Source organism: Bicyclus anynana, chromosome 10, assembly GCF_947172395.1.
Source record: "Bicyclus anynana chromosome 10, ilBicAnyn1.1, whole genome shotgun sequence".
NCBI lineage: Eukaryota > Metazoa > Arthropoda > Insecta > Lepidoptera > Nymphalidae > Bicyclus > Bicyclus anynana.
The window spans coordinates 4424160-4496248 of record NC_069092.1 but is presented as its reverse complement, the minus strand read 5'-3'; the positions used below and the strand labels follow the sequence as shown (position 1 = coordinate 4496248).

Sequence of the window (72089 nt, the reverse complement as noted above, 5' to 3'; positions counted from 1 at the left end):
TTTTTTTATTGTTATCTCCTAAATAGTGCAAATATTTCGATTTTGTTTTTAATTCATATTACTATGGAAGAGAAAGGGACTATTATAAATTACAAAATATACAATACAATTCTAAAAAAACATACGTACAGCCGAACGTAGAACCTTCTAATTTTTGGCAGTCTGTTAAAAAGTGCTTGTAATCCAAACTTAATAAAAATAAACGAAATTGATTTGATTTGAGGCTAGGATGAATACAGTAATGAATGAACATATAGCTTCTAGTATTGATATTTCAAAATCGTTTCTTTTTTTTATGCAATACAAGTAGATGCCGCGCGGTTTCACCCGCGTAATTCCCGTTCCCGTAGGAAAACAGGGATAAAATATAGCCTTTATCGATAAATGGTCTATCTAACACTGAAAGAATTTTTCAAATCGGACAAGTAGTTCCTGAGATTGACGACCTCCGTGGCGCAGTGGTATGCGCGGTGGATTTACAAAACGGAGGTCCTGGGTTCGATCCCCGGCTGGGCAGATTGAGATTTTCTTAATTTGTCCAGGTCTGGCTGGTGGGAGGCTTCGGCCGTGGCTAGTTACCACCCGACCGGCAAAGACGTACCGCCAAGCGATTTAGCGTTCCGGTACGATGCCGTGTAGAAACCGAAAGGGGTGTGGATTTTCTTCCTCCTCCTAACAAGTTAGCCCGCTTCCATCTTAGACTGCATCATCACTTACCATCAGGTGAGATTGTAGTCAAGGTCTAACTTGTAAAAGAATAAAAAAAAAAAAAAAGATTATCGCGTTCAATAAATCAAACAAACAAACTCTTCGCTTTATAATATTAGTATAGATAGGTTTGCTTGCGCATGACTACAGTTAAGCCTGATGGTAAGCATTAATGCAATCTTAGTTGGAGCGCGCTTACCTTGAATATGCCTATTTAATTGTATATTCTGTCTCTGCAACTTCATTTTAATTTATTATACTATCCAATACCTATATAGCTAAAGGAAAAACAATACTACATACAAATTTTTACTATATTTATAAAAAAACACATTTAACTTCTTCTTGAAAAACAGCGGTATGAAAATCGTGGAAAGCAGTACAAGAATTTAACAAAGTTAAACATTGATGTGGAAGAGAAAAATTGGGATACAAAATTGGTATGTACATGAATGTTAAAAAAATATGGATATTAAGATTCAAGCAAAAAAATCAGGTAACAATAGAGAAATCTAGAAACACCAACATCTGATAACAATAGAAGCTATGGAGCTTTTCTGTTCTCTTGTGAACTCCTTATTTTCAAAAATTACTTTTCCTCTCTCAAAAATTATATTTGACAAGCGGACGTCCGCGACTTCGTCCACGTGGAATTCAGTTTTATACAAATCTCTCGGGAACCAAGAACAGTATTTTTTCCGAGATGAAAAATGTGTTTAGCCTATGTGTTATTCCAGGGTTAGTCTTTGTAAATTTCAGCCAAATCGGTTCAGTGGTTGTGGCGTTAAAGAGTAACAAACATCCATACAAACTTTCGCGTTTATAATATTAGTAGATTTTTTTTTTATTCAATGTCAAGTTATCCCTTGACTACGATCAAAATTAAATTAAGTGATGGTACAGTGCTGAATAAGATGGTAGCAACATTATGTCAGCCATTGACGATCAAGTAATCTTACGTGCCTGCAGCTGCTTGACGCCCGATAAAAGTGATAGTGTGTTGGTCGCGATCGGCATGATGTCAAACACATCGCGACCAACAGACGATCAGTTTTATCGGCTGTCAAGCCATTCGCACTGCAGGCACTTGATCGTCAGTGGCTGCCACTTGTTTAAAGAGGCACGAGTTCATTATCCTACTCATACTCCTGACAATTTCCACGCGGCATCATAGCGGAACGCTAAAGACTTAGCGGTACCTCTTTAGGTTCTTTTCTTAGCGATAAACTGATCCTAGGTTCAGTTTAGGAACCTAGGTATAGTTAGAACTTTTCAGTTGAAAACCACAGTACTACATAACATACTAAACTGACTCGAACCCAGAAACTATTTGCTGAAAACCACATAATTGTTAACTATATAACATAATCGGTAACAAAAAGAGAATCTGTCTATTGTATATAAAGGTTGAATGTTGATAGAAGGAAGTCTGGCCATGACGTGGTTCTAAGTCCATTAGTACAAAATTACTTCCAGGCTAAGCTTAACCGATTGTATGAAAGGTCGGAAGTTAATAGAGATCGAATGAATCAGAGAGATCGCCGTGAAACTAGAGGCACGATGTCGTATTTCAGAAACGGTTGGCGGCGAAAAATGGGCAAACAAGTAAGTACCAATTTTTATAGTAACCTAGCTGACGTCCTGCGGTTCCATCTGGGTTATTCCTGTTCCCGTGAGAATGCGGAAATCAGATATCGCTTAAACCACTCACAATGAACATGGCTTTCGGTTTAGTACATCCAGATATAATCTCCAATGATGCCACAATTTCCTAAATCATTGAATTAGGAAATTGTGGTGTGTAAAAAATAAAGTAGTGTTGGTTGGTGGGTTGCTGGATGCTGGCGGCTCGAGACCGTGGTGTTTAGAAGTCTATATAAGAGGCCTATATGTACTCAGCTTTGGACGTCCATCGGTTGTTAATGATGATCATGATAATTATGATGATGATGATGATGAATAGTTCACGGAACGTGCAGACGTCCACATGATGTTCACACTGATGATGTAGAAAATTCATACTGTACTCTATTGTACATTATATATGCGAAAGTAAGTATGTCAGTTACGTTTTTTCGCTGAACCGATTTAATTGATGTTTTTAATAATTACACAGATAAATAGCATAATACCGCAGATATTAATTTCTAATGCGAAAAGTATAATTGCGATAATAATATAATTGGATAGAATTTGAAAGTTTTGATTGTAATTTTTTAAGTTATGTTTAGGTATTCAAGTTAATTAATGGTAAATAATGTAAAAAATCAAATATTATTAATAAATAACGATTATTTATAAGGAATAAACGTTTTAAATAACAAAGATGAACAAAGATATTGATTATGTTTTTCTATGTTTCCAGCAAAATGAACTTATGTTTGAAGATTTTGGATTTGTAAATATGCAGGCCTGTCAAAAAATGTTACATGGTTCCGGAGCGTCATCTTTGTACAAAATTAGTAAGTGCTGGAAAAGATAATTCTTAAGTTGATGGTTCTCTAGTTCTGAAGATTTTCTACACTATACTGTGCATTGATTTATTTCTAGACAAACGTGAAGAATTCCTGTGTTATAATAGTGAACGGCGTTATATTACTGAGGTAATGAAAATATTTAAATTTAATTTACTACTTATTTTTCTGCGTTGGATGAACCAGTTTATGACTAAGCACCCCAGTTAGAAGAATCGATTTTTCATATATAGCCCCCGGTATAAATAAAATATAGGCAGTAAAATTCGATGAACGAATGACAGCGTTACGTTTTTTGTGCAAAACCTATTCTGCGCACTTTTCAGGCGTCAGTATTAAGACGTACAAGTACAACGTAACGTAACGTAGTGTATGCTACGGGGCAACATACACCAATTTAAGCAGTCGATCTGAAAGAGTAAACTCCATTCGTGCGTCGGACCTGACACAAACTTTGATGATGATGATGATGATGATGATGATGATGATGATGATGATGTCAGGATGATGCAGGAGCTCCAGCACTGCGCAAAGGACGCCTGGTGGCGGTGACAGTGGGTGGAGTAGACTTCGAGGGGGAACACGTCGCCGTCGGCATGAAGATGATCTGCTTCTGCAGCTGGATTGCTGAGAACCTACCGAAGTACCAATTTTTAACTTTTAATATCATCGATCGTAGATCGTTAGATGGGCCCCGAAGCGTCGCGGAATTGTCATTGGTTTCGCAAACATTTACGCATGAAAGATAACACCTTTCTCTTTATTCGTGTTGCGGCTTGTGTTTTTATCCTTCCAAAATGTACACGGAGGCATAATAATTAAGGGACTAATCAAGAAAAAACAGTAAATTTTTGAGTAATGACGTAACATTGTGCGTATTTTAATATGGAGGGGTCTATCTAACGATTTATGTCGATGTTATTAATATAATATTTTGATATAATCTTAAGATATATGCTATATCTTGAGATATGACCAATAATCCTCTTGCTCTCTTAAAACGCTCTGCTAATAGTGTGTACAAAAATTGTCCATCAGCTGAGGATCCCAAGCCGTCGCAAATTTCAGTCCGGCTTCTTAATCGTTATTTAAATGTGATAATCGATATTAACATACGAGTATCTATTATTACCTACTCATAACAAAACTGTAGCATCACTTAAATGTTTACCGTGGATGAAAGGTTTTAAAACTGTTTATTTTTCCTTTTGACATCGAACACGTATTTTTTTTTATGATTGACTAATTAGGTTAGCTGGTTAGGTGTAACAAACTCAATTTACATTTAAAAGTGTAATTTATGCAGCGTATGGAAATCTGTAATTCACAAATTCCCCAAGAACAAATTATAGGTTTTTCCGAAAATGAAAAGCAGTCTATCCTGAGTATTATTCATAGCTGCGGCATGACTGAGTAACAAACGTATACACATATTTACTTTCATTTACATAATACTTGTGTGATTAGTATCAATTTCATATTTAGTTGGATTGTCGTACACCCTCCTCACAAAGTCTTTATGATTAAATAGAGGGAGTATTGGTATTTAAAATTTATGTCTAACATTAAAAGAAAAAAATTGGAAACTTATAAGCAACTCAAACTATATTTAATTTCCAGAAAAAATGGACCAGAACTTCAGTGTTGTAAAAACTGTTGTGACTCCAGTACTGAAGAAACAGAAACAAAGAAATCTAAAAAACATACACGCAAAAAGAAGAAATTGTGATCAAAGTACAATACGATTGTTTTTTTTAATTAATTAATGCGAATTATGACTGATATTTCTCTTTAAATTCAGGAGAAACACTTTATTGCATACAATATACAAAAGAATGAAACATATGAAAAATCGGCATTCAGCATATTACTGCAAGTATTTTCTTACAGGTGCTTTTTACTAAAGAAAAACAATATGCCCAAAGAAATTATACAATGATAACACAAAAACTGTTCCCACAAGCCACCATGGTACTTCATACTTTCATCGACTGACAAACTTTAGGCAATTAAAAAACGTCTATAATCTATTACAGGCTTTTTTCAGCGAGTATTCAAAATATACTAAAAATACTGTTTGACGTAGAGTGTGGGAACTTTTCTATTAATTTCTCTGTTGCCTAAAGTATTAAATGAGGTATTCGATCTGTAAATAACAGTGACATTCAATGACGTCACACCGGTTGGTACGGGTCGGTACATTTAAGAACAAATGTCAATCACGTCATAACCAAAGAGGCTATTAATATACGATACAATTTGATACCGTCTATAAATATTTACCAGTATCAATAAAGATATATAATTCGCGATGTCAAATAAAGCTCAGTAAACCGGAAAATGCGTAAAGAAAAAGGGGAAGGCAATTTCTTGCTTGGTAAAGCTTTTTAATCGAAGTTCTTGAAATCGATTTCCATCATCGTTCATTCTACTACATCTGTCAATAACAGATGCCACTGTTCTGAAACTTATAAAATGTGTACCAAAATTTCGAGAGGGTTGAAAATATAAGCTCATTTATCTTATCTTATTTTAGCTTATTAATATAGGATTGTGCTACATACATTGATGCGAAACACTACCAATAAGGTTTTTTTATTTTTATTCGGTGACAAGTTAGTCTTTGCAATCTCATCTGATGTTAGGTGAAGATTCAATCCAAGATATAAGCTTACTTGGGATAAGTACAGATTTATTCTACCCATACTCGGGCGGGATATCATAAACATGTATTAATTGAAACATCATCATCATTAACAGCCATTGGATGTCCACTGCAGGACATAGGCTTTTTCCACGGACCTCCCAACACCACGTTCTCGAGCCGCCAGTATACAGCGGTTCCCGTTTGATGTCCTCGGTTCACTTAGTGGGGGGTTGGCCAACTCTGCACTTTCCCGTGCGAGGTCACTTTTTCAGCAATCGCCATTCCACAATGTCCATAATTTTCTTTGCGGCTGCTTTTCAAACTATGTGGCGTGCTCATTCCCTGAGCTACGTGAGTGACTTTGATTCTTGTGCGGATCTCTTTATATCTGATTCGATCACGCAGAACTCCAAGCATAGCGCCCTCCATCGCCAATTGAGTGAAATATGCATAGTTAGAAACAAAATCTACCTAATAATCTAAAAGCAATCATCCTGTTTCTACAGTAGGATAAATATTAATTAAATTAAAAATCTATACAATACAACATGTATAAGTTAGTTAATCTAAAATAATTTCAAAGTAAATAAGTCAGAATAAAGGATTTTAGGTGTACCGAGAGGCCCGTCCGGTAAAACCTAATGTTTTTTAATTTTCGCTCTGGAAATTGCCTCAGTTCCCGCATTGAATAAATGAGAACTGCTGTAGCCTGTAGGTACATGCTACTTTTAGCTTTTTAATTTATTTTATTACCGCGAATGAGATCTTGGGAAACTTCGAGACTGTGCGCTCAAGGTTTGATTAAGTGGCGAAAGTTTGAAAGAAAAAAAATTAAAACTCACTCCAGTCTTTAATAAGATTTTGATGTAAATAGAACTTAAGACTTCGAAGTTTTATTTAAGTTTCAATGGATAGTGCGATGAGGAATTAATGTAAGCTTGGCTTATCTCTATCTCTACGCAACTAGATGAAATTCATTGAAATCAACTAGCGCGTACATTTACTACCACAGTTAGCATTTGAAACTTGAAGAATCGGTGGATTTTGATGTGAGTCGGATTATACCAGAAAGAACAGCGTTTCACCCCAAATGTTAATTCTTAACTACGATACAGTAAGTCATAAAGAGCTGGTATGTGCGTCACATTACTTTTGAGTGTTGAAACATACCACAAAGTCGTGCGTTCGAGTTCTCTATGACAATTTAGAAGAATGGCTTTTCTCTACTATTCAAGCAATTCTCATTAGCAGCCTGTAGTTGGGAAAGTCTGTAATATAACATTTGGTTAAAAATTTCTGAATCATTTCAATGTTTTGAAACAAGTGAAGCGAAGTATTTCCATAGTAAAAAAATGTAGCTACAATTTTAATTTATAAAATTGAAACAGGTCTGCTGTTTTCAGAGGAAATAATTGGCACGTTTCGAGCACTCTTCGCACGATTGGTAGTGGCGTAAGAGGCGTCACTGAGTAGCACTCACCGGCAGTTTGAGTGTGGCTGAGTATGGCTGAGTGTGGATGAGGACGAGATTGTTGAGCAATACACAATTCAAGTTTTGGGGTTCCTTAGGCGCTTGTAAACAAAATAGTTATGCATGTTTGTCACAGTCTGAGTGACAGTGGCTTGGAAGGCGTCACTGAGTAGTAGTACTCCCAGGCAGTTTGAGTGTGGCTGAGTATGGCTGAGTGTGGATGAGGACGAGGTTGTAGAACAATACACAAATTAAGTAGTTTTTGGGGTTCCTTGGGCGCTTGTTTACAAAATAGTTGTGTAAGTATCACAGATATAAGAGGTAACTAGATTTATAAAGTGCCAATTCTTTGTATTGAACCCAGCGTACTCAGGGGCGTGGCCTAAATGACTGTTTAATATTTAGTGAAAAATTAAATATGTCACCCTTACTTTAGAGTTGAATATTATTTAATCCTTTTGTCACAGAACAAAACAAGCCTGCTAGTACATGCGCGGACACGCTTGCGTTGTTCCGCACACCCGGGTGTACGCGGGCCACGCCCCCTTGCTACTTCTATTGCTAAAAGCGTTAGCTTTTAGCGTTGTCTGTTCTGTGGTAAGTATAGTACTGTCTTTACGAGTAGATAACTATCTACTAGACAATGCCATACTTACATTAGAAATAAGTAGCTACGATACGTCGCTAATACCACTCACATAGGATCATAGGAGTATGGCTGAGTGTGGATGTTGACGAGATTTTTGAACAATACACAGTTTAAGTGTATTTTGGGTTTAATATTTATATGATTTATAATATAGTTATGCATATTTTATGTCTGTGTTCTTTACAATGGGTATAGTACGGCTGAGTATGGCTATGTATGGATGAGGACAAGATTGTTGAGCAATACACAATTAAAGTTTTGGGGTTCCTTAGGCGCTTGTAAACAAAATAGTTATGCATGTTTGTCACTGTTTGAGTGACAGTGGCTTGGAAGGCGTCACTGAGTAGTACTCCTAGGCAGTATGAGTGTGGCTGAGTATGGTTGAGTGTGGATGAGGACGAGAACGAGAACGAGAGGACGAGAACAATACACAAATTAAGTAGTTTTTGGGGTTCCTTGGGCGCTTGTTTACAAAATAGTTGTGAAAGTATAGTACTGTCTATAGATAAAAGTTGCTTAGAAGTAAGTCGCTACGGTACGTTGTTAAGGACCACTGCCATAAGATCATTGAGTATGGCTGACGACGAGATTGTTGAGCAATATACAATTCGAGTAATACTCTTAGGGTTCTCGCTTGTTTATAAAATAGTTATGCATGTATAGTATATTACGTCTAATTGGTCTTAATTGATGACTCTGAGTAGTAGGTAATCACAAATAGTTTAATGAGATAGACTGAGTGTGGATGAGATTATAATTCAATAATACCACCATGTATTTTTTGTAATTTTTTAAGCATGTATTCTAAAAAATATTATTCTTGTAGGTATGTTATGTGTACTGAATCATAGGCTGTTTGGGTGTGGCTGAGTAAGTCTAAGTGTGGAATAATGTTGAGAAAATTTAGTTCTTTATGTATATTTTTCTACGTTATCGTTGTTCAGCTATGTACACTAAGTAGTATCTCAGACAGTTTCGAGTATGGGTGAGTGCGACTAAGTACTTGGTTGAGTGTAACTGAGGAGACAATTTAGGAATATTTATACAGAATCGTAATTTTTATACAGGATTTATTTACACAAAAATATGTAATTCATGAAAGTAAAAAACCATCATCATTATCAACCCATATTCGTCTCACTGCTGAGCTCGAGTCTCCTCTCAGAATGAGAGGGGTTAGGCTAATAGTCCACCACGCTGGCTCAATGCGGATTGGCAGACTTTACACACGCAGGGAATTAAAAAAATTCTCTAGTATGCAGGTTTCCTCACAATGTTTTCCTTCATGCGAGACACGTGATATTTAATTTCTCAAAATGCTCACAACTGAAAAGTTGGAGGTGCATGCCCCGGACTGGACCCACACCCTCCGTAATCGGAGGCAGAGGTCATATCCACTGGGCTATCACAGCTATGAAGAACCATATGAAGTGAAAAATCTACAAGAACAAGTTATTCGCATATTTTCTTAACGTATTTTAATATCAGCATCTCAACCTCAACATCAGCATCTTAACCTCAATATAAATTATGAATTCTATTTCAATTTACTTAAAGGGTTTTATATAAAGTTCGCGATCATCTCGGTCAATGGCCTCTTTATTACGCCGAACTCAATTACTGAAATGAAAATTTAATTAATCGTCCCGATTAATTACCGTTAGAGCTTGATGAGTTATTTTAGGATTTTGGATAAAATTAAAAGAGAAATTACAAAAATGGCCAGAAAATTATTTACTCTTTAATACATCCGTCGATAAAGATATAGAAATAAATTAGATTTTGAAAAAAACCCAAGTTTAAAATAGCAACAATAAATAGTATAAATAATAGTTATGCCAACCTAAAGGTATGTCAGAATTTATTTTTTCCATCATAGTAGAAAATCACTGATGTATACCGCCAAACGATTTAGCGTTCTGGTACGATGTTGTGCAGAAACTACAAAGGTGTGTGGATTTTCATTCTCCTCCTAACAAGTTAACCCGCTTTCATCTTAGACTGCATCATCACTTACCATCAGGGTGAAATTGTAGTCAAGGGCTAACTTGTAAAGAATACAAAAAAAATATATATTAATTCTAGTAAACCTTCATAGAGAAAAAGAATAATAAAAACTTAATAATTATGCCAGTTGGCATATTTTTGGACTAAAACTATTAACAATTAATTATTTAATTAATATAAAAGGTGACTTTGATTTTCGTCACCTCACACTAACACAAAAATACTCGGCGCCATTATGATGCTTTATTTGTTTGACAGTGTGATACTGTCTGCCTATCTTATGTCTATGGGTATACGAGTCCGTCAGTATTTAACTGACTTGAATACCACTCCATAATTCGTTAAACAACTAAGGTAACAAAAATATTACAACTTTAAATTTAAAGTTCACTTTATAAACCGAAAGGTATTTTGCTTTAAAAAAAATAGGTGACCCGGTTCGCCTCCATCTACGCTAGTGCGGCTTATGGCCGTGTATTTCATTGGAATGATTGATTGCTGCTCTAATGTCTACTGGCTTGTGCTTTCATGGCTAAATAAACGATATGGAGCAGAAGGAAATGATCTTATTCCTGCTGGGAGGGCGACTGAATAAAATTATTTCTAATGATAGCTGCTGCCTTGCTACCTATTCATTATTTATACTCTGTACCTAATACATATATATTTTTTTATTTTTTACAAGTTAGCCAACAACCTCACCTGATGGTAAGTGATGATGCTATCTAAGATAGAAGCGGACTAACTTGTTAGGAGGAGGATGAAAATCCACACCCCTTGCAGTTTCTACACGACATCGTACCGGAACGCTAAATCGCTTGGCGGTACGTTTTTGTCGGTAGAGTGGTAACTAGCCATGGCCGAAGCCTCCCACCAGCCAGACCTGGACCAAATAAGAAAATCTCAATCTGTCCAGCCGGGGATAGAATCCAGGACCTCCGTATTGTAAATCCACCGCGCATACCACTGTGCCACGGAGGCCGTCAAACTTTCTTTGTACACACACACAACAACAAAAACAAAAAGTAAACAATCACTATACACATTATCACTGACAACCCATATTCATCTCACTGTTGAGCACAAGTCTCCTCTAGACGAGACGAAACATGACCACCACGCTGGTTCAAAGTGGATTGGCAGACAACACACACGTATAAAGTTAAGATAATTCTCAGATATGCAGGTTTCCTCACGATGTTTTCCTTCACCGTTTAAGACACTTTTTAAAATGCACATAAACTGAAAAGTTAGAGGTGCACCGAATCGCAATCGAAGGCAGAGGTAATATCTACTGGCCTATCAGGACTCCTATCCATAATAATCAAATATACTTTATTCATACAGGATGAAATTGTGTAAATACCTCAATTTGTATTGACTCTAAATGTATTCATTTAGCCCAAGTCCCAAAGGTGAGATCAATCTGTAATGCGGATTTCGAATATCCCTCGTGAGCAGGGGCGAAGCTTATACGTCTACCAATCTTAATTTAGGTGATCGTTTTCCTGTGCGAGCGTATAAATAAACAATTATAAGTAGCTTATTTCAAATTCTACCAGCTAAAATTGTGTCGTTAATTAACTTCCGGATCGTAAATCGAAAATTGTCTTCAAATGTTTCTTTAATTTTGGCGTAGCATGTAATTTCATCATTATCAACCCATATTTAGCTCACTGCTGAGCTCGAGTCTCCTCTCAGAATGAGAGGGGTTAGGCCAATAATTCACCACGCTGGTCCAATGCGGATTGGCAGACTTGGATCACCATTATCAGTCTATTTTTTAAGGAATAAAGAGCTTAGATCAACTGCACAGCTCCAGGCGGGCTAAGGATGATAATATCCTCTTTGATGAATATAATTTGAGATGATGTTAATGATTTGGACCGTCGGCTTTTCGTGCTATCCGAGATACGGGGGTGTAACAAAACAAAACTGGGCTGACAAGTTTTACTGAAACCTTAAAAACCTCAATATTTTACAGCACGACCCATATGTCGAACCCACCTTGTAATCCTAATCTACAATTATAAAATTAATCACGAGGCATTTTATTTATTTATTTTAGCCTGGTTATTTATTTATTTTTTTATTACTATTATTATTTTTATTTTTAAACCCATCCCATTTCCAGACAAGTGCCCCTCCAAACTCTTCCACAGTTTTCGATTTTTCTTTTGATGCCATGTAGGGCCCTTAGGCTCTACTAGGTCGTCTCTCCATCTACATAATGGTCTTCATCTTCTTCTCTTATTATATCTTGGGCACCAAGCATTAATTTCTGTAGCCCACCTGTTGTTCTTCCTTCGCATTATATGTATTGACGGCCTCTGTGGCGCAGTGGTATGCGCGGTGGATTTACAAGACGGAGGTCCTGGGTTCGATCCCCGGCTGGACCGATTGAGGTTTACTTAATTGGTCCAGGTCTGGCTGGTGGGAGGCTTTGGCCGTGGCTAGTGGCTACCACCCTACCGACAAAGACGTACAGCCAAGCGATTTAGCGATCCGGTACGACGTCGTTAAGAAACCGAAAGGGGTGTGGATTTCATCCTCCTCCTAACAAGTTAGCCCGCTTCTATCTTAGATTGCATCATCACTTACCACTAGGTGAGATTGTAGTCAAGGGCAAACTTGTAAAGAATAAAAAAAACAAGCATTAATTTCTGCAGCCCGCTTGTTGTCTTCCCTTCGCATTATATGCCTTGCCCAATTCCATATTATAACGGAATCCAATAAATAGATCACGAGGCATTTAGTCAATATCAATTATTTATAACACGTAAAACAATGTCACAATTGCTAATCGCTTAAACATTTCTAAACTTAGACCGTTTAAAACGTAGCATAAACTATAAACTAAAGCCCGAAATACGGCAGCAGTGGAGGCGCACAATAAAATATATTCATAATTCACAACAAAACCGCTTATCCGGCTGCAATGTTTCGCGCAAACAAGCTGACCATAGTTCATACTGTTTATCTGGGCTAAACATTTGCATAATAAAAAGTTTATGTGCAATTGCGATTGTTTGAAACACTGCCGGACTTAAACTTTGTTTGCAGCGATCACGCGTAATAGAGCGAGGGACTGCGGTAGTCACACCTCATCTTATGAATGCTGAAAGTTTGTCAGAACCTGTTCCTACCATAGTAAGTGAAGATGAGTAATCCAAACTTCATAATTAGCTACAATTATGAAGTTTGGATCTCTCATGGCTTTGAAAGGTTACACTTTTTCTTCGCCCTCGCCTTGTTTATACGTCATGTCCACTTTGCTTCATGGCAACACTACGAAAAGCGCCGTAAAAGTTTTGTACAAGTTTTTTTTATAGATACCTAGAGGGTATCTAGCGAAGGGTTGTCACGAAGAGGGTTTGGTGACTGGAGAAATGATTATTTATAAGAGTAGAAAAAGTAAAAAAAATACAATTTATACAACAATAGCAATTGAACATCTGGAGCCTTGACAACTACTAATTTCCAAAGCCACCGTGGTCTAAACTACATAATTAGCTACCGTACTTATGGTAGAACCATGGAATATTTGCCTTTTTAAAACGGGATAAGTCTAGCTATTGCAAGCTCTCATTTTCTAAGGTTGCGACTGAAGATCAGCGCTGTACGTGTGAAATTTGTCGAGATATCCTGTAAAGCCGTCTATGTACTAGTTTAGTAAGTCAGTTTCTAATTCACCATCCAACATGGTATAAAGAAAGATAGAAATTAGAGATGAATTCGAAACTCGTAGGTACTATTATGTTATGAAAACATCGTTACAGAGTAGACATATCACAGACACTTTTTGATTATTTAAGGATGAATTCACAAAGCATATTAGTAGGCATTAAACAATCTATACCAATATTATGAAGAGGTAAAGTTTGTAGGGGGTAATCTCTGGATCTACTGAATTGATTTTGAAAATTCTTTTATCACTAGAAAGCCACGACTTTTGTGAGTGTCTTAGGCTATATTTTATCCCCGTATACTTACGGGAACGGGAACTATGCGGGTGAAACCGCGGGGCGTCGTCTAGTGATTGAAATACTGTCAATATTTAGTAGTTGGTACAGTACTGTTGCCATAACTATTTCAACTAAATCTAAAGGTCCGATTTTTGAGCTTTCCAACAAAATGTACGCGAAAGGTTTCGACGGAGGTTAATCACCGCTCTGCGGGCATAACCGTAACGAGCGATTTGTCGCGTTCCAGTACGATGCGTCTAACGGGCAGAGGGTTGTATACTATTGGGGTGTTTCGCTACATAAAGGCTTTAGAATTCTAATATTAAATTTCGTTGATTCAATGAAATACTATGGTTGAATACCTTTGTTAATATTTATTTAAAAAATATGGTTATAAATCAAGTCATTACAATAAACATAAGTTTTTGTCTCACTCAACTCGTTAAAATTCGTGTAAAATTGTGATAAAGTTCTTAAAAATATGATAGATCTGGATTCATAATGAATTTTAGGAATATGTAATTCTATAATAATCTAAAAAACAGTTGTCTCCCAGTCAACCGATATAAATTTATAGGTACTACAAAGGGACTAGCGAACACCCGCGAAACGTCCACGTGGAAATCAATGTAAACTTTCAACTCCTGTTTCACCACTTTAGAGGTTGAATTTAAAAATATCTTGAATCACATTATATTTCGTATTTTTTATGATTTATGAACAAATTTTTGAAACTGGAACTCTAAAAATTAAGGACTTTCCCCCCTATTTCACCCCCGTCTTCTAGTTTTATTTTTGGGCCAAAAAGTACCCCATGCTTCAGACAGACAGACAGACTTACATAGCATTTATAATAGCATAGTATAGATTTGGTGTCATGAATAGAAAAAAGAGCAATAAAGTTGTCCTTTCACTTGCAGGTTATCAAAAGTGCAGTGGTCACCTATTCGTCTAGGGGGTCCTGAATTCGAGTCGTGGGTCAGACTTTGAAATAATGAAATTTTCATTCTTTCAACAATTGTAACAACAGTTTGGACTTGCAAAGTAGGAAACTGGTTGCCATCCCCTTGCCTCGTTGACAATGTTAAGTTGTAGGTCCCGATTATTATCATATTGTTAGGTAGACAAACATCATTATACTTAAACCAGTGCTTACTTACCTAAGCAAACTAACCAGCATAGATATAGTGTGTTCGGAGTTTTAAAATCCCCTTTAAAGGAAGCACGGTAGTGGGTAATAGAAACATGATTATGGTGACATTTACGCAAGTACAGGCACGCCACAGCTAAATAAATTCATAATTATGATTAGATTTTGATGAGAGTTACAAACAGATTTTTGGATCGTTCACATAAAACTAAAAGCTGGATTTGCGTAGCTCGAACGCTTGGCACGAATCGGCCGCGGGTGTTGCTTCACTTTAAAATGTAGCCGAGTGCGCTGCGGTGTTGGTAATAGGGTTGCTATTCTAACCCTATTACGACGAATGAGAGAACGGGTGTTGTATTTGAAAATGTACGTAGGTACTATGTACGCAAAATTGTGAGTAAATATTTTTTTTTTTAAATTGTCACTATTCAACAGTCAATATTATTTTTTTTTAATTAGACTTTTTTACAAGCACTTTTGAAACGTCAGGCAATAATACTATAAGATAGTGGTTATAATAATTAGTTACAAATTTAAAGCAAAAATAAACTGAGTTGTGACCAATATTTTTATGTGCACGCGCTTTACCACGATCGACCATTTAAACATTAAAAAATTATTGAAAATTTTATTTACTAAAAACTTGATATTAAATAAAGGCAATATAATAATACCCTTTATACCGCAGAAGAACCAAAGTCACCGACATAGCTCAACGAGTTGCGAAGCTGAAGTGGCAATGGGCTGGGCACATAGTTCGAAGAGCCGATGGACGTTGGGGTCCCAAAGTGCTGGAATGGCGACCCCCGCACTAGTAAGCACAGTGTTGGTCGACCCCTCCACAAGGTGGACTGACGACATCAAGCGGGTCGCAGGTATTCGCTGGATGCAGGTGGCTCAGTATCGTAATGTTCGGAAGTCCCTACAAAAGGCCTATGTCCTGCAGTGGACGTCCATTGGCTGATATGATGATGATGATGACACCCTTTATAAAATAGATTAATTAATCCTAAAGTTAAGTTTGTAACAAACTGATCTATGTAAAAATAAATGTAACCTCTTCAATTCTAATATAGAGAGACAATAGAGACAAAGTTTGTGGTGGTAATCTCTGAATCTACAGAACCGATTTTGAAAATACTTTTACTACTAGAAAGCTACGTTATTTATGATAACGCTAGTTAGTTATAAAAATGAAACATCACACCAAAAAAGCCAAGACGCTATCGGTTTTCTCCAAAAAAACATCAAGGCTGACGAAAGGAAACTCACAAACTTTATATGAGAATTTTCTTTGATGTTGTACAAAAAATAATTGATTGATGGCACAACCCTGTCAGCAGCGCAGTAAAAAATGAATGAGCACAAAAGATCAACTTCGTATAATGTAATTTTGTTGAAAGATGAATAAATAAGGTCGAGGTAAAGTGAGAAGTGCCATAGTGATAAAGCGATCATACTCTTAGCACGATAAAATGAAGTTAATTGATTTTTAACGGATGAAAGTATCACTTTTTGACTTAATACAGGTCTGTTATTAGTTGCCAGGAGCGTCATGTATAGTCAATTTTTTCTTATTATTGATTAAAATGTAAAACAAACTACATTTTTTTTTTTGTAAATATTTCTATGGCAGGTACTTAATCACCCCCCACTAGGTGGACCGAGGATATCAAGCGGGTTGCAGGGAGCCGCTGGATGCTGGCGGCTCGAGACCGTTGTGCTTGGAGGTCCATGCAACACGCCTATGTCTAGCAGTGGACGTCTATCGGCTGATAAGGTAAGGTATTTATCTGCGATAAAAGACAAAGCCTGTATTCGACTTGTAATATTTTGTATGCCTACAGATTTTTGTGAACTAATTCAATTCCGATAGGGATATTTTACATGCATTCGTTTATTTTCCCTGCAATGCAATGTGGTACACAAATAAAGTATTTCTGAAACAAAGAAATTACACATTTTCTTGCAAGTACTGTAATTCATTGTAGGTTTTATTACGAAGAAAAGAGCCTTTTGACTCTGGAGCGGGAATTTAGCTTTTATAACGCCTGCTGCCATGAAATTAATCGCCTCATTCATTATTGCCGTAAAATGATTATAGCGCGAACCAAAAGCTGCCAGCTGAATTATAATTACGTATAAAATAAGGGAAAAAAGAAATTGGTAGGTGAATATCTATACTATAAGTTTTTTGTGACCAATATTCCTATTCCCCTCCAACTAGTGGGGAAAGACTGTATTAGGAGTGGGTACGACAATATTCCAAAGGGACGGGGATCGAACCTCCACCTCTCGGTGATGAATCTGATCCGACCGCTTTGCCGTTCAGCTATTGAGGAGTTTCCTAACAAGTACTCGTAAGTATTACTAAAGCAGGCTTACTCCACTATAAAAACTGTGAAAAATAAAGCAAGGAATGTTCCATATACGCGTTCCATATCCTGTCAACTGCCGTAATAGCCTTGAAAGCAACTGCGCCCAAGCGCAAACCTAATTTTATGCCTCAGAAAATGTCAAAGAAATAAATCTTACAATTTCATTTTATTTGACCAATATTGCCCACATAGGTAATAGAATATAAATTCTATTCCCTTGGCTTTTCCTGCGTGAGTTTTAAATGAAGCTTTATACTTTCACATTAATTTTGATTTTATCGTATCTTAATAATATAGGGTGATAGATGGCAGTTTCATCGGTTACAAAAGAAGATATTATAGTATTTTCGGCCCTGTAGTAGGCATTAAAAATAGGTTAGTAAGACTCGAGTCGCTGGGCTGATACAAACAATTAATAATTCTTTTAAGGGCAATTGCATACGTTTTTATTATAAACTGCCACATGAAACCACTGGCAAAAGTTCAAAGTTTTTATTAAACTTAAGCTGATAGAAAAGTCGTATTATAGTGTTAATGATTACTTGGAGATGAAATGTATTACATGACAAGCTACTTATATACCTATTGTTAAATGGTGATAAACTAAAAAAGGATAAACCTGGCTGAGTTTGTTTGGAACCCTCGTAACTTTAATTTTAAGTTTTCGAATGACTATTATCACCATTATCTTAAGTTTAATATTATTAAACTACCTATTTATATCTATATTACCTGACGTTTCGAAAGAGCTTGTAAAATAAGCCTATTTGAAATAAATGAATTTTGACCTTGACTTTGACTTTGATATTTATGTGTTTTTCTGTTTTTTATCGCAGTTATAAGGTTTTAGCTGCACACGCGTCGGGCGATGGAACGGAGCAGAGAGCAAAGAGTGGGTTGAAGTGTAACGGCGGCCGGCTAGTGATGTGCTGAGGTATAACATCCGGTTCAATGTTGCCAGCTTGAAAGTCACGCTATTAGCGTGAACAGCTACTATAAATTAACACTATAAATACCGTGTAAATTAAAGTGTGTTCTGAATAAGCGCATAATATTAAAGAATAGAAAGAAAATTAAAGATCAAAAAATAGATTTTTTTTTTATTCTTTACAAGTTAGCCCTTGACTACAATCTCACCTGATGGTAAGTGATGATGCAGTCTGAGATGGAAGCGGGCTAACTTGTTAGGAGGAGGATGAAAATCCACACCCCTTTCGGTTTCTACACGGCATCGTACTGGAACGCTAAATCGCTTGGTGGTACGTATTTGCCGGTAAGTAGCCACGGCCGATGCCTCCCACCAGCCAGACCTGGAAAAATTAAGAAAATATCAATCTGCCCAGCTGGGGATCGAACCCAGGACCTCCGTCTTGTAAATCCACCGCGTGTACCATTGCGCCACGGAGGCCGTCAGATGAATACAAGAAATTCTCGTTTGAATTTAATATTCAAACAAACATTTTCATTCTTCAATATTTTTACCAACTTCTTATTAATATTAATTATACTTAATATGGATTCAATTATTGCATGCAGTCATGCGATTAAACTTAAAGTAGCTTTAAAGCTTAACATTGTTTTCGTAATATATTTGCGTTTAAATTTACATTCGTAAATTCGTTATTAAATGTAATAAAATGAAAATAGTACGAAATAATATAGTAGAACTCACTTGATTCCCGTAGCGTATACTTTGCCTCAAGCTTCAAGTCCTGTGGCCATTCGTGAACCTAATTTTACGCCTCATAAAATCTCATCTTAATAAACGTCGCATTTACATTTTTCTTATAATTTATTTAGTTACAACAGTTACTTAGTCACGAAAGAGAATAGAGAACTAAGCTCTTTTTATAAAATACTAGCTGACGCCCGTACGATCCCGTAGGAATACGGGGATAATATATAGTCAGTCTTTCTCGATAAATAGGCTATCTAACACTGAAAGAATTTTTTAAATCGGACCAGTAGTTCCTGAGATTAGCGCGTTCAATCAAACAAACAAACTCTTCAGCTTTATAATATTAGTATAGATTTCACCGACTTCATTAAATATATTATATTTTGTATTTTTAAATATATGCACTTAAATATTTTGTACTACCTATACAAAATATGCAGCCTTCAAACCGATCGTTAGATTGCGAAATTACGAGTAGGTATCTCTCTTTTCTGCGATTAATTACGAATCCCCTCTTTTTAAGTCGATTAAGAATATTCGTTATCTGTAATAGAAAACAAAGTCTGTCATATGTTTTGTCTTTAATATTTCAAAAACGACTGGGTCGATTTTTAAATTATTCTATTTTACTGAATAGCTAGAGGAAAAATAATTTTTTCGTACATTTTATATGGAACGTGTTTTTGATGATATAACGAATAGGCTACTTCTATTATATACCAACAAGTCAAAGTTCCGGACAATACGTCTGTCTGGTCCGCCAGTAATAAATACAAATAGAAAAATAAACTGGAAACAAATTATGTGGTCAAATAGTTTGAGGCGAAGTTGTCTTGAAGTTACCTATCGAGTATTGCTTTACCGAGTTAGCTTTGTGGAGCTACTAGAATCGTATTCCGCTTCAAAGTTCTTTGAAATATGTATGAATAGTAAATAAATTCAATTTGTACACTTTTAGCAACTTTTGCCTGTGATTTTTCGCGAACGAATGCAGGTATGCACTTACTTCCAGTGTGATACGACTTGGCTAATTGTCGCCGCACACGGGCCACACGCGATAGCCACAAACGCTGCTACAAGAAGCAGGAAGGGGCCACAAAAGTAGCTGATGCGCGCGACAACCACTTGTGGCCGGTGGTCGACACTTGTCGGTGGCTGCCACTTTTTAACATGCAGTATTATAATCGCGCCAGTGGCGTGTAGAAGCAGCAGCGGCGATTGTAGCATGTGGCGGCAACCGTCGTCAACCGTTTGCGGTGAGTATAAAATCTATAAAAACTATAGGAAATATACCGGTTGCGGCGTTTTGTGGTTGTGGCCGGTGGCCCGTGTGTTGGAGCCCTTAGATGTGAGTTGGCGACCTATTTGACGCTGTCGTATTTGCGTCTCTGTTAAGGTAGATTTTAAAAGTTATATTGTTTGGATGTAAGAAGACATCTAATAAAATAGCAACAATATTGATCATGTCACCTTTCAAACAAAGTGACCGCATCACAATTGGTCCATTAGTACTTAAGCTACGATAAGTAGTAAGCAACGATATCATAGGTATACACAGATTATCAGGTAGATACGTCTAACTATAAAACCCCTCTTTATTATGCCGGGGTATAAAAATTCAAATCGGTGAGTTTTCTGTAACATTGTACTTATATTTGTTATCGCCGCGTTGCAACGACTTGCGGTACGGACGGCTTCAGTGTGCTCGTGGCGTTTAAGCCGTCCACATCTCTTGTTGTGTAATTCTTTGTGGGTTACTTGGGATAGGCGGGGAGAGTGACTTGAGTGGAAAAGGGGAGTGTTAGATATCTGTCAAAGGCGCCTTTAACCCTACACACATCGTTCACAAGTGCGTGACTTCACTCAAGGTCATTGTGAATCAAAACCTTTCTTAGACATTAGTTTTCTTATTTTTTTAATCACTTCTGAGTCCGCTAAAATATTTGCATGAAAAATTTGATTGCAAAATCCTTTGCAGGCATTCTTATTTAATAACTACATTCTGCATTTTATCCTGTTGAAATATCAAACGAACAATTTTTTTAAAGTTTTACAGCTTCGTTCTCGTTGCAGTGCAAATAGCACCTATAACAACTTTTATGTTTGCTATTCTATTGTAAAAGCTATGTAGACTGTGGAGTGAACACTCAGAGAGGCATGTTGAAATCTCACGTCGGAACTCGGACGTTCCGCTGCGGGCTGATACCTATTGCCTCGAAGACAGCTGCGGTCCGCCGCAAACCTAATTTTATGCCTGAGAAAATCTCTACGAAATACGTACAAAATTACATTTTCCTTGCCGCCAGTGGTATGACCTACTAGCGAGGGTTTATACTTGCTACTTATATTACCATTTGCGACGGTTAACTAAGTCTTGTTTATTGTAAAATTAGGTATTTTGTACTTGTTGACACAACAGATCTGCATTCTGTAAAGTTACAGCGTGTGATATATGACATTGCTCATTTCGATTCGATCACTCAGAGAAACTCCAAGCATAGCTCGCTCCATCGCCCGTTGAATGACTTTGAGTCTTCTAATAAGGCCCATAGTCAGCGACCAAGTCCCGCATCATCAATGGCAACACACACTGATCGAAGCCTTTCGTCTTGAAGCACTGAGCAACAACACGAAATTCCTCAGTGTTTTAAAAAATTAAACCATTAAATTACTATATCGATCGCCGATCTATCAAGGCATGATCGCTCCACATTTCTGTAGTTCAAAGTTAACTACGATTAACCCCATTGAACACAATATCGTATTCATTCACGATACGACATATATAAGCTTTGTAGGGCGATGCCAGTGCCACATAAAACCACGCGCATGTCTTTCAATATGTTCAAAGTTTTTATTAAGTGCAAGCTTAAAGAAAAGTGGAATAGTGTTAATGATTATACAAACAACAAAAAAACTTGGAAATTAAATTCGCTACCATGACTGGCTACTTAGGTACCTAACGTATCGGTGATAAACTAAAAAAGAAACTCCCTTGCTAAGTTTGTTGTGGGCTCTTCTCGGGGCAAAGCGCATTTGGAACCTTCATAACTTTAATTTTAAGTATATATATTATTACATGACGTTTTGAAAGTTCTTATAAACTAAGCATAATTAAAATAAATGAAGTTTGAGTTTGAATTTCATACCTATGCGCTAGTGCTATCATATATAACACGCTACCACAGTTTGCATTATCAAAACATCAGGTGATATCGTTATCAAGCTTAAGCTCTTAAAATAAAAAAATGCATAAAAAGAACCCTCTAAAACAGTCATAATTGTTGTCATAAAGCACAAGAAAGTGCAAGAAAAAAGATCACGCGATGTTATCGTAAAAGTTTATACTGAAATCGTTTGTAGGCCGTAAAATGTTGTATACAGCCAAACGCGTAAGTCAGAAGAGCAGGAGACTTTTCGGGCCATCATTCTTGTGACATAAACGAGGTAGCTGTGACATTGATATTACTTTTTGCGATAGCTATTGGAATATTTGGTGTAACGCGAAACAGTAATGAAACTGTGAATTGATGAAAGATTATTCTATACTAATATTATAAAGCTGAACAGTTTCTTTGTTTGGTCTGGTCTGGTCCGATTTGAAAAAATCTTTCAAAGTTGGATAGCCCATTTATCGAGGAGGCTATATATTATCCTCGTATTCCTACAGAGACAAGAACCGCGCGCATGAAACCGCGCGGTGTCAGCTAGTCTGTAATAAGTACACAAACATAATTTACTCTAAAGATAAAGTTGATGAGGCGACAAAATATAGTACAAGATAATCAGTTACAAGTTAGAGGCTCAATATCTCAACGGTAAAGAGTCGGACTCATCACCGAGGGGTGGTGGTTCGATCTCCGCCCCGTTGAATTATTGTCGTACCCACTCGTAATTACGTCTTTCCTGATTACTTAAATGGGAATATTTGGTCATATTTAAAACACTGATGTAAGTCATAATCATATTGTAAAGGAAAAACCTATATACTAAGAACGGTATGTTAGTAACTTGTCCTAACCAAACAACCATATGTAAGCATAAGGTAATGATGAATATTTAATTATTAATTCTTTAATTATCAAATACAGACAATTATACAGCACTACCCAAAAAGGTGGTGGTTAAAAGCACCAGAATGATCGTCATGTATTTCTGTACTCTATAACAATTCTCTTGAGTATTCTAAAACAGAACTTGAATTATTTCACCTTTTAGAAGCCTACGTGACCATTTTCCAGAGACGACGAGTTCATCAGGTCATATTGGAGCACGTACTTGTTGCAAAGCTATTTAAAGAACTCAATCTGTTTATTCACAGGGCGCCTCCGTGGTCCTTTACAACCATTGTAAATTGTCTGCAATAAAACTTTGGTTTAAAGTCAGCGAAACGATAATTTAGACCAGCAGTTTCACCTGCGTTGTTCCTGTTCCCGTGGGAATATGAGGAATAAATATAGCCTATGTTACTCAGTGAAGATGTAGCTTTCCATTATTGAAAGAATTTTTAAAATCGGTCCACTAGTTTTGGGCTTATTCGTAACTAATACTTGTACATATGTTTTCTGTGCTAATACTTACCTCTTTATAATATTAGATTAGGTAATTGAACAATTCACCCCATACTATAATATTTTCAGGAATCACACAATATACCCAGATCTCTTGGGTTTGGGGCCGTTGTTATCTTACTATTATCGTACCTACTTCTATCATAATTTAAAACTTGTTCAAGGTGAAATGGCCATTGGTCAAAATTTTTTAATTTTTCAAAAGGTTTTTAATTTTTATCTATTTTTATCTATACTAATATTATAAAGCTGAAGAGATTGTTTGTTTGAACGCGCTAATCTCAGGTACTACTGGTCCGATTTGAAAAATTCTTTCAGGGTTAGATAGCCCATTTATCGAAGAAGGCTATATTTTATCCCGGTATTCCTACGGGAAAGAAAACCACGCGGGTGATACCGCGCGGTGTCTACTAGTAATTTATATAAATGACTCGTAGCTGTATATTATAATCCATTGTTAACTGAATAACTGTACAATTTTCCATTTCTGAATACATTATTCGCAAAACTTTTCGAGAGCCAAGTAAGTTAGAAGAGTCCATTGGTTATTAATGATGATGATGATGATGCCGATGATGATGATGATGATGATGATGATGATGATGCTGATGCTGATGATGATGATGATGATGATGATGATGATGATGATGATGATGATGATGATGATGATGATGATGATGATGATGATGATGATGCTGATGATGATGATGATGATGATGATGATGATGATGATGATGATGATGATGATGATGATGATGATGATGATGATGATGATGATGATGATGATGATGATGCTGATGATGATGATGATGATGATGATGATGATGATGATGATGATGATGATGATGATGATGATGATGCTGATGATGATGATGATGATGATGATGATGATGATGATGATGATGATGATGATGATGATGATGATGATGATGATGATGATGATGATGATGATGATGATGCTGATGATGATGATGATGATAATTAATGAATTACATTACATTACTAATAAATAAACTGTTCTAGCTAAAACGAAGTTTTTAAACTTTCCCACGTAGTAGCCAGGTTATGACTTAATAAAAAACTTTCGCAATATCAGTTTTATGTAAAATATTTAAATATTTTTTATCGTCCACTTGAGGTTATGACTATAGGCTATTTAACAAGTGTTCACTTGCAGTAATGTTATTATTATTTTTTAAATTTAATAGAGAGTTTAACAGAGTATATATTTTTAGTATACCTAGTGCTATGGTTTCAATAATTATTGCCTCTAATCATTAGTTAAAACTGTACATAGGCAGGCTTCTATCAGGCCTTTTTGCTATTGGCTATCGAGACGCGCGAGAATGCGTCAGTCAAATAAAGAGAGATATACATAAATCGGACTTATTATTTCTTTATTTTATCTTTAAAAGGCGTAGCTTAATTGTGTTAACTAATAAACACAATACTAAACATTGAATTATCTAAATTTGTACAATTTATCATTATACAAGAATCATTACTCCTAAATCTAATCAGAGTTTTGAACTTTTTGACAGGTATTTAACAAAAATGTATTCCATAGAATATTAAACCATTAATAATACCTACATATCTATTAAATCTCACTGTGAAGATACTCAAACAGTCGTTAACAGAAAACATAATGGATGCTGGAAAGGTATTCCACACGTTAGCTACATGAAATATGAGGTGGCAAAGAGCCCGGTGTGTATGCTAATCACGTAATAGTTACTCTCGTTTTAGTTCGGTGTCAATATGAGAGACACAATGAGCAGAGTAATGTTGGTATTGTTATATACTCGTTATATAAGAGTATATAAAAAAAAAAAACAAAAAACTGGCAGGTTTGTTATAGTTCGTCATTATCAACCCATATACGGCTCACTGCTGAGCTCGAGTCTCCTCTCAGAATGAGAGGGTTTAGGCCAATAGTCCACCGCGCTGGCCCAATGCGGATTGGCAGACTTCACACACGCAGAGAATTAAGAAATTTTCTGGTGTGCAGGTTTCCTCACGATGTTTTCCTTCACCGTTTGAGACACGTGATATTTAATTTCTTAAAATGCACACAACTGAAAAGTTGGAGGTGCATGCCCCGGACCGGATTCGAACCCACACCCTCCGGAATCGGAGGCAGAGGTCATATCCACTAGGCTATCTCGGCTCTCTTGTTATAGTTATCTGGCAGGTATCTAGATTTTCTACTATTAGGTCATCATCATCATCATTAACAACCCATATTTGGCTCACTGTTGAGCACGAGGGATTGGCAGACTTCACACACGTAGAGAATTAAGAAAATTTACAGGTATGCAGGTTTCCTCACGATGTTTTTTCCTCACCGGCTGAGACACGTGATTGTTAATTTCTAAAAATGCACATAACTGAAAACTTAGAGGTGCATGTCCCAGACCGGATTCGAACCGACGCCCTCCGAATTTTATAGTCAATTTTCAGCTCTGTATCATTCGTATAATTTGGGCCCGAGTTTGTATGGAGATTGGGATTTTGACTTCCTTTAATACAATAATAACGTAGTAAAATAAATAAATAGATGTTATCTGATTGCCAATAGCATGATTAAACTTTTACGTACTCTCTCGAAACTAGGAAATTACTACTTTATTTACATTTCCTAAAATAAGCACAAATAGTGTTGTGTTGTATAACTGTAACTCGGTGAGACCAGGAATAAATCCGTATCACTCTGGCAGTCGTGGCTTGAGGGTTTCGACAATTCGCCCATGGTTTACTGATTCACTCCGGACTCGATCTCGATTAGATTTTTCATAAAAAAACACCTAGTGTAGCTCGGTCTCACTGATTTTCCCGAAGAGGAGGTTGCTTTTAACTATAACACCAACTTTGCGTCTTAGAGAGTCGTTCCGCCCATCTACTCTGCCTTCTGGCCCCATCAGGCGATGCTTCTGCGCTCGCCCTTACTTTTAATCATCGGCGTTCTTACAAACTACGCAAGTTGAGGTCTATCTGTAAATTATCTACCGTCGTGACCGAACTTAGGTCAAGTTTACTGCTAAAAGCCCGTTTCTGTATCGTGAGCCGAATTTTTTGATAATATCGAGCGCGAAGCATACTACTAACCCTACCATATAGTGGAAATTTATTCAGATAAAGCAGTAGGTACTGGCGGCGCGTGTTCGGAACGGCGTCGTAAACGTTCTCTTGACATCTGTGGGATCACGAAATTGGTCACTAAACTCGCTCGTTTTATGTCATAGTGTATGAGGGCATGTATACCTATTGTGTTTTCTTATGTTAATGTATGAATAATAAAAGAATCACGCTATGATTTAGGAGTATATCTACTCATCATCCTAATCAGCTTAGCGTCACCGGCAATTTTTTTTTTGTTATTTCGTAAAAGGCAGATGATAAGTTACTAAAAGCACTATTAAAAATTAAAAAAAATATCCCAACTTTAAGAAGATATTAACTCTATTTGTCATAATACGGGTATAAGAGGTAACCAAATATTTATTTATTTGCCCAGAGAAACATTACAGTTTCCCAATTCGTTTCCCGAACAATTATATCAATTGTATCTAAAATACTAAAATACTATTAAACAAAGTAAGTAAGTACTATTAAAAAAATAAACAAATCTAATATACTAAAATTAAAACAATTCCAATAAGTTAATAATAATAATTAAACAATAGACACACAAACACAAAAAAAAAAATGAAAAATATAAATAAAAAAATACTTTTCTGTTATATGAATACACATAACTTAGTGAACCGCGTCACATTGACTCAATAAACATAAATAACATATTTAAGTAAGGCTTTTTTTGTTATTTTCCACGAAAACCTTAATTCTTATTTGTATAGCATAATACTTAATACTTATTAGTTCCCTCGATCCCCGTTTTCCCTCTGTCATAGAAATTTTCTTTTGATTGTTCAAATGCCAAATTATTTTCAATTTCTATGATATTATTACGGAGAGATCACGAATAATATAAGCCGTGGATATGACCTCTGAATTTAAATTTGGAGTGCGTAGGTTCGAATCCGATCCGGTGCATGCACCTTTAACTTTTCATTAATGTGCCTCAAACGGTGAAGGAAAAGCATCGTGAGAAAACCTGCATATCTGAGAATTCTCTTAATCATTCTGAGAGGAGATTCGTGCTCAATAGTGAGCCGGATATGGGTTTTTAATGATGATGATGAATAATAATATGGTAAAAACCATGCGTATTTGTTTTAAAAGGAATAATTTGTAAAAAATAACAACAATGTAAATAAACCCAGAACAAGCTGAGAGAATGAATGCAGTAAAAACACGGTTGAAATGGAAACAAAAAAAAGCATAATTTCGTAGCGAGGGTAATTGCGCTAAGATTTCGCAAAGATTAGCTCGTTTCTTTTTAATTTTCCTTCAGGGGATTGCCGGAAGTTCCGTTTGTAAATAAATGAAGACTGTTGCACATAGTTTACATTCGAGGGTTCCATTGCAAAATAAATAAATTAATAATTATCTTTGGTAATGCTTTTTTTAAAATCTATCTATGGTCTAAGAGGCTGTGCCAGACATACCTTGTTCATTTTATATGAGCTTAAACTTCGTCAAACTGTGCTGACACCAAAGGTCAATATGGTAGGCAACTGTGAAGCTTGGATCATAGTGGCTTTGATGTGGCGTGGCATTGCTCCTGACCTTATTCGTCCAGGTATAAAGCGTATTTATTCGGAATAGTATGAGCCCTCTAACAGTCCTCAGTCGCTAGACACATAACTTCGTAACCACACTTTGCCGGACACTCCTAAATTCATAGATTAACAACACACATATAGTGAATAGTCGCAGAATAGTGCTCCGAAATGGGAGCCCTTGACGCATCGCTACGCTACGATTAGTACGCTTGTGTGCGTGACGGTGAGGGTTAGCTATAAGCTTAGCTCATATGCTCACATAGCCACATTTACGTTTGGAGTGAAAAATTGTTAGGTGTTGCGGGTCTAAGCTTAAAGTTTATCCTTTTTAAATATGATCGTATTGTGTGATCGATCGACATAGTGCATAAAAATATACATAGAGTTAACATATTTCACGAACTTGTTGACTTTATTAGAATATAGTCAGTTTGGATCGTGCCGCGATGCAAGAACCAGCTCATGACTAAGGGCCTCGTATGGGTTCGAAACTAGTCGGGTATACTCCGACCTAACATCACGTGAGTTTTAGCCGTGTTTCATAATCAATTAATTACTTAAAGTTATTTTAAGTCTAATAAAAATAAATACCTACGGAATACTAAAAGCTAACCTACAGATCCGTCTGTGTTAATATTAACTTAATTGTTACTTCGTAGAAAAGCGTTTTGAACAAGTTCAAAGTTTGATTATATATCAGAAGTTAGAGATTCAAGTTTTACAATTAGAGATCAACTTTTCACTTGATATTAGTGTTTCTTAACAAGAAACTGACTTTTTAATGACTTCTAGACTGTAGACATGAGTTTGCAGCAGTTCTTAGAGAGTTTGTTAAAACCCCTGCAGGTAGGTAGTTATTTCAAAAAAACGAATAGTCAAAAATAACTGTGGAAAATATTTTACAAAACAATTTGAGATGTTTGTCAAAATGTTATTATGTGAATAGTATTTATTTTAGATTAATGAGTTTATGGAAGATTTCACTTCTAAGATAATTTTATTTATACGAGTATATAACTAGCTCCACCATGCGGTGTTACCCGTAAAAAATAAATATGTAATTTTTTCATGATTACAAATAGCCTGTGTGTTAATCTAGGCTATAATCTATCTTAATTCTAAATTTCAGCTAATTCGGTTCAGTAGTTACGAAGTAAAAGACTAGCAAACATTCACATTATCATAACTTTCACTTTTACACACAATATTTGCGAAATTTTGCAATATTTGATATATAACATCGGTTTTATCGGGATAAAAGTAGCATATGTGTTAATCTAGAGTTATCTATATTCTATCTACTTTTTAAATTTCTATAAATTCATTCAGCAGTTGCGGCTTTATAGAGTAACAAGCATCCAAACATAGTAGGTATACAAACTATCGCGTTTATAATATTAGTAGGATAATAAACATACATTTATTTGTATGTGTGAATGATAGTACATCTAACAAGTATATAAACACAACATCCAAATGATGCATTTAAAATAAAAGCGAAACTTAAAGAACAGCTTTTGAGTATCTCGGTCTAGACTTTGCTGGTCTTTGAATTTTGTATGAATTCTTTACTATCTGGACACTAAACTTGTGGAAGATGTTTCAACCGTCAGTTTAACCTTATAAAGTTTACATCTATACGGTTTGCTGAATCAGAAAAACCAGTGGTGATAACAAAAGTCCGGAAAAATCGATAGTTCCCACGAGATTTCTGAAAAACTGAATTCCACGCGGACGAAGTCGCGGGCGTCCGCTAGTCTACTATAACCCTAGAATACATAATAGCTATAACTAAGCCGATAAGGATGATGATGAATTTAACTAACAACAAAGTAGGCATCCGCTAGTTAATCAATATAATCCGTGCTACAAACAGTTGTTAATTACTTCGATTAGTAGCTAATGTCTTTGATCGAGCCTTCAAGGGGGAAGCGACGCTTCAGTTGCTTCAATTACGACGACGCGTTCGTCGGCTTGTACATCCTGTTATACAATTATATTTACTCATTTCGTTCGACATTATAGAACTTCATGCTGATTAGTCCGTGAGTTTGATGACTAGGTCGGACTATAAGATATTGTTTTTTTTTATTGGGACACAATCTCCATTTTAAAGCCTACAGGAAATAATCAACTATGAAAAAAATGAATTTTTGTTTAGATTGAATATATACAAACAAACTAATCTTCTCCTAATAAAATTGAACGACACAGTACATTAAATAAGCATTAAAAAAATATTTTAACATCAACAATAATGTACGCAATTGAGATTTTTAACTAATTTAATTATCGCTTAAATTAGTAATTTTTTCTAATGAAATATCTAAATGTCTTGAATAGATGTGTTCAAATCAAGTAATATAATTATTCAAAATCTATGTGCCCAATATATTCGCTAAGCTGTATCTATCCAACCAACTACATAAGTTTGTAGTGTAGTTTATGTAAAATGGTTTAAACAGGGCCGGATGAAGAGGCTGGCGACCGGGACGATTGCTCCGAGGTTACAAGGTGGTGTACACATAGAAAATAATTTATTTATTAAAATAATTTAATAATTTCGTTAATTTTTAACCTCCAAAATATAATTAAAGTTTTATACTATTCGGATTGTTAAAAATAAAAAACAAATATTAAATTTTTTATCTGGTTTCCACACCTTGTTCATCTTAATACTATGTCACAAAATTATTCTATGAATCATAACTACATATATGTAAAGAGTTCAAATCCTAGATCGTCATTAACCCCTATCCGGTCACTGCTGAGCACGAGTCTCCTCTCATGAGAGGAGTAAGACCACCACACTGGTCCATAGCGGATGGGCAGACTTCACAAACGCAGTGAATTAAGAAAATTCTCAGGTATGTAGGTTTTCTTTTTTTTTAAATGCACATAGCTGAAAATTTGGAGGTGTATGCCCCGGACCGGATTCTAACTCACGCCCTCCGGAAGGTCATATCCACTGGGCTATCACGCAATCGCAGATGGAGGTTATATCCACTGGGCTATCACAAAATACACGAACAAACCAACGAATCCTAGATACGAGTACTATCCTAGTAGAGTCCTCGATGCAAAGTTTATGTTATCACTAAGATCTGATTGTCATTTGTCAATACAGTCAATACTGTCAATACTATATAAAGATATCCGCCAATCCGTATCTTTAAACAGCATAGTTTGCCCTATAGCCCTGCTTCTAACAAAGCTAGGCCTAAGTAATAGAGGCTATTAGTTGTTTAAGTTGGATGCCTATTATCTGATTTTGATCTTCTTGAAGCGTCAGATTTTCTAAGACCGCAAAATCCGGCCCTGGTTTCAACGTTGGCACGCCTCGCTGATATTCAGTTTCCAACTCATTACTCTTCATAAGGTTGATGTACGGGGATCATTTGTATCAATTACTATCTCTCTGGTCACCTTCAGATGTTCAGTAATCGACTGCGAAGGATTTATGTATTGACACTGCTGCAAATACGAGGATAATATCACGACATTCTAAAAGTAACATTGAAAATGTTCACCCCTTTCTGGTCTTTAGGTCTGGTATTAATAGTCCATTATTAGTAGTATTTTTAATACTCTCATTTATTTATTTACTTTTTTTTTAATTTTAGCAATGTTAATATAAAAATATAATACAAAACACTATTAAAAATTTATAAAAAATAAACCCTCCCGGTGCGGGACATTTCAGTACCCAAACAACCGGTGGTCAGGGCTCCAGAGTGAGGAACCTCCTTACAATACGCGCCGTCTCAAGAATCACTGTCTTCTGTATCCGATTCTTGATCCAACAGTTAAGTGAAAGCTTAAGATGTTGGTCGAAGCTTTTCGCTATAAGACCATTGACTGAAACAACTATCGGAACAATAACAGTTGATTCAACATTCCACATGGCAGTAATCTCGTGAGCAAGGTCCAAGTATTTTGATTTTTAAGTATTATTAGTAGTATTGGTCTTTTATAATGATTTACTACAGGGTCAGGTCACTTTACAAGGAGAGGGGATATAGATCTTTCATGCTGCTCCAATGTACTCTAAGTTAAGCCGCAATAGCTCAACAGTAAAGGGGCCGGACTCATCACTAAAGGGTGGTGGTAGTTCGATCCCCGCCCCGTTGGACTATTGTCGCATCCAATCCTAACACAGAAGAATGGGAAATGGAGAAGAATGGTAATATTGGTCACTAACTGACGCCAAGCAGTTTCACCTGCGTGGTCCCCTTTCCCATATGAATACGGGGATAATATATAACCTATAGCCTTCCTCGATAAATGGGCTATCTAACACTGAAATAATTTTTCAAATCGGACCAGTAGTTCCTGAGATTAGCGCGTTCAATCAAACAAACACACTCTTAAGCTTTATAATATTATTAGAATAGATATCTAAAAGCTATACCAAATATTCTTTTTGAACAAATGTTTAAATTCTTAACGATCTCTATCAGATATTAAAGATAATGAGTGAGACCGAACCTCTTCGAAGCACGAGGTTGTTACACCACCAACTTCTAACAGAGAAGGTACAGTATTTACAAAAATGCTTGTAAACTGAGCCTTCTTAAAATAATTAAATCTTGAATTTCTCTATTTTATACGGGATTTAGAAGTTTTACTGAAAATTTCTTAGAAGAAAAGCTTAGTATTAAGTAATTCGACTCAAATAGGTAGGTACGATGACGTACATAGGCAGGACATAGGCCTTTTGTAGGGACTTCCAAACATCACGATAATGATCCAGAATCCGAATGCTAACATAATATTATAAGGCCACATAGGCTATAGCGTGGCAAATTCGTCCCCGCCCCCCCCCCCTCTAAGAGTAAACTTCTAGCTCATGAAAATAAAATTGCTTACAAGTTCCTCATGCAACTCCAATGCTACTGGTTGGATGATTTTGCATGTAATTTATCGGATCGTAAAAGCAAATAAATATGTTTCAAAAGGGCAATAACGTTATGTTATAAATAACCTGCGGGGCTGAAAAATTCAACGTTCACATCGACGTATTTGATCGAAAAGTGAAGCTTTGCGCAAATAAAGAGAGAGGTTTTCATTTATCAGTGAAATCCGTTATATATGATACCTATGAGGATCACCGATACTTTATGCTGAATTAAAAATAAAGTAAAGCTCAATAGGTTATGCGACCGGATTAAATTTCAAGAAGTTGGGGTTCGGTTCCCAATGGTTACTTTATTGTAGTATCCACTGGTTTTGAAGTCTGAAGACAAACTGGAATGTTTTTGCAAGACGTGGTTTTTAATATATTTATAATAAATAAATGTGTCTAATGATGTTGTATGTGACTTCAGCATTAGAAAGCTACACCTTCAGCGAGTAACATTTTTTTTCTTCCTTTCTTTTACCGAGTAACATAGGCTCAATTTTATTAACGTATTCTGACAGGAAAGTGAACTACGCGAGTGAAACCGCGTGACGTCTGCTAGTACAGAATATAGAGATGTATGTACCTACATGTGTGTCGTCTTCACAATGTACATTATGTAAGAAGACACACATGTGCATCATTTATGTACATTTACTCATATTTTGCATATTTTTGCATTAATGTACATTTTAGAACCAAAGTTACTGAGAAAGCTTAGCGAGTTGCGAGGCTGAAGTGGCAATGGGCAATCCACGTAGTTCGAAGCGCCAATGGACGTTGCAGTCCTAAGGTGCTGGAATAGCCCCGCACCGGAAAGCGCATTGTTGGTCGACCCCCTACTAGGTGCACTGATGACATCAAGCGGATTGCAGGGAGCCGCTGGATGCTGGCGGCTCGAGACCGTGTTGTTTGGAAGTCCATGCAAGAGTCTTATGCCCAGCTGTGAACGTCCATCGGCTGTGCATGATGATGATATATGTCATCTTATTTGGAGGCTATAGAAGCCTTTTTGCGAACAAATTCACGGTCATGAGCAGCTATTGCTGCTCATGACCGTGAATTTCAACATATTATATCACAAATCTGAACTACATATTATATCACAGAGAAGGTATCAGTGAAATAACCTTCATACACCTCACACAATAGTCTTTTGTGTATCCATCTTTCGTTTCTGTACGATATTGCGAATTCCGCAGAGAATTGGAAAATAACAAACACTACAGATCCAAGATCATCTCGGCTCACGTCTTACAAAGATATTCCCTGCACTGTTTTCAATTTATATCGGGCTCCCTTGTAAGTGCACGAGTATCACGCTGAGCAACTGAGCTTTAACTCTTAAGTTGAACGCATACATTAATAATACCTCCATCCGCATATATCGATGATGTATGCGGACGGCCGCGACTTCGTCCGCCCTTAGACCTCCATAATTCAGCTCTTTCGCAGAATCCGTTCTTAGCGGACGTCTTCTAACTACCTCCCTGCCAATCTTCAACTTTGCATATCAAGCGGTTTTCGAGATTTAGTGATGAATGGCTTTTCGCTTTTTATGCACCTTAAATCAAGTGGTCTATATACCACAGGGTTGTGATATTCAACCTGTTTTATGTACCCATTTTATCAATTAAAGTCATGACTTGAAAATGATGATAATACATAGTATTTTTGTATAAATAGAGCAAACCTATGCCTTTTTAGAATTTATAAAAAGTATCCATGGGTATGGATAAGATGAGAAACTACTATGTAGATAAATAGTACTTTCTAATTCATAGTTTTTTTTACAGTTTTTAGTAGACCCTCTAATAATCCGTTTTTCGTAATAATAAAATTTCAGATTGCGTGACAGTTTTTCATCTTAATTTATTATTCTCAAACATTGGTACATTTACTTTAGCTTAAAGTGACTAAATATAAAAAAAAAACAATAAAATGCGGCACATGCTATTTGGTTGACCGGTGTGCGATCAGTACAACATGGCACGATATATCAGACGCCCGGTGTTCAATTTACTGTAAATATGAGTTCTGCGAAGGTACTGATCTAAGTAAATTGAACAGAATTGAATATCTAGATCTAATAAGCAACCTTGTGTAAAAAGCTTATAGAACGAGAGGCTGTGAAAGACATACCTCATATTAATCATTAGCAACCCATAATCGGCTCACTATTGATCACGAGTTTCCTCGCAAAATCAGAGGCGTTAAGCTAATAATCCACCACGCAATCCCAATGCGTATTGGCAGACTGCACAGACATAGAGTATTAAGAAAATTCTCAAGATTGCAGGTTTCCTTGCGATGTTTTTCCTTTACAGTTTGAAGCACGTCATATTTAATTTCTTGAAATGCACGTAACTGAAAAGTTGGAGGTGCACGCTCCAGACTAAATTCTAATCTACGAGAGGTCATATCCGCTGGGCTATCACGGCTTCCTCATATTAGTCAGCCTTTGCTTTCACTGTAGGTAAATACGGTAGCCAATAAGTTATGGAGTTTGTACCATGGTAGCTTTGGAAGCAGATTTCAAGGTTCTGATCTTCAACTGTTCTTGTGCCAGCTTGTTGCCAGCTTTAGCATTTTATATCTTCAGTGATACTACATTTTTTCATTTCGTGTTCTTGTAAAACATCTTCATCCCAAGAATATAACAAGCAACATTTTCTCGGTCCGTCATTCTAGAGCACAAAATAATATAGCCTATAAAATGTATATCGTTCACTATCTTTATGGTGTTGCGGTTATTGCCTCGGGCCAAATACAGTTCGTCTCAGGGGGGCATTTTATGGCAACTGTATGATGTTTACGACTTCATAATACATTGGAGGGTGTTGTATCTGTTCTTGGAGATAAATAGATGTGATTTACTTATTGTGTTTCATTGGAATATAACACAATACACATAGTAAGACTTACTGCTGAATGCGGGAGTATAAGTTAAGCTCAATTTGTCAGAATTTAGAAATGCACACTTTTGAGTAGCTGTGATCTCTCCATAGTTATTTGACTTGCTGGTTGAGTATTTCTGAAGTTGTTTTTTTTTTTGGGTTACATGTTACCTAGTTATAATGAGAGTTCATAATTATTGGAAAATAATTGTTCATCTGCCACGGTTTTATAATTAGCAACATAGGCCACCACGCTGGCCCAATGTGAATTGGCAGACTTCACACACCTAGAGAATTAAGAAAATTCTCAGATATACAGGTTTCCTCACGATGTTTTTCCTTCACCGTTTGAGACACGTGATATTTTAATTCTTATTTGCCACGGTTTAATAAACCTAAAAATCTTCTTTTCGACTCCCTTATGTTATTAGGTACTTTATCAAATCACAGTACTAAAACATTTCAAAACAATTTATAATGAGGAGAAAATATTATATTATGTCACCAGACGAAAGCAAAAGTTCTGAAATAATTGAGCTTGTAAAAGCTCAAATATTTGCAGCACGAAACCATGTTGTTTTAGGACCAGGGGTCATATTTTGTTGAACATGAATCGTGAAAGTTATGAAATAACGCAAGATATCTTCGTGATGAAATAATAATATTATACCTACTGTTACGTGCAACTTTATTCACATATAATTTAGTGGAATAACAATATACTTTTAAATTCGATTAATAAAAAAAACATTTTCTCTTTTTAAGAAAATCAGTCGTAGAAATGGTGGGTAGGTAACATGGTATGTCTATTAAGTAGTAAAATCAACGCTAAACTCACTCAACAAACTATAAACTAACAAGTCCCAATATTTTTCAAAAGATTGGGTACTTGTTCAACTTTATTATTTACCTACTAATGGACGCCCTGCGGTTTCACCCGCGAAGTTCCTGTTCCTGTAGAAATACGGGGACAAAATACAAACAAGCATGGGATCCGGTGATCCGATTTCTTCTGATTTTTTCACATTTCATTAAAACAAAAGTCTAAATTGGTTTCTGTATTGGCATAAAACAAAAGTCAATAAACATTTTCTAGCAAGTATCGTTCTATTTTTAAATTCTACGATGAAATCAGATTGAACTAGTCTCATGAATATAAAATCACATTTATAGTATTATAAAATCACACGTACCCTTAAAAGTAACTCGTGCCAAATATCCAACTTGGTTCTCACCCTCACTCATTCGTATATTTAAAAATAAAAACAATGCCTGGATAAAATGGAAAAAGTACAACAATATCTCTGACTATGAAACATTTTCAATCTTCAGGAAAAGATTTAGTACCCAGTGTTCGAAATGCTTTGTCACTTATAAAAAGTCGGTGGAGGATAGCGTGCGTTCGAATATCAAGTATTTTTTCACATATGTTGCTAACCGCAAAGGTAAATCTGGAATACCTTCTACAATGAAGTATAAGTCCACACAATCTAGCGATCCGGATAACATATGTAATATGTTCTCGGAGTTCTTTCAATCCGTCTACGAACCATCATCACTATGCTTGGAGAACTGGACCCCTCCTGATGGCGATAGTTGCAACCAGTTGTTAATAGACAGTTTACAGTTTAGCCTAGAACAAGTTTGTAAAGAATTGAAATCTCTTGATACCTCCAAAGGAGCGGGTCCTGACCACCTCCCAGCAATATTCTTAAATAATACATATAAATCTATGTGCTGGCCCATAGGTCTCATCTACAATAAATGTCTTAAGGAGTCGATCGTACCTCATATCTGGAAACAAGCAAATGTAGTACCCGTTTATAAAAGTGGTCCAAAGAATGATGTTGCTAACTATCGACCCATATCCTTGCTCTGTATTTTATCGAAGGTTTTTGAAAGATTAGCGCACAATGCTTTGTACCCATTACTTCATAACATTATCATACCCGAACAACATGGATTCGTTAAACGGAAATCTACCGTCACAAATTTGTTACATTTCACTAACGCCCTTTTTGACAGCCTGGACAAGGGTGAACAAGTTGATGCTGTTTATACGGACTTTTGTAAAGCTTTTGACAAGGTAGATCACGAACTCCTGCTTCAAAAGATTGCCTTTAATGGGATCCGAGGAAATCTTTTGCGGTGGTTTGCATCTTACATCACTTGTCGAAGTCAACGTGTCGTAGTAAATGGTTTCAAGTCAAATTGGGTATCCGTGACGTCTGGCGTACCACAAGGTTCCATATTAGGGCCCTTACTTTTCATAATATACATAAACGATATTCATAGTTGTTTCAAACATAGCAAATTCTTATTATATGCTGATGACTTAAAAATATTCCAAGAAATTAACAAAGAAACAGACTGTCATCTACTTCAAGAGGATTTAAAGCGTTTGACAGAATACTGCATACTGAATAAATTAAATTTAAGTCTACCAAAATGTCACGCCATTACGTTTACGAAAAAAAAAAACCCCGATTGATTTTTCGTATATGCTCGTCGATGTAAATTTAACAAAGACTTCTTCCGTACGCGATCTCGGTGTTCAGCTCGACTCCAAATTACACCTCGACGAACACATAAATAAAATCGTAAATAATGCATACCGCCTATATGGGTTTGTGATGCGTTCAACAAAAGACTTTTCAAAACCCTCGACTTACTTATCTTTATACAAGTCTTTAATAAGGCCTCAGTTAGAGTATGCGTGTTGTATATGGAACCCCTTTTACGACAAATACAAAAACCAGATAGAAATGGTCCAAAAGAAGTTCCTCCGTTCAATGCACTACAGATGCTATAGATCAAGACTCCCTTACGCTGAGCTATTAACTAAATACAATCTTCTTACTCTTGAATCTAGACGCAAGTTGCTTGAAGCAATGGTATTGCATGGACTCATCAATAATAAATACGATTGTCCTGACTTAGTATGTAAATTATCACTAAATGTTTTGAAGTACGCAGGTCAACGTCGGGTGCGTGCTTATAATTTATTCGCTGTCAATTTCTGTAAAACCAACGCTGGAAAGCGCGCGCCTGTGCGTCGGCTTGTGGACACCTACAACAAGCTATTTGACGATGTGGACGTATTTGCCTTGTCCGAACCCCAATATAAAAAGGCCATCTCAATCACTCTTCAAAAATTAAATATCCCTGTACCTGAGTAGTAATAGTGTCTTAATTCTTATTATTAGATCTCTTATTATAATTATTATTACTTTTTTTTTCTTACCTATTTGTGTTTCGTTGTATTTTTAATTATTATTGTTATAATTCTCTCTTTTTTTTATATAGATATATGTTTGTTTGTTTTTTTTTTTGTAATTGATTTGTTTGTGTATTTTGTGACGCCATTATTTTCGTATGTGTATTCGTGGATAGTATTGTTGTTTACATGTTTAAACTATTTTTACGTTTACTTTTAGATTTAAGAAATAATATGTAAATGTTAACTATCCCTAAGAAATAAAAATAAATGAAAAAAAATTACACGCAAACTCTATATTGTTTAAATTTAATCCGTATTATCTTTACTGATGATTGGTAGCCGCAAGCTTCTGTATACGGATATTAAAAAGGTATTAAATCCTTTTCCGCGAAAAAATAGGCTTTGTTTCAGCAAAATGTTAAGTCACGTCCATCAAATTAAGCTCAGTGCTAGCAAGTCAGCGATTCATCGTACAGTAATAAATCGTAGTGTGCAACCCATGGCCTGTGAAGCCAAGGTGATTATGCCTGCACAGCCCGACAACTGACAGATCGATTTGTCTAATCTAAGGTTTACTGACGTTGTACACAGACGGCTGCCCTCGCCCACATATTCTAATCGCTTAGCGCTTAGCTATTGCCCATTATGTGTAATTGAATTAGTATGTAGCTCGCCTTATGTGATATTGACAGAATAGGATCATCCTAGATAATCTCATGTTAGAATATGTGTTAAAGCATTTATATTAGAGTTGAATTTTTTTTAGTACTTTAATGACTCTTTGTGACAAAGGTCATTTGGGGTTTTACTACGACGTTTTTGGGTTGCCAACTTTTTTTACGAGAAATAAAGTATATTCTGGTCTATGAAGATTATTAAACAGTATTTTAGAAAAAACGAACATGTTCTTTTGAAAAAATGCAACCATTCAGTATTTTCTAATGACGTTGTTAAGTTGTTAACTTTCGTCAGTAAACCGACTTTACAGACAAGCGATTTTTTTTCTGAGAAAAGAATAGCTTTATAGGTAGCCGTTGAACTCTGATCTTCTTTATCTGTGATATCTGTATTTTTGACGAATTGCTTTTAGGTGTTGTTTATATCATATATAATTTTTTTTATCACCGTACTTCTTTTTAATAAATTCTAGGACATTAAGGATTCTAATCTAAATTTAGAGAGTTCCTTTCCGCTTATCATCATCTTCATTATCAGCCGATAGACGTCTACTGCTAGACATAGGCCCGTTGCAAGGGCTTCCAAGCACAACGGTCTCGAGCCGCTAGCATCCAGCGGCTCCGTGCAACCCGTTTGATATTTTATTCTCGGCCCACCCAGTGGAGGGTCGACCAACACTGCATTTTTCGTTGCGGGGTCGCCATCCCACAGCATCTTGGGACCCCGACCTCCTTGGCCCTTTGATCTATGTGTAAAAAAAAAGTTGTAAAAGCAACAGTTCATTTTAGCCAACTATGAACGCACCGCTGTATTTATGTGATGAAAAATGTCGACAATATTTTATTCCCCTTTCTCATTTTATATCTTATAAAGCAACATCACCTCTTGAGGGTACTTGGAGTTATTATTTCTCACTGCAAAAACAACACTCAATTTTATCCAAGTCTGTAATGTTTTGCTTTTGAAAAGTAAAGTTACTGTTATGTACATGCTCTAAAATAGCATGCTACAAACGTGCCATTAAGTGTGCTCCATACGAGCATGCTTATCATCAGTTTACATTTGAATAAGCATGCTCAAAGCAAATATTCCAAATTACGAATGCTAATTTGTATCTATCGCTGTCTGTCTATAGTATCGTGTTAGTTAAGGAGAGATGAAGGTGAAAAGAATACAGAATAGCAATGCTGATCGACTAGCATACTCAATAAGCAAACCTGTTCAGATGTGCTAAAAGCACAGCCCCCTCCATCCGCGCAGCAAGTAAATAAATTCTTGAGCAAGCTCGAAATAAGCATGCTAATTATTAGCAATGTTGCGATTGCTAATAAGTAGCAACTGCTCAATAGCAGCATGCTTTCGTGCATGAAACGAGCATGTGTTACAGTAGCTTAACTACTTGGCAACAGTAGTACTTTTTTACATGGCTCGTCAGTCTAGTGGTTACTTATTGTGGCATCAAATCACGAGGTACTGAGTTCAATTTCGGGTTCATGCTATGAAACAATTAACTTTTACGGTTGTATATAACTTATCATCATCATCATCATTATCAACCCATATTCGGCTCACTGCTGAGCTCGAGTCTCCTCAGAATGAGAGGAGCGGGTTGGCAGACTTCACACACGCAGAGAATTAAGAAAATGATCTGATGTGCAGGTTTCCTCACGATGTTTTCTTTCACCTTTTGAGAATAACTTATAGTTGTTAGATATTTAAAAATTATCCTCATGTTGAATAAAAACTGTTTGAAAATTAATAACCACCTTGAACGCGGCATATTTAGGTCAGAAATTTAGGGAAGCTGTAAATTTCGTGCTTACTTTAAACAAATTATGTTTTGTCAAGCACTTTGCTGCCCGACAGCTGTGAACTTAAGCGTTATATATTAGTGCTTACAACAACGACAATTACCAGCGACTATTTAATATTTTAACTCCGATTTCAATATAATAACGAATATTTCAAATAAAAATCTCTTAAAAAGTATATTCAAACATTAACAGTCAGGGATCCCTAGAACATTATGTACACCTGATACTAACAAGCTAATTTTTCGTTAGTAGCATCATCTCGTTCAAGTCAACATTTTTTTTACGAAAATTTTTGATTATGGTAGCTAACTGATGTTTTTATACTGTTGATTAATTAATAGTATTACACATCCACAATGTCCTACAAATTGCGTGGTACATTATCTCGTTTCGACGCTCAGAAATTTTCATTTCCTGGTAACTCAGCTACCAGAATCTAGAATTTTTGTAAACAAAAAAGTTGATCGTCTCATCGAGAAGAAGCTACTCACGAAAAATTAGCATGTTAGTAATCAGGTGTACAAAATGTTCTAGGGATCCCTGACTATGTGTTATTCCAGAGCAACACCTATCTTCATTTAAAATTTCAGCCATATCAATGTAGTAGTTGCGGCATTAAAGAGTAACAAACAACCATACAAAATTACAAACATCAAAACAAACATCCATACAAACATTCGCGTTTATAATATTAGTAGGATTAGTATGGATTTATGAAAGCAATGACGTTTTGATAATGGTTTAATAATGACTTAACAATTTTAATTATTTAATTGCATTGTTTAAGCATTCAATCATCAGATAATTTCATAAAAAAAAACCCAAACTAAAGTTTGCGACTATTTCGCCACAGCTAAATCTATCGCGTCTATTTAAGATGTGACCCACTTTGTGAAACTTCAAATTGCTACATTAATTTTAGCAAATCAAAATAAACCGGTTGTTAGCCTCAAATGAAGACTTCGCGTAATGAAGCAACTTGTGTATTTTACTTACCATGTTTAATAACTAGTCGATGCCCCGCGGTTTCACCCTCATAGTTTGCGTTGCCGTAAGGATACGGAGATAATATATAACCTATGTTACTCATAAGTAATGTGGCTTCCTATTGGTAAAAGAACTTTCAAAATCGGTGTAGTAATTAATTATAATAATAATTCGGTAATTCAGAGATTACAATACCTACAATACCACAAAATTTACCTCTATATAATAAGAAATAAACATATAAAAAATACTTAAGAATAAGTGTATATAGAAGTATACACAAGCAGAATCTATACTAATATATAAAGCTGAAGAGTTTGTTTGTTTGATTGAACGCGCTAATCTCAGGAACTACTGGTCCGATTTGAAAAATTCGTTAACTAGCCCTAGCTAACAGCGTTAGATAGCCCATTAATTGAGGAAGGCTATAGACTAAGGCTATATTATTCCCATTTTCCTACGGAAACGGGAACTACGCGGGTAAAACCGCGCGCAGTCAGTTAGTAAAATAAATAAAGTTTTAATTATAGGACTGACAAATTATATTATTTCAGTAAGTTATATGGTTAACTATCTAATAGTCTTGTATATTTTCAAGCGGGAGGAAATGGCTGAAAACATTTTTTTTACAACTTTGAAAGGATGTATCTCCTTAACCTCAACCAACGAAATGGCAGCTGACTATTTTAAAGCTCAGGAGATTATCGCCCATGAAAATTGATCCTGGCTTATGGTCTATAAAGATATGAACCGTCTTCGTTGCCACAAGCCTAAGCCAAAAACAAAAAAAAAAACTCATTAAAAAATTCCAGGGAAGTCCCGAAATATATCGACACAAATAAAACTATAATGGTAAAGTCCCGAACCCGCAAATTTGTAGACATTTAATTGACCCGTAACACGGGAATCTTTCTACAATTAAGAGGCGGGTCGTATCTGAATTCGTATGACCTCAATAATTAATTTACATCACGGTATGACTCACCGTCTACGGCGGGATGAGTAACTGAAGTTATACTTAATTAAAACGCCCTTACAAAGTTCATTAAACTGGATAGGACTTCTGAAACTCAGATGGACAAAGTTAACGCAACCAACTTCTTTATAGGATATATTTAGCGAGAAACATTTTAGATATTGCTGTATTTATATTCATCATCAATACCCTCAGACCAATTATAGAAGGACCTGTATTGCACTCATAGTACGAACAAAATTGTCTGCCAGTTTCTGAGGAAAACGAGCTTGGATTTTGTATATATCTTATACTAAACTAGAAGTTTTTACCCGTTTTTTACACAATTTAATTACACAAAAAGGTATTTTTACGGAGCTCTTTAACCGGCGAACACGATTACAACTATTGAACATCGATTCTATAGAGACAGTTTTTATAATAGCATTAGATCGTTGATCATATGCTTAGACAGAAAAGTAACGTCTAGCGAGGCAGGTCCTATACAATAATTGGTCTGAGTCAATACCTCGTGCACGAGTCTGTTCTCAGAATGAGAGGGGTTAGGCTAATAGTCCACCACGCTAGCCTAATGCAGACTGACTTCACACACGATTCCTTCGATTCGGAGGGCGTAGGTTCGAATTCGGTCCGGGATATGCACCTGCATAGAATTTTAAGAAATGAAACATCATGTGTCCCAAACGGTGAAGTTATTTTTTTTTGTTCTTTACAAGTTAAGCCCTTGACTGCAATCACACCAGATGGTAATGTAAGTAAAGGTAAAGATGGTAAGTGATGATGCAATCTAAGATAGAACCGGGCTAACTTGTTAAGAGGAGAAGGAAAATCCACACCCCTTTTCGGTTTCTGTACGACATCGTACCGGAACGTTAAATCACTTGGCGGTACATCTTTGTCGATAGGGTGGTGGTGGATTAGCCACGGCCAAAGCCTCACACCAGCCAGACCTGGACCAATTAAGAAAGTCTCAATTGACCCAGCCGGGGATCGAACCCAGGACCACCGTCTTGTAAATCCACCGCGCATACTACTGCGCCACGGAAGCCGTCAAAAAGATTGCATCCGTCTATAAAACAAGGTATGTATATAAAGTATTTTTTTAATATTAATATTTTTTGTTATCATATCAACCTAATGGTAATAAAAATTTAGACAATCGTTAATTCGTCAGGAGACAATAAGTAAAGCTGACCCGACATTGTCCTTTAAAATAATAAATGGTCCAATTTTGTTTGGCCTCTCTCTCTATTTCAAATATAGACCAATAAGGAGAAAAATTTAGGCAGAAAGGGTCATTTAAACTGGCCAGCGTATTTACTGGGTGGTTTGGGATTGTAATTCTAAAATGTGACCATTATCCGTGCAGTAATCCCTTGGTACGGAAAGTGGGATTAGGCGCCGCCCATAAAGTTTGAAATTAAACGCGGTTTCAAAGAGGTATCTACATAAATTATTAGCGATACGCGATTATAAACAAATGGCTTAGAAAACCATTTTAAAAACAAATAACTATTTTAAGCAGATTTTACTTTTTTAAGTAAATAAATTTTACTTTATCATGGAATTGCGTTGACTGGAAATGCGTAGAATCCCATTTTTTTTTTAATTGAAACCCCTACAAGTAGTAAACAGTAACTAATAACTAGTAAACAAACAAAAACAAATATATATACAATGATCTTGAACGGTGGTGCAACTTATAATAAAAATTAATAGCACAGCACTATAAGAATCTTTCGCTTAAATGCTGGATCAAGGTTCGGATACAGAAGGTAGTGATTCTTGAGACAGCGCGTATTGTGAGGAGGTTCTTCACTCTGGAGCCCAGACTGCTGGTTGCTTGGGCACTCAAATATCCCGCAAAGGGAAGGGGTTGATTTTTTTATATATTTTAATAGTGTTTCGTATATACATAATTGTTGAAAATTAAAAAAGGACATATAAATAAATGATACATAAAAATTAATAGCTTAATAAAATACTCAAGACAGATCAAGCAGATGGCTGACCTGATTGTAAGTAGAAAATCATCGCCTATTAATAGAGCAACATTCTACAATGCAGGGCTTGCAAGAAACACGTTGTATAAAATGCCGTAGGAGTTACTTCATAATTAGGATATTAGTAGGAGTAATTTCATATTCTTCATCGTTCCTCATATCTGGCAACCATTTTATTCAGAACGTATTTTATTTTGTATTCTTTACACGTTAGCCCTTGACTACAAACTCACCTGATGGTAAGTCATGATGCAGTCTGAGATGGAAGCTGGCTAACTTGTAAGGAGGAGGATGAAAATCCACACCCCTTTTGGTTTCTACACGACATCGTACCGGAACGCTAAATCGCTGGGTACGTCTTTGCCGGATAACCTGGACTAATTATTAAGAAAATCTCAATCAGCTCAGCCGGGGACTTAACCCAGGACCTCCGTTTAGTAAATTCACTACGCATACCACTGTGCCACGGAGGCCATAATACGTAAAACAAAGATTGCTTTGCTTGCTATAAAAAAAAACGTTTAAAATGAATAGTGTTCGCACTATATAAAAAAACGTAGCTATTTAAAGTCCTGTATAAATACATTTTACAAGTATTATACAAATAAATTGTATTTTAATATGTTGTTTTCAGTTCTGAATATTTCAGACCAAATTTTGTAAATTCCAACGGCAATAAATCATCACTATCTCAGTGGAACAGTACATTGTCATAATAATGTGTGCAAAAATGTAAGTTAAATATGACACGCAGTTAGTTATTCAATATTGGATTTAAATTGGAAATAAATATTGCTGGCACATAATATTTTATGTCCCGAATAAGGCGGAATTTCGTAGGATTGACATTTAATCCAATATAGAACGAGGGTGGAGTTTTCTGAGGCAATAAATCAAACTATATCAGAGGTGCTTCGCTGTCGTCATTGTTTTGCTTAATGCAATATATATATATACATAATAACAATTATTATTATTCAAAGTTAAGAGTCGAAGTTGTGACGTCATTATGAGTGAATGTATATTACAGTTCGTTTCATGTAGGATGGTGCGGGTAACAGTTCGTTTCACTCTCGAAAGTTTGCCGCGATTCACGATAAGTCATACAGGCACCGTACACCGTACTCATGCTATCTGAAAAAACTAAGAGTGAGTCTTGTTTCAATATTTAGTATAAATTAATTATATTCTTAATTCTGTATAAGCAGTTGTTAATTAAAATTTTACCTATTTTTTTATTTATCAACATTGACAGATCAATCATATTTTTAAGCGATATTAAAAATAGCTACGTTATTAGCTTTAAAGAATCTTGGAAAACATAGAGTAGATGAAGTAGAGAAGAGTATGCAAAAAATCATTAAACCAATGTCACAGAATACATATATATGTACGCTATTACAATATTTAGCAGATCCAAAAGTGGATTACAAAAATAAGAAAACCAATGTCAAACAATATTTGACAGGACAACTTAATCAACAAATCAAACTTTAACCAAAATAAGACCCTAGAATTGCAGAGAATGACCTTGAGTGGAGTCACGAACTTTTGATCGTTGTATGTAGGGTTAAAAACGTTTTTGACTGTTAACTAACACTCCCCTTTTCCACTCAAGTCACAAAAGTGTGGACGGATCGATTTGGATATGGTTTGATATAAAAATTGCTGTGTGTGTAACTTTGACTGAAAGAAAAAGTCAAAAGGTACTAAAACTATTTTACATAATTCCAGGTTATCAATTAACGTAAACATATTCATAAAAACAAATTAATAATTCATTTATCAATTAAAATAAAACTGAATAAAATTAAACTGAAATGTTTGTTAAGCTGATTAAGATTATCCAACTTTGATGCAAAATTTCAGTCTTTCCGAGTTCCTTATTTACATAGCCAGTTCAACACGATCTACCTTAATCAAGATTGGCGGACAAATAAGCTTTCCCCTGTTCCCGGGGGATTTTAGAAAATCCGCATTACAGTGAGCCCGGCTTTGGGACGTGGTCCAGGGAGTTCCTAATCGATGTTTGTGAGTATTGTGCAATACTTAATTAAATTGCTGCATTATTCAAAGCTTATCTGTTCGGTGTAATCCACTTTGAATGTTTAATTTAATTTTCAATTTTGGTTATTCATTTTAGATTAAAACTGCTTAGTTAGTCAACTCTCGACAGAGACAGAAAGGAGATGCTCGATATTGGGCCCACTTTTCAGTACACAGAACAGACAACGCTAAAAGCTAACGCTTTTGGCAATAGAAGTAGCAAGGGGGCGTGGCCCGCGTACACCCGGGTGTGCGGAACAACGCAAGCGTGTCCGCGCATGTACTAGCAGTCTTGTTTTGTTCTGTGACAGAAGGAATAAATAATATTCAACTCTAAAGTAAGAGTGACATATTTCATTTTTCACTAAATATTAAACAGCCATTTAGGCCACGCCCCTGGGTACGCTGGTTTCAATACAAAGAATTGACACTTTATAAATCTAGTTACTTCTTATATTTGTGTTTTAGTACGATACAAAAATGAAATACGTTTTACTCCATTGGAATATCAGCCGAAATAATATTCACTAACAGGAAAAATTTCATCATAGTGATTTATTTAACCTCTTTGATGTGTGATTTGACTGGTTGTCAGTCACACATCAAAGGTCTTTGCAAACGCGGGCTGTCAATGTCAAAGTCAACCAATGAATGAGATGTCATTGTCAAATATCATTGTAATCATAATCTGATTAGACATGTCAAGTTAGTATCAAATCCTCCGAGTTAGACACAGATAATGTCAAAGGGATACGAATTTTTGCCCACCTGTAACAAGTAATTTAACTGGTTAGGCAAATATAGATTTCTTTGAAAATTGGCCTCATGAGTTCTCTCTAACTGTCCTAATTTATGGCCAATTTTCAGTTCTGTATCATTTGTATATTTTGGGCCCAAGTTTGTATGGAGACTTGGTTTCTCCTTTGTTATACCTACCTATAGCAACGTATCTTCTCAGACCAAGGCGCATTTGGAACCCTCGTAACTTTAATTTTAAGTTTTCGACTATTATTACCACCATTCGATTAAATTAAATTATGACATTCTCCTGACTTTTCAAAAGTGCTTGTAAACTAAGCCTAATTTAAATAAATGAATTTTGAATTTATCTTCTTGTCAATAATATAGTAGAATGGTACTTACTATAAAGCTGCTGGTCTGATCCTAGAGTTGGATGGTGGATAAGAACTTCTAAATTAAACAAGGTACACAATTAAGTTTGAGATTATTTGTCTTCACAAACTATCTGGTACTCATACTCGGTATTTTTTTAACTATATGTAATTTTAAAAATTCAGCCTAATAATAACTAGTTTATAATAGAGGAATATTATTCACTTGGCTCCTATTATGTTCTCTAGTATTTCGAAAATTATGTAATTATAATAATTACGTTACCTACTCATAGGTATGACATAAATAAGTAGAAATAATAATACAATATAATAACGTGTAGAATTTGGTAATACTTCGTAGAATTTTAACATGAATAAAACGTTTCATCTTTAAGCAAACAATTAGGGAATCCATATAGCGAAAGCAAATCTGGATATTTAATTAAAATTCTGCGTAGCAACAACCTTGGCTCCAATAAGGCAGTCTTTGATCGTCCTATTTCAAAGATTGGTAAATTGATACCGACTCCATGATGTTAACTTCTTTAACGAGTTTAAAGGCTGTCTCGAATACGCGCAACTAATTATAAAGTTATGACAAGGAACAGTGTTATAGGTAGTAGGCAACAATTTTATACTATGAGACTAGCGGACGCCGGCGACTTCGTACACGTGGAAATCAACTTTCAAGCCCTATTTCACCATTCTAGGGGTTGAATTAAAAAAAAAATTTGAATTACATTATATTTCGTATTTTTTTATGATTTATGAACTAATGTTTTAAACTGTAACTCTAAAAATTAAGGACTTTCCATACAAACTCTCAACCCCTATTTCACCCCCTTTGTCATTTTATTTTCGCAATACAAAGAATCCAATATAACCTTCTCCGTATTAAGGTCTTAAACCGTGCCAAGTTTCATTTGAATTCATTCAGAGTTAGGTATGATTTTTAAATGTATAAGTAGCAACAATGAATTAACTTTATTTCACTGACTAAACTCAATTAATTGTTGCCAAGACGCGTAAGTAATTATAGGAAACAATAAAATTATACGTATGTTTTCAATGAATCACCTAAATTAAAAAAAAAAAGAACACAAAAACATGAGAAAACCGTATTATTATAAAGTTATTCACCTTTTTGCAATTTACATCGTGTTTTGAGCCTCATGAGTCACCCGTTTTTCCCCGTAAACGAATGTAACTGTTGTAAAACTAATACTGAGTCTTTATTATACTTGAAGTCCCCGTTTTTTCACCTGTCTTTCGCGTTCTTGTTGAAGTATGGGAATGAAATATAGCCTATATTACTTGATGATAATGTAGCTTCCATTGGTGAAATAATTGTTAAAATAGGTTCAGTGGTTTAGGCATGAAAGCGAAACAAAGTCACTTTAGCATTAATTCTAATAAGAACTAGCCGATACTCCGCGGTTTCACGCGCGTAGATCGCGTTCCCGTGAGAATATGGGGATAAAATATGTGAGAACAAGAGGCTGAAGACACTCAAAAATAACGTGGCTTTCTATTTTTTTTTTTTTCTTTACAAGTTAGCCCTTGACTACAATCCCACCTGATGGTAAGTGATGATGTAGTCTAAGATGTAAGCGGGCTAACTTGTTAGGAGGAGGATGAAAATCCACACCCCTTTCGGTTTCTACACGGCATCGTACCGGAACGCTAAATCGCTTGGCGGTAAGTCTTTGCTGGTAGGGTTTTAACTAGCCACGGCCGAAGCCTCCCACCAGCCAGACCTGGACAAATTAAGAAAATCTCAATCTGCCCAGCTGGGGATTGAACCCAGGACCTCCGTCTTATAAATCCACCGCACATACCACTGCGCCATGGAGGTCGTCAAAATTATTGGAGAAAGAATTTTGAAAATCAGTTCAGTAGATCCAGATTACCCTAGGCACAAAGTTTACCTGCTTATAATATTAGAAGATTATAGATTAAAAATTTAAAGAAATTGTGAAATTTGGGTCGTAGATTAATTAACTAACACAATTATTTACACTTGAAATTAATACTACATACATAACTAATTTCTACTAGGTAGTATTTATTCTCAGTGAATACTGAGTATTTGCTCTCCGTAATACTTAGTAGTTGCTATAGCAACTACTCATCATTGGCCCAATAGCCCAACTTGCCATATAAATACAATTGATGATATAGAAGATGATCTATAAAAATGTGACTCATAGAAAGCCATTCGTATGAGTAACTGTAATTAATTAAAATGGACATACTATTTCAAATGAGTCAATTGGACAATCCACGTATGTATTGCGACACAGCTATGACCATTTTTAACCGACTTCCAAAAAGGAGGAGGTTCTACGTTCGGCTGTATGTATGTTTTTTTTTTTTATAACACTTATAAAATACCAGTTAGGTAGGCGTGAGTGTGTATTCATATTAATTATTATTTGTTGCGTTATTTACCTATTTCTTAGGGCATAGAAGATTGAAGCGGGCTAGCTTGTTAGAAGGAGGATGAAAATCTACACCCCTTTTGGTTTCTACGCGACATCGTATAGGAACGCTAAATCGCTTGGCGTTTAAGTCCTTGCCAGTTGAGGTGATAACTAGCCACGGCCAAAAACCCCCACCAGCCAGGCCTGGACCAATTATGAATACCTCAATTAGCCCAGGCAAATAATTGCCTACTTTTCTTTCGAAAGATAGAAGCCCAGACAAGCCTTCAGATTTTATTTCGAGTATCATCTGTCTCATATCATGGTCAGTCAGACCCCGCGGCTTTCTACTTTACTGTTACATCATTTTCTCATCAAACCCTTTAGACAAATTCGTCAGTTTAGGTTACTTATTTTTTTTTGTCGCTGGGAAATGCGTTTACGCATCCCGCCCGGAGACTCCACAGCCGGAGCTGTTTTACGGCCGGGTATGTGGGACTCGCTGAGAACACCAGAATACCCACTAAAAGCCAGCGGGGCCATCTGGGTCCTATTGGGATGTAAAAGGATCGCGAAGTGCATGCACTTTTACATCCTGACGCGCTCTTCACTTTACTCAAAAGTGTTTACGAGGGTGGGAGGAGATGCACTGTGCGATGGACTGCATTACTATTACACGATGATTTAGATTCGTCTGGAGGACGCTAATATGGCGTGTGCCACATCAGGCTAAGCCCTAAGGCATCATCCTAGGTTGGTGCACCAAAGTCCGCCTTAGCCTTTCTCTCCCAACATTTCAACTCCCATTCTAAATATTTATGTAGGTTACACAGAGTAAAGATCACACAGAGTGAGTCTTTACAAGCAGCATGGTGAAGCCGCCGAAACCCATAAAAAAATCAAACGTCACGCGTCTCCCTGACTTCCGCATATACAAACTTATCTCATAATTTGTATTTCAAAATTTAACACTAACAACAATTACGTAAATTAATATAATAATACTCACATAATAATTACATATAAGAAATACTCTATTTTATTTCTTTAGTTTCTGTAAACAGTTTTTAAAATATTAAAAAAATATTCTCGAATAATATTGAAAGTTAATGATGCGACGCTTTGCGTCGTAACTTGTAAAGAATAAAAAAAAAGAAAAAATGTCGTACTGACTCCAGAACTTATTCGTTTTTGAATTTGTATTTGGAATATCTGCTTCTCTGTCATGTTCGGTGCGCTCCATCTGCCTATTATTGATTACTCTGTGGTAGGTTATAATACGCGGTGATAATAATATTGTCTGTATGTAATCTCTTGAATGTGAGGTCAACGCGATTAATTTACATCATTACATAAACATTACATTATCCCTGTACCTTCCAGAAGATGTTTAACATAGAATACTAAGAATAAGTTCATTTAATACTATAGTAGCGCTTCACGTGAGAAAACGCAAATTAAATCCTACTAATATTATTAACACGAAAGTTTATATGGATGTTTGTTACTCTTGAACGTCGCAACTACAAAACCAATTTGGCTGAAATTTGGAATAAATATAGATTTTACTTTGGATTTACACATAGGTATGTTATTTTTCCTAGGTTCCCGCGGGATCTGTGAAAAACTGAATTCCACACGGACAAAGTCGCGGGCGTCCGCTAGTAAAGTTATAGTGGAATCTGAGTTTCATTACTATAGTATAAATAGATAATCTTTACTATAGTATAAATAGATAATTACTTGTTTAATATTCTTTCATCATCGATTCTCTCTAAAAATGGCAGTTTTTTTAAAATATTTATATAACTTTTAATTGAAACATTACATGATGCCAGAAGGCCATCTGAAATTCCATAAAAGAATTTCCTTTTTGTCGTAAATTATAATGAATCTTTCATTAGACATCAAAGAATTTCTTTCAAGCCGCGTAAATATTTTATTTTCTGAAACATTTCACTAAATCCGTTATAAGTGAAATAATTTTTAAGTGGGCGCCAAATTTTCGTAGAAGCTGAAAGGTTTTCAATAAAGTTAATATTATTAGGTCACTCGAAATCAAGACCCTTTTCTTAAGCTCTCTTCAATTTGTTGTGAAATTTTACACCTGCAAAAGCATTTCGTAAACGTTTTGTTTCAAACATCAGCTATTAGAACCTCATTCGCACGAAAGCTTTTCTAACGGACGTTAAAAAAACGTTCAAATACAACAAAATGCATTATCAGGTATATGTTCACACGAGAGCGGCTTTCTTGCGAGCAATGTTGCAAAAAGAGAAATTACATATTGAGACGCGTGTCGCCCAAATCCTTCAACAAAATTATATAACCAAACAACCTATAGCATTCGGGGATAGTGTAGATCCCAACGTTAAAAGAATTTTACAAATCGGTTCAGTAGTTTCAGAACTAATTTAATGAAAATAATGAAACAATCAAACAAATCTTTTTTCTTTAAATATTAGTACGGAAGTGTCTATCAATGCTGTCAAAAGGCAGGATTAGAAAGTGATAACTTACCCTTATGCTAAGTATTTCCCTGGGCTGAGTTCTCTTAGATGGTGCCTAATTATCTATTAAATTGAACATAGTCTCCCGTCAATTAAAATTAGACTAAAATAAACCTCAAAAAAACTTTTTTTTATGAAATGAAATGCGTACCACCCGAAACTTCATGGTAATTTAAAATTCATACGGCGAGAACTCAGTAAGAGGTCCGGGTAATACGCAAGACATAACTTTACCAGCGGAAGAACATAAAACGAGTCAGAATTGTAAATGCCTTTTACTTTACACAACGAAAATGTAGCGAAATATTTCATTCGTGTTGCATGGAATGATATAATTTTATACGTCCTCTGTCTTTTCACCATAGACATAAATTCCCAGACTTAGGCCCAAATAAAAACCTGTGTTATTGTTTATGGTTACTAAAATAGTTGTTTTCGTATTGTAGGCAATAGTAGTCTCAATCAGATATGACGTCGCTCGATCTCGTGTTAGCTCGTGCCGACGCTAGGTGGCACGACTTGTTTGAGAGTAGGGAGTTAGAGAGGGGTAGCGGGAAAGACTTGCGATATAAGGCGCTCGTCGTACGGTCGGTTTCACTATTCTTGTGGCATTAGAGCCGTCCACATTTCTTGTTGTGTAATCCTTTATGGGTTGTTATGGGATAGGCGGGGAGAGTGACTTGAGTGGAAAAGGGGAGAGTGAGTTAACTGTCAAGGACGTCCTTAATTCTACACACAAAAAAGTCAAAAGGTCAAAAGTTCCTAACTCCACTCAATGTCATTCTTTGCCATTCTAGGGTCTTGTTTGGATTACAGTTTGATTTATTAAGCAAGTTGTCCTGACAAATATTCGAATGGACATTTACTTGGGAATGCATTTGTTGAATTTGAACGCTTTTTTAAAAAAGCTCTCGTGCGAATTAGTTAACCGTTAACCGCTAACCCAAGGAGGCAGCAAATGTTTTCATTAAATTCACTAGTTTTATTTAGGTATAGGGTTTTTAGGACGTATTACAACAAAGGACCATTGTTCTTGATATTGATTACTAAAATAAAGGTTGGTTTTGAACTGGTTACATGGGGATTCACGTTAAAAAGTCGAACAATGGTCGTATGGTTATTATTCACCATATTTGTATAAGGATTACCATTATTCAAGGTTTTCCTTCAAGTCATAATGTAGATGGTAAATATGTACATATAAATATGAACAAGTGATGCATCGTCTGTTTATCACAATAATCTTTTTAACATGAAAATGGAACTGACTTTTAAAGACATATTTCAATAATTTTGATTTTAACACACAATTTACTAAACCGGTTTTCATGAAAATTAAATGAGACCATACTGTAATGGAATCTCTTTCATACAAAAAATAATTTTCAAAATTCAATTCCAACCTAAACCAAATCCATTCTGCACAATGGATTTGGTTAATATGTGTAATAGATAGATAGATAGATAGATATATACTTTATTGCACATAAAAAATATAAAACAATATTCATCAAGTAACAAAATAACTAGGTAGAAATATGCACAAAGGCGGTCTTATCGCTAATAGCGATCTCCTTCAGACATCCCGCAATGTAATAATCAAGTAATAAAAACGGATAGTGCAACGGATAATACATACATAAAATAGGTTATAAAACTGGATCAACGAATACTAGTTTTTTTTATTTTATTTTATTCTTTACATGTTAGCCCTTGACTACAATCTCACCTGATGGTAAGTAATGATGCAGTCTAAGATGTAAGCGGGCTAAATTGTTAGGAGGATGAAAATCCATACCCCTTTTCTGTTTCTACTCGACATCGTACCGGAACGCTAAATCGCTTGGCGGTACGTCTTTGTCGGTAGGGTGGTAACTAGCCACGGCCAAAGCCTCTCGCCAGTCAGACCTGGACCAATTAAGAAAATCTCAATCGGCCCAGCCGGGGATCGAACCCAGGACCTCCGTTTTGTAAATCCACCGCGCATACCACTGCGCCACGGAGGTTTTAATCCAGGAAAGTCGTTTCACAGGTCGAAAATTGTGAAAAACTAGAGTCAACGCTCAGAAATTGCGGGCTATCAAATAACACTGCATATCAATACATACATTAGAATATTTAACTGCGTCTACGCTAAGTACTGTTCTTAAGTTTAGATGATGAATGTACTTTTAAATCTCTGATTTTAAAAACCCTTTTATACACTGAAAATCTACATTATAAAGTTTAAAGTTGTAATGCGCTACCTATCCGTTAGCTAGTAAAATTAATTTAATTTAATTTAAGTCCGTCGCAATTTATAGTAACTAACTATAAAACAGAGGTCGTTAAAATTTTGCTCAAATATATTACATATATTGTGATCTGGGGGCACGGCAGTGCCCCCCGCAAGTCGAGCAAAAAAAAAGGGCACGGCCTTACTATACTTTTCTCGAAGCAATTCAAGCCATTTTCGACCCCCTGTAACTTCGTTGTGGATGAAATCAGAAGCGTGAATTTTGAGTATCTAAGCAGGCATTGCATAGACACGGTATATTTCAAATTTCATTAGATTTGAACAAGTTTAAGAATTATAACTAGTCAAAGTTTCCTAATTTTGTCACTCACTGACTGACCGATTATCAAAACTCTAAGGCACTTCCAGCAGATGTAGATACTTCAAATTTAGAATACAATTAGTTGCTAGTGTATAAATCAATGAAAAATTAAAAAATAAATGAAATTTCCGTCCAGCTTTCTGGATACAGCAACTGCATAAATAAGTTTGTAACCCCATATAAATATATACAATTACAAAGTTACATTTGCAGTGGACGAATCAGTGTTTCTGTATATATGAGATAACGGTGTTTATTGGTGTACAGTGGTGGTACAAGATGTATATGTATAGCTATGTATAATTATGTTAAGTAAAATAGCCAATGGAATGAAAAAGCAAGAATGGGAAATGTCTTATGAAGTTGTACCAATTTCCTGCAAAGTGTTAAGTAGAAGTAGAGCCGTGATAGCCCAGTGGATATAACCTCTGCCCCCGATTCCGGCAGGTGTAGGTTCGAATCTGGTCCAGGGCATGCATTTCCAACTTTTCAGTAATGTGCATTTAAAGAAATGATATTCTCAAACGGTGAAAGAAAATCATCGTGTATACCTGAGAATTACAGTTCTTGTACAATAGAAGCCACGTTTTATTTATTTACCATCTGGACTTGTCAAAACTATAACATCAAAGCCTCCGAGGAAACCCCATATAGACAGGGAGCGGGCTTTGAGAAAAACTGTAGCGAAACTCAAGAAGTAGAATGCACCAGAAAAGAAAACGAGGGAGTCCACTTACTTACAAAAATAAAAAAGGCCATAAAAGAGACAGTGTTGGTATTCAAGAAGTAGAAGGTACCCAGTAGGCAAAGGAGAAGGACTATCTACAAAAAGAAATGAGATAACATAAAAAACAACACTTGTAAAATGTAGCAATTCTCGCAATCAGTTATTCTACAGCAAAAAGTTGTGAGATCCATTTAATACCAAGTCGATTACTTTATTCTGTCCGTAATTAAGGGATTTTCTGTTTCAAGTTATAACGTAATTAGCTAACCTAACAACATCTTATTGTGACCATATCAATATTAAAAAACTTTTATACTTTAAATAAATAGATCGCCTTGTGTTGTTTTTTATGTTACCTTTATTTTCTAGAAATAGGCTGGAAATTCCAACACCTGATGTCATATGAGTTCCCTTCTTCAATGCAAAAAAAACAGTACCTATAAAAGTACTAATACTACTCCGTTCGTACTACATTTACATAATTTAAACCCTTACTATATTCGTACGTATAGTTAATCATTAACAACCCATATTATTTTTAGCATGAGCATGAGTCTTCTCTCTGAATGAGAGTGGTTAGGCCTTAGTCGACAACGCTGGCCAAATGCGGATTGGCAGACTTCACACACTTAATTGGCAGAATTAAGAAAATTCTCAGGTATGCGAGTTTCCTTACGACGTTTTTCTTTCTCCATTGAGACACGTGATATTCAATTTCTTAAAAATAAGTTGGAGGTGCATGCCCCTGACCGGACTCGAACTTACGCACTCCGAATCGAAGGTAGAGATCATTTCTATCGGGCTATCACGTCACCGTATAGTTAGTTACTAATGAAAAATATTAAGACTAATTCTTATTTTTTTATAAGCATCTCAATGACTGATTCTAAAAAAGAAAACTAGAGAAATCCCTAAAGGACCATTGAAAAAATATACGAAATATTAATACAAAAAACTCGAGTTAGTAATGTAAGACTGAAGAGTAGACTAACAATTAAATAAAATATTCTGGGTAGTAGTAAAAAATATATTTATGTTTGGTACTTTTTATTAACCGTTAAATAAATATTTAAAATTCTTATAATCTACGCACGGATATCACAGTATTATGAATTACGAGTACACTCGTATCTTTTTAGAACAAAAGATTCATAAAACATTTACAACAATCTTTTATACAATAATACTATAATATTATAACATAAATTAGCATCTAATAAAGCAGCATATTATCACAATTACAAACCACAATAAATAATTACATTAATTAATTATAAAACGGTATAGACGCATTGCAGTATGCAAGTAACTTCCTTATTAAATTGTTTACAAAACTATGTACTCAGACCGCAAGCTTAGTGTGAGAATATTCCTACTACGCTTGTTGCATAAATTGCTAGTAATTATCACAATACGAATAACAAAATCTCTCGTTGTTTGAAATACTTATCGTATGTTTAACACCAGCCTTTTATGCAAACTAATTTTGATGTACAAAACCAATTGCTGTCCTACGCTCTCCAACCGTCAACTTATTGGCGACAAATAATCTTCAGCATGTTTTTCGACAAAAACTTCTATAGCTCAATATGTACAGAGGTTGGACTAACTAGCGACCTGTGATTCAATATCCAGTCGTTATATTATGTTGTAATAAGAACAAATATTACATTATTTGTCCGAGTCGTTATTATACAAAATGTTTAAACTTTATGTTGAGCAAATTTTTAAAGTTCTCGTGTAAAAATTGTACATTACAGATACACAGTTTCACTAATCACACTTACACACTTGATGAATTACTTAGTTTTTCATTACTTTGGCACTTTTAAATTCCGGAATTGAAGTGTTTTAATTACCAATACTATCACGTTTCGTTTGAAATTTTTAGGCGTTCACGCAAAGCGGTCCCCTTCGCACTTGTCCGCTGCCGCAATTTCCATTCCCTTTGCCAAAAGAATTTCTATCTTCAAAATCGGGCACGAAGTCTGATGCCGGTTTCACGTAGCTATTGATGAGCTTCGTAAGGACTCGCTCGGTTTTTGGCTTATCGTCCATGCCAATTCTGATTGAGGCAACCACACCTCCTTCGTGTTTCGGGTCGTCTTTGATCACAATCTTCATCGTGACACCGGGTTTTAGGGGGATCTCTTGCATTTTTATCACAGCACTTTCTATGCTAGCGATCGCGAGAACGCATACAGCGAGAGCCAAAATGATCGTCGTCGCGGCCATTGTCCTTGAAGTCGAATTTAATTCGTTTGAATCTTTTTGTACGACCGGACAGGTTTGTCGCGCCGAAGGCTTTGGTGTTGTATCAAAATACGGTCTGTATTTATACGCGTCGTCACTTGTCGCTCCGTTTTCCTATTACGTAAACTCCATTCCCCAGGGGATCAACTGTGACGCATTGCGAAGACGCACCCATACATATCAATACATTCTACAAAGATAGCTGGCTGTTGACATCAAATAAAATTGAAACACTTTCAAATAGGCCGTAAACACTACAATCTCTAAGTATGATTATTTATTGTCGTATTAAATACAATGTTCTAAGTATGATTCTATAAAAAGTTCGTGATCTTTCAAATTAAGAGATTTAAACTGATATTAATTTTGATAATATACGGGTGTATTTTGAAGTTATTATTTAAATAGTAGGAAATTATTCATTTTGTCTTGGAAATAAAAAATAAAAGTCTATAAAAATGTTATGTTTATAATTTTAAATAAAAAGCTTTTCAATGCATTTAAGCACTTATTACTAAACATCAATTTTTAAGATTTATGTCTGTGTGTTCTGGTTCATATCTGAAATGGCTAGATTTTGACGGGACTTTCTTTGGCAGATCTGTTATGTACTCCCATGGGAAGGAAACTAGTTATTACTAGTTAAGTCCGCTAGTTATGATATAATTAAGTAAGCACATAATAATTGCTCGGAGTATCTCTGCGTGATCAAATCAGAAATGAGGAGATCCGCAGAAGAACCAAAGTCACTGACATATCTTAACATCGATCGAGGCACATAGTTCGAAGAACCGATGGACGTTGGGGTCCCAAGTTGTGCGACCCCGCGCTAGAAAATGTAGTGTTGGTCGACCCTCCATTAGGTGGACTGAACGATATCAAGCGAGTCGCAGGGATTTGCTGGATGCAGGCGGCTTAGAATCGTGAAGTTTGGAAGGAAGAAGAAGTTGAGATGCCTATCTCAGCGTCTTGCTGTTCTATGACTTACATGATGTAATTGGTTTCTGTGGACTAAACTCAGTTTTGATAAATATTATAATAATTTTAACTATATATATAATTTTAAATATTATAAGAGTTTTAAGGTAGTATCTTTGTCATATTCCTAGAATATTTTGAGAAATATTGCTTTCTTTATAAGCGATGGTTTTTCACTTACCAACTGGTGGGTTATCTACTCGTACTTGGTTTAAAAATTTATTACTATTAATATAATCCATTATTTATAATAACTAAGGAAAGGCTATCAGATCTTGATAAAATTTGGCACAGCAATAAATAATTGTCTGAAATAGCACATTACATTCCCTCAGGAACTGGATATGCGTGGATAAACCGCGGTGCACGGCTAGTTAAGGATATTTTGTTAGTATATAACATAAATACGCAGATAACAAATACATTGTTCTTCAAATTGTATACAAATACGCAATTTCGATAAAGGTACGCAAATACTATTGTTATATTATATTTAGAACAGGAAAACTCTGACTGACTTCCTGCTGGATTTTAAATGGAACAATCGTCTTAAATGGCGACAATCATCTTTGGTGACGTAAGTATTCCTGATGAGACGCGTCATTTGCATTGACAAATCGTATCATAAGTATCAAATTCCGTATGGTAGGATGTATAGGATATGCAACAATTTTCCTTCCTCGTATTGCTATACCTTGACGACCTCCGTGGCGCAGTGGTAAGCGCAGTGGATTTTTAAGACGGAGGTCCTGGGTCGATCCCCGGCTGAGCCGATTGAAGTTTTCTTAATTGGTCCAGGTCTGGCTGGTAGGAGGCTTCAGCCGTGAATAGTTACTACCCTACCAGCACAGACGTACCGCTATGCGATTTAGCATTCCGGTACGATGTCGTATAGAAACCGAAAGGGGTGTAGATTTTCATACTACTCCTAACAAGTTAATCCGCTTCCATCTTAGATTTCAACGTAACTTAGGTGAGATTGTGGTCAAGGGCTAACTTGTGAAAATTAAAAAAAAGTGAAAGTGTGTAAGTATGTTTGTTCTTTTACATCTTTTACGCTGCGGCTACTGCAATTTGGCTGAAATTTGGAATGAAAATAGATTTTACTTTGGATTAACACATAGGCTACTTTTCATCCCGGAAAAATCCATAGTTCCCGCGAGATTTGTGAAAAACTGAATTCCACGCGGACGAAGTCGCAGGCGTCCGCTAGTGGATTATAATAACAAAATATATAACTTGAATAAAGAAAACATTCAAAATGATAATGCACCTAAGACACTTAGTACCTAAAAATTGTTATCACTATTTCATAAACTGTTGTTTTTTTTATTTTAATACTTTTATTTATAACAGAAATGTATATTCGTATTTAATAAATATTATATTTTCAAATGTTATGGCATCGTGAAAATAACCAGGTCTAGAAGCTAGCAGGCATAAAGCAATAACATGCCATAAATGTATACTTATTTGATAAATATTATATTATCGAACGTTAGCAGCTAGCAGCTAGCAATAATGTGCCGAAGAAATCAAACAAAATGAGTGTAACATTAGTATTACCTAAGTGTAAAACCCTAGGTCAGTAATGAACTTAACAACGCTGTGGTAATCATAATAGCCGCGTGGTAGCCATTTCAGAATTACTCAGGCGCGTGCGAAAATTTTATAACTGCATATTAATAGCATAAGGTAAACCCCGCGTGAATCCCGCGAGAATGAATGTTACGGCGAAAACCTGTCTGCATCTACCTATTACATATTTTATTCAAGCGTAACCATTTATTACATATATTTGCATAACGTTAAGGTGTGGTACAGTCGGTCACAGATACGAGTAAATATAAACAGTTGCGGTTGTAATCAATACATATAAATACAATTGAAGTGATTTCTGTCTGTGATTTCAAGTGTTTTCTCAATTTTTTTTTTAATTTGTCTGTCTGTTTGTTCGGGATAATCTCTGGAACGACTGAACCAATTTTAACGTGACCTTTGCTGGTAGATAGAGGAGTTTATTGAGCAACATAAAGACTACTTTTAATTCCTAAATAATCCGGGATTTAGGAAAAACTGAGTTTCACGCTAGTTTGCGGGCGTACGCTAGTTGATATTAAAAAGATTAGTATCGATGTGTTGTTGATTATGATAATTTTATTTGCACATTGGTGTACTGATGTGGGTTAAAGTATTGTTGGGTTTGCTGGCCCATTCACTATTTTGATCTTTATTATTGACCTATTAAAATAAACATCAATAGACAAAATGTCATCTACATACATAAGATATGCACAAGTAGGCAACGCATGACAACGCATGGCATGAAATTGGTTGCATTAACTACAGTGTCTCATAAAGTTCAATTTCTCTGACTAGAATATAATAAAAGCTGTATAATAGCTGTGTCCTTCAGGCCAATTCACTAACTTTGACGTTATGTTAATGAACATGATTATACAAAATTTACCAACTAGCTATTTGTTTGTATTGCTTAAGTCACGTGATTTCGAATTCATTATTTATTTAATGCTAACTGATAAAAAATCAGATTATAGGTAAAAATGTCATCTGGTGCCACTGACGAAAAAGATATCCATATTTTCGAGGTGCAACGTTTTGTCATTTAGTGTTTTTCACTTCACGAGATATCTCGCCGCGCGCAAAAGAACTATTGAGTAGAACTATTGAGCAATTAAAGCTCAATAGTTCTACTCAATAGTAACAAACAAACAGTCCATTGCAGGTTTTTTTCTTAACTTGCACCTAGAGAGGTTTTGCCCAGTTAAATAAAGGCTATTATTTAAACATAACACCAAGTCTAAATATATATAATCATCATAATGATCTGCGTGTCGTTTATTCATCATCATCTCCTTACCCTTATCCCACTTAAGTGGGGTCGGAAAAATATGTCAATCTTTTCCATTCGTTTCTACTACTCGTCAACTCATCATCCACTCCTTTTACACACATGTCCTCTTTCACACAATCCAACCATCTCTTCTTTGGCCTTCCTCTCCTCTTATGACCTTCCACTTGCACATTCAACATTTTTCTAGTAATATGACTTTCCTCTCTACGCATTACATGTCCATACCAAGCTAACCTTCTACTCCTCAATTTTTCTGTCACTGGCGCCACCTTATATTATCATTGCTTATTAAATATACTTTATATCTACAACAAGATAATTGTCTACAAAATAAACTTTTCAACATATATTCCTTATTTCAGTATTTATTAGTAAATTGTTGGGTTTGGTGAGTTACAAGAAATACATTGTTAATGACGTAAGTGCTTTACGAAAGACATCTTTTATTATACGGTAGGTAGGTACTTATGGGAAAATTGAAATTACCAGCCCATATTTATTTGATGGTCAGTGTACTGCATTTAAATTCCCGTATTAATCAGTGTTTTTATTTTGAAATGGGATTATTTGTCACAGTATTACTAATACTGTGAATGCTTTAGTTTATGACGTCACAGAATAGCGTCATATAAGTAGGTAATAGGTATCGTTTCATAATACTTGCAATTGTTTAATTAAGATGTTTTCTTTAGACGACGTTTGTAACGGCTATTTACAACAAACTTTATACGATATCAATGTTTCCAAGAATAGTTCAATTATTACAAGTTTTGTTGTTAATATGCCAATCTAGAGTTAAAACTATCGGTGACAAATAGAGTTTATAGCCATTTAATAGTAAGATAATAATTATTATAGCCAAGTAGATAATAGTTATTATACATTCTTCAAAAAGCGGTTTTATCTGATTTACATGAACATTCATCATTATCATCATCATATTAGCGGATCGATGTCCACTGCAGGACCTAGGACATTTGTAGCAACTTTCAAACATCACGATCCTGAGCCGCCTGCATCACGAGTCCCTACAACTCGCTTGATGTCTTCAGTCCAACTTGTGGGGGATCGTCCAATACTGCACCCAATAGTGCAGTGACTCCAACGTCCATCAGCTTTTCCAACTATGTGCCCCGCCTATTTCCACTTCAGCTTCGGGACTCGTTGACCTATGTCGGTGACTTTGGTTCTTCTGCAGATCTCCTCATTTCTGATTCGATCCTGCAGAGATACTCCTAGCATGCCCACTGTGTGACTCTGAGCCTTCTTATGTAGTTAGCGACCAAGTCTCGGAATCATAGGTCATGAACATTAAAATGAATGCATTTTTTTGCTCTTGTCTCGAATTAATGACATGATCTCCCAGTACCAACTTCGCCTTCGTCGCGTTAAATAGAAAAGTTTTCACTCACTGGCGGGGAATAAGCGAATGTACTGCCTTCAAGGCAGTTTTCAAACTTTTAATGGTGTCACGTATTCGAACATAATTGATGTTGTGACATTTGGAGCATATAATATGTTCCAAGAATAAAGCAGAGTCAATCTAGATTACTTTTGCGATGCAAAGTATTCGACAGGGATCCATAATCCCTTTCATCCCATAATCAATTTCTTTATATTTGTTTAAAAAAAAAGATATAATTTAAATTTCTAGAAACTTACTAAACTTATTACATTGTAGGTATTAGTTTAGATTGATAGATGTGTTGGCTGTGTTTGTGGCGTTACCCAATCTGTGGTTCCAACTGAAAATCAGCGCTACATGTCCAAATTCAAATGGTCACGTAGCATTATGCTGAGCTGGGGCCATTTTCTGGGTAATGCCACACATCGGAAGGTATTGTCCTGGATGTCATGGTGTACTGAAGATATTGTGATGTGTAGCATAATTTCGAAATAAACGCATTTTTCTTTCTTTCTTTCTTTCTTTCTTCATTGCTACATTTTTTATCATCATCATCATAATCATCAACATCATTAACAACTTATATTCAGCTCATTGTTGAGCACAACACACACATAGAGAATTTAGAAAATTCTCAAATTGATTCAGTATTTTAATTTAGTTTTTCTTTTCGTAAGTCAGACGATATTTGCTAAAACGAATATACGAGTATATGTCCAAGTTAAGCATATCTTGAGCTCATCTTGATTGCCAAAGTTGCTGGATGTTTGAGGAAAAGTGGATGGATAATTGAGGAACATAATAGAGAAGAAAACAGAAAAATGTACCAGAATCGCTAAAGCCATACAAACGATTCTTCACTTTTCGCCCTGCGAACAGTTTACGAAGCTTATCCAACTTTCTCTAGTTGAAGAGGCGATCAAAGAAGAACCTGCCCTTATATTCAAAAAGCAGAATAATAATTAGCTTTTACAATATAAAGCCCAGAATAGCCTGAACGCTTTGACATCTATAACCATTGTTATTTCTTGATTAGGTACCGACAATTTATTAATCTTAATTCCAGATTCAAAATGAAATCGTAATAATAAGGGCTGTCATAAATCAGAAAGCCTGCGTCTCAAAGGGAGAAAGTTATTATTACAATTTTGTCTGAACAACAAAAGGTCCTTTTTGTTTTATTAACCGACTTCCAAAAAGGAGGAGGTTCTACGTTCGGCTGTATGTATGTTTTTTTTTTTTTAATGTGTTTGCCAAACGATTGTTGTTCATACTACTCGTACTTATTGAAATGATTGACAATGTTTTTGCACTGAAAATTTTTTCAAACATAAAAATATTTTTAAAAATCTATACTAATCTATATCTATAATAATATTATAAAGCTAATCTCAGGAACTACTAGTCCGATTTGAAAAATTCTTTCAATGTTAGATAGCACATTTATCGAGGAAAGCTATAAGCTATATTATGCCCGAATTCCTACTCGAACGGGAACCACGTCAGGTAGTTGGTTTATAAATTACGAAGTTATGAGGTAACAAACATAAACAAACATGTGCGTCAAATTGACAACCTCCTCCTTTTATTGAAGGCGGTTAAAACCCAATATTTTTAATCTTCAAAAGCTAATAATTGGGCCAACAAGGCAATTGTACACAATCACTATTTACTAATTACAAGTTTTTAGTCGAACTATTCATTCTATTTATGAAAAAGGTTGAAAAAAGGCGAAAAATTCTACATATCAGGTGAATATATATTTAATGTAGGACATAACTTTAATGTAGGACGTTAACCTACTTTTTTATGCCGCGAATGTCAACATGTGGCGTGCGGAGAGGTTTTTTAAAGAGTATTCTAATATGGTAATGGAACGGGGGTTATTAGAATGATAATAACTGCGATATTGCAAGAGGCGGGCAAGCATAATATTGCTTAGCTAATCACATTATTACATTGCTTTCAGATTATAATAAACTTGAAGCTTTTATGAAGTTTACTCTTTAAGTCTTTAGCTTCACTTGTATGTATGTAAGAAAATGTTGGAATCTTAATTTTAACCCACTTCCCGGTTTTCGATTAGGATGAAATTTTGCACACGCTCTAAGTTCTGATGACAATACATGACTAGCTAAGAAACGTCATCACAAATCTAATATGGTGGCCTCCCCTATCACTTTAACTATGTAGGAAAGACAAATCTTAGAATTTTAATTTGACCTGCTTCCTGGTCTTCGTGTAGGATGAAATTTTGCACACGCTCTGAGTTCTAATGACAATCATGACTAGCTATGAAACGTCATTACAAATCTTATATGGCGACCTTGCCAAGCTTGTAACTATGTATATAAGAAAATCATGAAATTTTAATTTGACCTGCTTCCTGGTCTTCGTGTAGGATGAAATTTTGCACACGCTCTGAGTTCTAATGACAATACATGACTAGCTAAGGAACGTCATTACAAATCCAAAATGGTGGCCTCCCCAATCACTTAAACTATCTAGTAAAGACAAATCTTGGAATCTTAATTTGACCCACTTCCTTCATAGTCATATCCTTACATTATAGTGTGTGTGAATTCAAATCTCTAAAATACTGAAAACCGTTCAAATACACCATACAACAGAACCATTTGCATCATCGCAAATAGCTTATAACATAACAAACATCATATATTCCAGTGAATGTAATCATAGAACAGTTTCGAAAAACAATGCTATTTCAAAACATTTAAAATTCATATCATAGTTACAGTGTTCTGTTCTTATCTTGATAATTTTGTTGGACGCTCTCCAAATAGTATTCCAGTACTGCATTTGAAAGTCAAATTCATATGGAGAGGAAACCAAATTTTGTTTGTCAAAAAGAAACTTCGAATTGTGTTCTTGTAGACCGAGGATGGTGTTACCATGGAGTACCTATAATGACTTTTTTCCAGCTTAATACATAGTAGTTGCTGAATTCATTGATACTCATACATGCCTCCATAGTGAAGTGGCTATAGTATGCGCGGTGGACAGACAAGGCGGAGGTCCTGGGTTCAACCCACGGCACGGTTTTAGGTTTTCTTAATTGGTCCAGCACGGCTATTCTCTAACGATGTTTTGTATAGCTCGCAAGTGCGAGTTTCGAATTTACCGCTATTTTTCTCATTTTATAGTATCGTGTTAAACAGAGAGAGATATATGTGAATTCGAAACTCGCACTTACAAGTTATAACAATATCGTTACAGAATAGCCCAGCTGGTCTGGCTGGTGAGAGGCTTCGGCCGTGGTTAGTTACTACACTACCGGCAAAGGCGTACCGCTAAGAGTAGCCTTCCGGTACGATGTTGTGTATAAACCAAAAGGTGTGTGGACTAACATGTTAGCCCGCTTCCATCTTAGGGCTCCTGCACACGGGCCACCTGGCATATTTCCTGTAGTATTCATACATTTTATATGGATTCGTCGCACACGGTTGACGCCGGTGGCCGCCACACGCTACACTCGTCGCTGCTCGCTTCTTGTGGCCCGCACCGGCCACTAAACGCCGCCACACGTCACTCGCGTGATGATGTATGGGTAAAAAAAAGTAGCAGCCACCAACCACAGGTGTCGACCGCCGGCCACAAGTGGCTGTCGCGCGTTTCAACTACTTTTGTGGCCCCTTCTTGCTTCTTTTAGCGGCGATTGTGGCTGACTTAGATTGATTGCATCATCACTTACTATCAGTTGATTGTTTACCCATTAACTTTAATGTAAAACCAAGCATAACTTTTTATTGAGTGGTCCGATTTTGATAATTCTTTTTTAATGGTACGAAAAACAAGGGATGATTTGATTGTTTACCCATTAATTTAAATGTTAAACCAAACTTACATCTTAGACTGCATCGTCACTTAACATCAGGTGAGAATTGAGATAGCAGTCAAGAGCTAATTTATTATAGAATAAAAAACACATGTGACGAATATCTTAGCATTCCATGGATCCACCGTGCGGATGCCGGCCCGATCGCGTGGTAGAGAGCAAACCTCTTAGAAAATCCCCGGACTTGTGATCTATGGGTATAGGCCCTACACCCATAGATCACACAGTCAAGGACGTCAAAGGAAGCCCATAGGTCATAAACCGTTAACTAACTCACTCACTCACTCACCTTCTCCGGTCGTATTGTTCTCTCTGCCTCGCCAAATTTGGTTTAAACCTATGAGAGCAGCTTTGGATATCCGTTCTAATACTTATAAAACATGCTGCAGTATAAAACTTCAATAGTTACGTCTATAGGATCGTTTTAAATTACATTTTATATTTAAACTGAAATTCATCAGTGAAGTACGACCATTATAAAAGCCTGGCAACCCTCGTGCGCTTATAGCTACAATCTTTTGTTGTAACTTATCCCGTTTATATGAAAATTTTCCTCTCGCGAGCATGCAGCGGCAACATGAAAGCTAATTTCATTTTAATGACCCAGGGCCGGAGTCCACGACCGGTCGCTATCGCGTCTCACTACATCACAGCTGTGTGCCAAAGAGTGCGAAGCGATCCGACGCAGATGATAAAAATAATTAAGGGATGATTTATGCTAGACGTAACGCGAGTGTACCGGAAAATGGAAACTTTGCCTCAAAACTCGGAACATGACGTAATAAAAATGTCAAATGTTAGCGGTTTATAATTCACAGTTTCATCGAAGGACCAAAATAACACACTAACAGTGAGTAAAGGCGGAAGTTTGTGTAAGTTTAAGCCACAAGTACTGAATCTGGAAATATTTAGCTTCCAATGGAAATAGATTTTACCGAAAGGTTGCCTGTCTATCGGTGTTCTACAAGATATATTTCGGGGAATGCGCTCCAGGAACTGTTTGATCTTGTGCCTCCTTCGTTCTACCACAGGACTGCTAGGCATCGCGGAGATCTACACTGCTACGTCGTCGAAATTCCTCGGACGCGTACTAAGCGGTTTAGTTCCTCTTTTCTTAAACGCACTGCAAAGATGTGGAATGCTCTTCCAGCTTCCGTTTTCCCCACCACCTACAACATGGGTATCTTCAAGTCAAGAATGAATAGGCATCTTCTAGGCAAGCGCGTTCCACCACAGGCTGCATAATCGCTTACCACCAGGCGTGATTGCAGCTAAGCGTTTGTTTATACAAGATAAAAAAAGCTCTGGATTAATACACAGGCTTTTATCTAGGAAAAGTCATGGTTTTCGTGTAATTTGTGATAAACAAAATTTCACGCGGACGGAGTCACGGTAATGAATCCGCTAATAAATGAATATAATGATAGATATTAGCATCATGATTTTGTATTATTTGTGCACAAAAATTGAATGTTTAGTCATTTGGGTACCTCACTTGGACGTGGATAATTAAGTAATTTCTAATTCCATATTCCATACATCCTTCTTCAACCCGCAATAGAGCAGGGTGGTTGTAAGCTTCTCTCCTCTTCTCTTCTTTAAATAGAGAAGCCTAGCAATAGGCTGATAATAAAACTCTAGACTTGTTTCAACGCAGCATGATACAGGAGCTGTAGAACTAGTCTCAGATAAAACTACCAACAATATTGGGCCAAATTTTAAAGCAATAAATCCTACATTGATTGGAAATCGGATCCAGACATCTTCAATCATTCTAAAATGTACCAGAAAGGTAATTTCATCAAAAGTTTACTTCTTCTAACTAGATAAAAAATTATATTTACGCAAACTTCTTGTAAATATTTATTACAACAACTAGCTGACGCTGCGCGGTTTCACTCGCGTAGTTCCTGTTTCCGTAGAAATACGGAGATAATATATAGCCTTTCTCGATAAATGGGCTATCTAACATTGAAAGAATTTTTGAAATCGGACCTGTAGTTACTGAAATAAGCGCGTTCAATCAATCAAACAAACAAATAAACTCTTCTGTTTTATAATATTAGTATAGATTGTAGGCATTATTGAACAATAAAATAATCAACAAATTTCATATTGTATAATTAAAAATTCTAGCGACCGCAGCCGACGGCGAAAACTAGTTACCACTAAACCTAACCAACACGTGCATCAGTAGTCACGACGGGATTATCAGTAATACGTATGTTTGTAGTTCACACACAGCAATTTCCTCCTCATCCCGTCTTGAGTCTACTAATATATGCGGTAAGCCGGTAGATTTTAGTTCTAATCCTTTGTCTGCGCCTAGATGTAGTCTACTATGTATGTATATAATTACATAAAGACAGTATCATGATTGTTAGACGTTGCTTTTGCCAATGCCAAATTATTTTTAATATTTTGAGTGAACAACTCAAAATATGAAAAGTAGGTACTTTTAAATTTAAACTCACTACTATAAGATCGTTGATGACACTCCCATGATATGCGGGCGACGGGGGGAAAGACTGCGCGAGTGAATCGTGCGTGCGGGGAAGTGAGGTGCATCAGTCGTACGTTTTTCATTCATCGCTACACGTCCCCCGACCCGCGCGGACCATCGGGAGTGTTACGAACGAATATGCAAGTTATAGCGCAGCGAACTAGGAATCTATAGATCTTGCTACACTAGAAATTCAAACTATGCACTCATTGCTTGAGAATGCCTAAAACATGCCGATGTGTTTCACTAGATACAGAAAAATTTAATTACAAGGCACGTGCCTTGTATTGTAGTTTACGTACCTATACGTACGTATACCTTGGACTAATACTACTAGTTGATTACTCACGTAAAGGATTTTAGTGTTGATTTTCTTGATGCATTTCTTTGTTAAGCTCGATTTTGTGTTCTACGTGAAAAATTTTTCGCGGAAAACGCTTAACTTACATGCATGCAGATTGCATACGCAGTTCCAAAATTGACGTTTCAAAACGAATATGCTGATGTTATCGTAAAATCCTTTTTGTAGTAAGATGATAATTTAAAACGTTTGTTTCATGTACATATTCAATACTTTATGTTTCAAATTACTTAGTATAAAAATATCGAGCTTAAGCGTCTTTGTTTTTGATTCATATCTCCAACTACTATTAAAACTGTATTATAAATAATGGTTAGTTTGATAATTTTCAAGAAATTCCTTTTTTTTCTTCCCTATATCTTAATATCTAATTCCTCTGAATTTAATTTCTGTCGTTTAATTTCATCACCAAACTTCAATTACTTTTTAATTATCCTGTTCAAGCAAGTTTTTGTAATGAACTTGTTGTCTAAAGTCGGACTAGTTGATCTCTTCCCCTCCACCACATCAACACCTTTATGTTGTCGGTCTATAGACCTTATTACCTTTAGAATTTCTCAGCTTAAACATTCATTGCCC

At 35.9% G+C, this 72089-nt stretch overlaps 2 protein-coding genes across 2 annotated transcripts; one reads left to right on the top strand and one right to left on the bottom strand.

Moving 5' to 3' along the window:
- Nucleotides 1-1073: 1073 nt before the first annotated feature.
- LOC112046243 (uncharacterized) lies at nucleotides 1074-4992 on the top strand. Its single transcript, XM_024082819.2, has 6 exons — nucleotides 1074-1148; nucleotides 2185-2313; nucleotides 3074-3170; nucleotides 3259-3311; nucleotides 3686-3825; nucleotides 4803-4992. Exons 2-6 carry the CDS (start codon nucleotides 2233-2235, stop codon nucleotides 4909-4911), a joined length of 480 nt encoding a protein of 159 aa, XP_023938587.2. The 5' UTR covers nucleotides 1074-1148; nucleotides 2185-2232; the 3' UTR covers nucleotides 4912-4992.
- A 53317-nt stretch (nucleotides 4993-58309) lies between these two features.
- On the bottom strand, nucleotides 58310-59596 carry LOC112046234 (uncharacterized). Its single transcript, XM_024082808.2, has one exon. The coding sequence runs from the start codon at nucleotides 59512-59514 to the stop codon at nucleotides 59167-59169; it is 348 nt and encodes a 115-aa protein (XP_023938576.1). The 5' UTR covers nucleotides 59515-59596; the 3' UTR covers nucleotides 58310-59166.
- Nucleotides 59597-72089: the final 12493 nt, after the last annotated feature.

Coding starts and splice junctions, on each gene's coding strand:
- LOC112046243 (XM_024082819.2), top strand. CDS start 2,233: ATGAATCAGAGAGATCGCCGTGAAACTAGAGGCACGATGTCGTATTTC. Junction 3,171..3,258: donor GTCATCTTTGTACAAAATTA/GTAAGTGCTGGA, acceptor ATTTATTTCTAG/ACAAACGTGAAGAATTCCTG. Junction 3,826..4,802: donor ATTGCTGAGAACCTACCGAA/GTACCAATTTTT, acceptor TTTAATTTCCAG/AAAAAATGGACCAGAACTTC.
- LOC112046234 (XM_024082808.2), bottom strand. CDS start 59,514: ATGGCCGCGACGACGATCATTTTGGCTCTCGCTGTATGCGTTCTCGCG.